The sequence below is a fragment of the Coenobita brevimanus genome, chromosome 62 (assembly GCF_032717465.1).
Source record: "Coenobita brevimanus isolate Jiangsu-jjx chromosome 62, ASM3271746v2, whole genome shotgun sequence".
Taxonomy (NCBI): domain Eukaryota; kingdom Metazoa; phylum Arthropoda; class Malacostraca; order Decapoda; family Coenobitidae; genus Coenobita; species Coenobita brevimanus.
Genome location: NC_137015.1, coordinates 29,974,933 through 30,039,630, shown reverse-complemented (window position 1 = coordinate 30,039,630; position 64,698 = coordinate 29,974,933). Strand labels below are relative to the sequence as shown.

General features: G+C 42.6%; 1 protein-coding gene and 1 pseudogene across 1 annotated transcript; both read right to left on the bottom strand.

Annotated features, from left to right (window-relative positions):
- Window positions 1-18,292: 18,292 nt before the first annotated feature.
- Window positions 18,293-18,411, bottom strand: LOC145404188 (5S ribosomal RNA; annotated as a pseudogene).
- An 841-nt stretch (window positions 18,412-19,252) lies between these two features.
- Window positions 19,253-59,611, bottom strand: Tim8 (translocase of inner membrane 8). The gene is made up of 3 exons (XM_080275657.1): window positions 59,150-59,611; window positions 41,168-41,268; window positions 19,253-20,748 (listed from the first exon to the last, which is right to left on the bottom strand). The coding sequence occupies exons 1-3, from the start codon at window positions 59,304-59,306 to the stop codon at window positions 20,572-20,574; spliced, it is 435 nt and encodes a 144-aa protein (XP_080131783.1). The 5' UTR covers window positions 59,307-59,611; the 3' UTR covers window positions 19,253-20,571.
- Between the last annotated feature and the right edge of the window lie 5,087 nt (window positions 59,612-64,698).

The following is a 64,698-nucleotide window of genomic DNA, read 5'->3' as shown; positions in this document are numbered from 1 at the left end:
TATCCAACCTCTCCAGTTCAAAAAGTCTGTCTCAAGCTGAATAAAATCGCCGGAAAATGGCTAGAAAATAAAAGATAAAAACTTCCCCGTAGTCAGATTAAAATTCACGCATAATCTTTTCTTCTCTGTATTCAAATTCATGCCCATACTGTCTCGGTGCATTCTCTGAGCTTGAATCAATAGACGTCGGTCGTTCACATCTGTCACGAATCTCTAAACGTATCGAGTCAAAGCATCATCCTCAACTGTCTCTTTTCCTGTACTCTCAGTTTTGTGTCTTTCTCTTTTCATGGCAGTATTTAACACCCAAACGTTTGGATGGATAATTCTGATGATGACAGCAAAATGATGATGGTGATGATAAAGAAAATGATGATGAACTGTTTATTCAAAGTATGTTCGTTATCCTTGATTCTATTAATAATTTAAGAGTGTTGCTGCTATTGATCATAATGTGACTGTTAATTGCCACCACCGCCACCGCCACCACCACCTTGACCTAATTTCCCACCTAAGAATGAAATGAGAAAGCATACTAATATACCTGGTAACAAATTAAGCAGACTAGGCAAACAAGGTATTAATGAGGGAGTACTTGTCATGGACCCCCCTGGCCTGGCGTGCCTTGAACCTGCTGTGTCAAGGCCCGGGTTGCCATGGCGACTCCAGCACGCCCAAGGTCACTACCGAAGGACAAGTGACGTGGGGGGGAAGGCAGAGAGAGAGAGAGAGAGGTTGCTAGGTAGGGAGAGAAGGGGAAGAGGTAGAGAGTGTAGATGAAATAGGTAGGGAGGGTATGTGGAGGAGGGAAAGAAACAGAGTGGAAGAAAGAGGAGGGAAAGAGAGTGGAAAAGGAAAGGAAAACGAGGAGGTTAGGGAGGAAGGGAAAAAAGTGGACTGGAAGGGAGTGCAGAGTTGGGAAGGGAGGGCGGGAGAGTGGAAGAGGGAGGGGAGCGGGAGGATGGAAGAGGGAAGGAGAGAGAGGATAGAAGCGTTGAAGATGGAGGGAGAGAGAGAGGGTAGAAGATGGAGAGAGGGGGACACAGACTGAAGGTGGAAGAGGGAAGGAGAGGGAGAGAGAGAGAGAGAGAGAGGGTGGGATGTAGGTAGAGTGTGAGCGAAAAGCTGTGGGAAAGGGTAGGAAGGGAGAAAGAGAGAGGAAGAGAGAATTGAAGATAGCGAGAAGGGGAGAGGGGAAGGAAACTGGACTAGAGGGAGGAAAGGTTGTATGAGAAAACAAAACAGTGGAGCAGGGAACGTGAGAGGAAAAGAAAGCATATGGACACCACTCAGTGACGGCCATAAGCCCCCCCCCCTTTTTTTTTTTTAATGCAAAGAAGGAACCAAAGCCCAGGAGCCCACAAATTGTTCCCTCCAAGAAAAAACAAAAACAAGATAACAGAGGGCCAATTTCAGGATCCGTTCATTTCGAGATGCCTGAACACGCTGCGTTTGCAAGACTGGAGACCATAGGCAGTAGGCAATTCAAACAGAGGGAGATAGTTCCAGAGTTGACCTGTTGCGCACATGAAGGACTGGGAGTAACGGTTAATTTTGCATTAGAGTTGGACAGAAAATGAATGAGAATTTGTTGCTAGACGAGTGCTGCCCTCCCTGTCTTGTCGGATTGTTTAAAACTGACTGTCTTATACTGAGGGTTTGCTTAACTCATTGTGATTCCAAGTTTAATGATGTGCCTTTAGTCTTTAGCAGTCATTGGGTGTGAAATAACAATACCGATTGGAGGGACACGTTGTTTAAGTCCTGTCTTCATTTTAATAGGAAAACTTAGAGGGCGTGCCAGTGGTGGATGAGTCATACAGGTTAGGGGTTTGACAAGAGATTCGACTCTGCATGATCAAGACACCCCCAACCACAGCAGTGGTGTCATAATCATGTGGTAGGAGTGGACCCTAGCTTACTGGGCTGGGCAGGAATCTATTGCAGGATCTATTCCATTGGTTCTGATGAGCTATCAGAGAATTAGTTCTCAAACTTGGGAACTGATTCCCTTGCAGCAATTCTGCTAGGACCACAGTGACAGTGGGTTGCTGACCGCTGCAGTTAACGCATGTCCCGTTGCTAGATTAGGTGAGAGAAACAAATCAGATTCAGTGCTGGAGTGTAGCAACTCAGTTTCATTTAGACAGCTGCAGACATTGTTGACACCCATGGACTGAGAGTCAGCATCAGAGACTCAGTGTTGATATCCTCTTTCAAGGACTGGGCGGTACATGTAATCAGTTCCAGGATCATAAGTACTAAAATTGGCATAGTGTGTGTCGACTGTGATGGGGGGATTTTTATAATAATCAAGAATTATACTGTATTTATACCTTTATAAAAGCATAATACTGATACAAAATTTATATTTAAACAGATGAGAACTATATTCCCCAAAATATATATATTATTTTTAAGACTATTTCAGATCAGTTTTTAGCTAAATTTTTGTTTTTACCTATTCAAGAAGAACAGAACAAAGAAGATAGTTTCTTGTGTTTTATCTCTCATTCATTCATTCATTGCCAGACGCCATGTATCCCAAACGGGGTGGCCAAGGGCTTAGAGTTAATTGTTTTACAGGGAGGGGCACTAATCCTCCACCAACCCCACTTGACACGTAGGGATGCCAACAGCATCTGGTGTTCCCAGGCGGTCACCCATCCAAGTACTAACCAGACCCAACGTTGTTTTATCTCTCACTGAATAATATTACTGCTGTATAGGAGTGTATGTAACAGCCAAATTGAAACTCAACAAAGTAGTCATTGGTCTGGCCGGGATTTGAACTCAGGCCCTCGTGCTTTAACATGCGCGCATGTTACCACTGAGCCAAAGAGAGGAACCCAGCTTTACATCTGAGCAACACGTTTTTTTTTATGCACCCCATTACATCACTGTTTTTCTACCCCTGGTGATTAATTTGGTCAGTTTCGAACACGTGATAGCGTAGCGCAATGGAGGCCACCAGTGGGGGCGCTGTGGACCACACCGGACAGCCCACCCCTTCGAGATGTAAGGCTGTCAACAGCAACATCATTTCCCTCAAGGCCTCGCCTCACATCCCACCGCTGCCAACCAATGTATAATAGCCAAACTGAAACTGAACAAGTAAATCACTGGTCTGGCCGGGATTTGAACTCAGGCCCTCGCGCTTTGATATGCGCACACATTACCACTGAGCCAAAGAGTGGATCCCCTCTTTACCGCTAAGCAACGCGGGCCTTTTTATACACCCCGTTACATGTATTTGCTGACATACTGTGACCCTAGGAGCCACGGATTTAGGGGAGGGTGTGGGAGGCGTATGTCTCCTCACCCCCCCCCCTTTCAACATACCATAATTATAATAATAGAACAGTATAATTTGGCAAACATAAAGCAGTGAATATCTTGCTGCAGTTGCATTTACTTGTATTTTTATATTCCTATGATTATTATTTATTTTTTTTATGCATTAAGTGGTAATTCTGCAGGGAATCATGCGTCTCCTTTTCTGAAGTGCAGGATCTGGCGTTGCCTGATTTCATCGGTACAGTATTTGTTTACTGTAGGTAACTGACTTTAGAATCAATTTCAGCTAACGTGTTCTGTACATTAGTCACAATCAGTAACCTTTTCATGCACAGATTTAGACTATTCCCAACCCTTTCCATTCTGAGACTCCCAGGACAGAGTACCGTACTGTACAGTAACTTCCTCTGAAGATGCAAACACAGCAGTATCACTCAGATGAGCATGTTAAATATTTGAAAAGCAGATGCAGTGCATGCACCTAAAAAAATTCTCAAAAGCTATTTGAAACCTCAAAGGTATGACTAAAACTGCAGCAACTGGGTCACATAAGGGGACAGCAGAGGGCTTTCAAATGGAACTAAGTATGCTATTCAGACTGAATTCTCAGCAGCTTTGAAGAGCTAGGTAAATGAGAATGACCCAGATATCCTGACAGCCAGTTTATTGTGAAGTGGGTAGCACCCAATTTTCACTAAAAGTTCCATCAGGCCCTCGCTTTAAATGTCTGTGGCAGATGTGTTGCTTTAAATTTCATCTTACATTTTTGTCACGGGGTTTTTATAGCATATGCAATATTAAAGAATAATTATTCAATAATACTTGAGAGCAGGACAATGAATTGTCTTGTGAAAATCAAGCAATGATTCCTTTATGCCAGCTTACTTCGCCGATTCTCTAAGGAAGAGAATTTATAAACTTTCTCAACAGTACACAGCAGAGACTAATGACTCACTCATGCTGTTTTTTAGTACTGTTGGCCTCTGGAGAAAGTGACTCCAACCCCTGACAATCAATAACTAATGCTATTAATGATAACAAGTTCTTGCTGATGCATTAACTCCTGGTTGCACAACGGATTTTAAGCTTAATACAAAAGGACTGGCCTAAGTACCAGTTATGAATAGCAGTGTTTATGTGAACTAGGAGCTGCAACTAGAATAAGCTTATGGAGAAATAAAACACGAGTTTACATTACATTAAGCTCAAGAAAAAGAACTGTAAAACTTATTGATTACAATGAAATGAATTTACGTTACATTTCAAAATGAATTCAAAATAAGGAGATCTCACTCACTCGCTCACTCAGAAGCTAACGCTTAAACCTAGGAAAAATGAAAAGAAATAAGGGTCAGAAAAGTGGACTAAGCGGATGACTAGGCGTTGTTACTGAGGAAGGACACTGCACATGGTGAGCCTCTCGCCAATCACGCTAGGTGGGAATACAGGGGCGGCGGGAACTAGGCGTCGTTGCTGAGGAAGGACACTGCCACACACACTACCTGTTTCCACGGCGCGCAAATCTTGACTGATTCAAATGTGGGAGAGAGGCGAGTGTCGTGGCCGCACTTGCTAACGGCCAACGAGTGTGAGCGATACACACCCGCAGTATCACTCAGGCGGAGATTAATGTCGCGCACAAAGACAATCACTTATGAAATAGTGAAAAATGTCCTGAAAAACACTCCCGATCGGGTGAATACGTGGTGGTTAAACTGAGCGATAAATACTGGGATTCCACTAGAATTCACGGTTTCCCACCAAAGTTAATGTCACGAGTTTATTCAAATACTTAATCGCGTCAATTCGTGACATTATGCCCCATCAAAAATGAAATTTTTTTCTCAGGAGAAAAATTTCAATATACATACATATAAATCCTAACTCAGTCACACAAGATTCACACTGTGGTGTGTGTGTGTGCTATCCTGCTACAGGAGAAAGTCACAGTCGCCAGTGAGCGAAAAAAAACTCGTATTTACGTTAATAGAAGCAAGCTTAAGGGAAAAACTTTGTGACAATGGTGAAAAATCCTGTACTCAGGTCAAACTGAGCGAAAAGTTCGCTACATTTACATTAACAACTAATTGTTATGTAGCGTGATGTATGTAATACACTGTGTAGGTGTGACAGTTGTGGTGTAACTGTACCTACGTGTAAAATTACATAATGCAAATCAATAATAAATGATGACGACGAGGCAAAAGAGAAGAGGTGGCAGCATGCATCAGGGACGATCAGCTGTTCTGCACGCGAATGCTGCACCCACCAGCTGCACCTGCGAAAACAATCAAGGTGGAGCTTCAAAAGTGTCATTTCTCTCTGCCTAGCAATCAGTACTTATGTTACAAAAAGTACACTGTTTACATTATTAACCAGGAAACGTAGTCAAGGCATTTCTGCAGGACATCAAACGCTGACCCAACTAACTGGTTAAACCCTAAACTTAATTAACGAAAAGACTGGGCGTTTCTGAAGGACATCAAACGCTGCAATTCGCTAAATTAACCAGGGAACGTGGTCAACAGCGAAAAGACTGGCGTTCCTGCAGGACATCAAATGCTGCATTTCGCTATGGACCCTGTTTACTGGTTAAACTAACTCTACACTTACGATTAATGACAGGAAGCTGAGAATCCCTACGCAATCTCAGGCAGGTCACATTTTAACACCCACCATGGGTGTGAACACTCATGTGGATAATGTGCATTCTCCGGGAATCCTCTGAGAGGCCCACAGCTCAAGACGTTCCACAAGGTAATTCATACACAGCCTCGGACTGTCTCTGTGGGGTTCTCGAACTTCCCCCTTAACTTACGGTACATATGTACGAACAGACCCTGGACATGATGTGTCCTGTGGGGCTAATGGGCGAGATGTCAGATCTGCACCCACTTCACCACTGCCCTGTCTCTCAACTGACTCAGAGTTTACGGGTGTGGTTTCAAATGGCGCAGAAAGGATGTGTCCCTGATTAGTGGTACATGGACACACATTGCAGGAACGCACAAAATTATCTATCTCTCGTCCCATCCCTAGCCAGAAAAAGTCAGCACGGATACGGCTCTGGGTCTTCCTTTTGCCCATATGACCTCCTGAGGCTGAACAATGACCTCATTCTAACACTGCTTGGCGGGAACGACAAATTGCAGTCGAACCTCGCCCTGGGGTGTTCATGACACGGTACAGCCGTCCTTGTTTGCGAAGGAACTTGGCTTGACCTCTCTGTGAATACTTTATCACTCTACCCTTTTGTTTCTTTCGCACGGCAGCAAGTGTCGGGTCAGAATGTTGTTCTTGAACATCAACTTGGCTACACATCATATCTTGCGGCGATTCAGTGGTCACCGGGGTGACACAGTTTGGAGCCTCAGCCATGGCTCGTGTTACTGCAGCCGAAGTCTGAGTAGCGTCATCTTCGTTCCAACTATCTTTGGCACCAGAAATATTGCCTATGATCAGGTCAAACAAGGGTTCTGGCATGACAACTGCGAGTGTTGTACCAGTGTAAAATGGAGATGCCACCCGGATACGTGCCTCAGGGAACAATCTCACTGATCCATCAATAAGGTTAGCTTGGATCTGTCGACCTGTATACTCCTCAGGCCGAACTAGACTCTGCCTGACAGAGCAACCTGAGGAACCATTTTCTCTCAGGACCTTTACAGGAATGGCTCCCACAAACCCTGGCTGAACAAGGAAGGCACTGTCACCTGTGGGAGGGCCTGTGGAGGAAGCAGCTAGCCACTGATTAGGCTGCTGAATAAATGATGCGGCAAACATGGTGCCCTGTGAACTAGATACCTGAGGGGTCATACTCACTGCCTGGGGAGATTGAGCGTTGGCCATCTGTGGAGGGGGGTTCACTGTTGCTGGGAGACTAGAGAACTGTGGGGAAATACCCGTACTGCTAAGGACGACACCACAGTGCTGCTGCTGAGGAACGAAGGCTGCGTTCGCCTCCTGCCTCCGATGCACTGGGGCTGGTGCTGAAAAGGACAGTCCCGATGGTCGGTTGCATGGCTGATACTGCTACTGGTTAGGGTACATGTTGTACCGCTTCCACTCAGGTTTCTGAGTGTTTTGCCCCTGGTCCTTCCTCTGCAGTTTTGGACCTTGGCCATTATTCTGAGAACGGCCTTGTTGCTGGGGTTCAGTCTGAGACAGTTTCCCAGATTTATCAGGTTTCCTGTTCCAGGTATTCTGCTTGAGAGTTTGATACCCATATGCAGTGAAAAATGCATCAGCCTTCTTCACCATTTGGCTGGCATCTCTTACCTGGCAGATCTTAAGCTAAGCCATAAGTTCAGTAGGCCACGACTTTTCTAGCTGCATGCGTAGCATAAGGTCAATTATCCCCTCACGCGTGGAAGGAGTTTCATCTTTCTCCATCCACTCATCTAAGTAAGCAGTAAGCCGGTCAAGAAACTGAACGGCGGTCTCTTTTTCCTGTAAACGCGCCCTCATGAACTGACTCTTGGCGTCGTCAACTGTGAGACCGTACGCTTTGACGAGTGCAGCCTTCATCATCTCATACGTGAGAGTGTCTCCATGAATTCTGTGAATATCGAGGGCAGGGCCTTCAAACAGGCTACGAAACTGAAGCCGCTTAGCTGCATCATCCAGCTGGTACAGTTGAGCCATGTCTTCAAAACGAGCTATATATGGCTTGATTCGCTCACCTTCCTTGTATGGGGGAAGCTTGATGTGTGGGGTCGTGATAATTATGTGCAGGGATAGCGCTCGTGGAGCTTGGGCCAGCTGCACCAGATGTGTCTGAAGCCAAGGAATCTTGCTTGAGCTTCAACATTTCAAATTCATGTTTTTCGCGTGCTTCTCGCTCGGCACATTCGTGTTCTCGTTCTCTCGCATTGTAACTCGTATTGACGTTCTCTCTCTCGTTCCTCACGCTGTTCTCACTTATGTTCTAACTCGAGTTCACGTTGTTTTTGCTCGTGTTCGTGCTGTTCTCGCTCGTGTTCGAGTTGGATTCTACACTCTTCACGAGCATCACTCTCGCGTTGCTGCTCATGACTAAGCCGAGAGAGGACATAATTCTTTACTACAGTTGGGTCTGTAAGCCCCATATCTTTAGCTTCCTGTACATAGACGCTGGTAGACATGATGTTAAGTCAATCTAAGTGAACTAGCAACTCAGTACTGACTGCAATTGCAAAGAAAGATGCCAATAATCAAGAATAAAGAATATAGGCACAGGTTAGTGGTGACCAGTTTTATCTAATCAAACTGGTAAAGAAAGAAAATTAAACAAACAACTGACTGTGAAAACTATTACGTAAATTAATAGAACTGAATCAATAATCACCAGTAAGATAGTGCCTATAGACTTTAATGATAAATACCTAAGTATGAGTGAGTGAGTATTATCTCGTGAATAGCTTTAGAGCTAGGAGTTAATATCCTGGCGAGGTCACCAAATGTCACGGGGTTTTTATAGCATATGCAGTATTAAAGAATAATTATTCAATAATACTTGAGAGCAGGACAATGAATTGTCTTGTGAAAATCAAGCAGTGATTACTTTATGCCAGCTTACTTCGCCGATTCTCTAAGGACGAGAATTTATAAACTTTCTCAGCAGTATACAGCAGAGACTAGTGACTCACTCGTGCGGTTTATTAGTATTGTTGGCCTCTGGAGAAAGTTACTCCAACCCCTGACAATCAGTAACTAATGCTATTAATGATAACAAGTTCTTGCTGATGCATTAACTCCTGGTTGCACAACGGATTTTAAGCTTAATACAAAGGACTGGCCTAAGTACCAGTTATGAATAGCAAAGCATTTATGAAAACTAGGAGCTGCAACTAGAATAAGCTTATGGAGAAATAAAACACGAGTTTACATTACATTAAGCTTAAGAAAAAGAACTTAAATTTATTGATTACAAAGAAATAAATTTATGTTACATTACAAAATGAATTCAACATAAGGAGATCACACTCATTCGCTCATTCAGAAGCTAACGCTTAAACCTAGGAAAAATGAAAAGAAATAAGGGTCAGAAAAGTGGACTAAGCGGATGACTAGGCGTTGTTACTGAGGAAGGACACTGCACACGCTGAGCCTCTCGCCAATCACTCTAGGTGGGAATACGGCGGCGGTGGGAACTAGGCGTCGTTGCTGAGGAAGGACGCTGCCACACACACCACCTGTTTCCACGGCGCGCAAATCTTGACTGATTCAAATGTGGGAGAGAGGCGAGTATCGTGGCCGCACTTGCTAACGGCCAACGAGTGTGAGCGATACACACCTGCAGTATCACTCAGGTGGAGATTAATGTCGCGCACAAAGACGATCACTTATGAAATAGTGAAAAATGTCCTGAAAAACACTCCCGATCGGGTGAATATGTGGCAGTTAAACTGAGCAATAAATACTGGGATTCCGCTAGAATTCGCGGTTTCCCACCAAAGTTAATGTCACGAGTTTATTCAAATACTTAATCGCGCCAACTCGTGACAATTGTGTCTAGGTATGCTCTGCATGAGATGATAAATAGGAACAGGATTCTTCATAAATTTTGCATTGGGAAAATCCATCCATCATCCAATCCTGCATTGCCCCATCAGGAGCGTACGAGCCCGGGGCTAGGCAGTTGGTCGCAACATTCAAGATGAGAGTGGCCAGTCTCACTCATCCCTGAGTGGCATTTCATGAGCAGTCAACCTCAACCATCCCTTGGATATAAACCTTCACTGGCTCAGTCGGAGCGCAATAATTACCCACACCAGGCGCCTAAATTTGGTTATATTGTTACCACCCAGCGTAGTAAATGGTTTCCTGGTGTGCAGGAAATCATTTGGCATGTCACTTAGTGTAGAGTCACCCACAGGCAGAAGGAAGAGGGAAGAATGAAGGAAAGTAAGACAGAAGAGGGAGTGTAAAGGTACCTGTAGGCAGAAGGACAAGGAAAGAATGAAAGAAAGAGAAGAGGATGGAAGGAAAGAAGGATGGAGAGGAAAGGGTAGACACCCGACAGCAGCACTACATCGAGTGAGTGGATGGTGAGCGCCCCCTCCTACCATTATTAAAATTATTAATGAAATTTGTACTTTAGTGTAATGCTGTATGGTAGGGAGACCTGGGCAGTAAAGGAAGAGGATATTTAGGCTCATACATACAGAAATTACATTGATTAGATGGACGTGTAGTCTGTCCTTGAATGCAAGGCCTATCAGGGTAGGATTGCAAGAGGCAGACTGGAAAAAACCTGGCGTGAGGCCATAGAATGTGACCTCAGGGATAAGGGACTGAACAGGGAGTCTGCCAGAGATCGAGCAGCGTGGAGAGTCACCATCAGGTGACCAAGGCCGATGCATTTAAGCATTTTAAAGCCGTTCTAAACGGTACAAATGATATGATACAAGTGACTAGATGCTTAAGATTACCTCTCAGCCCCTCTGACAAATACACAGTGACCCCCAAGTTGGGAACCACAATTGTTGAGTAATAAAACAGGATTCCAACCCACTAGATTACCCTACTTTATTATCAAATAAACCTCCAAGATCTTTTGATCTTGACACAATTACAAGACTTTCTGAAAGAACAGTTGAGCCTGACTGTACATTACTTGACTGCAGTAAAGGAATTATTGGCGAAAATGGCCAAATCATTCTGTAAATCAAGTAATTTAAATGACAGAGGATACCATCTGCAGTCTTGTTTTCTGCCACTGTTGGTTAGATAAGCAGTTACCATACAAAATAAACTCTGCAGTAGTGTGATAGCTTTCTCCGCAAATATGGGACTGGACTGATGCAAACTCCATCCCTTCTCTTGTTGGCCTACCACACCTCCACCCACCTTCAAAGTCACATTAACCTTTTCACTGCCATCTAAATACACTTTTCTGCCCATTCATCATCTTTAAACTTACTTATTGCACATCTTTCAAGAAGCTATGTTTCTTATCCTATTGTCTGTGCAACTCACATACGTTTCCTTAACAGTTCCGTCTCCACTGCTCTTATTCTTGGCTTCTCACATTGTCAGGTCAGGCGCTGCTCTGCTACTGGTAACATGTAGTCCATTACTACCTGTTTCATGGTCAGAGCGTTGGTGACTAAACCAGCAACCATACTGGTCTAGGCCAGTGAGGAGGGTAGCTAGACACCCTGCAGGACAAAAAATAAGAACTGTCAAAAAGTGGATGGGGTACTGAAATCAGTGGACATCGAGCAGGGTGGGTGGAGCTTGTCAGCCTTGGTTGGCTGTCCACCTAGAAAAAGGAAAACTCAAATCAAACCTGGATAGTCCTTATCTGGGATTCCATGCCCCTGTCCATAGGCTAGTGTTGAGTCATCCTCTGACTTGGGAGGTTGGGGTGGGGTTTGCATCCACCCCTCCATGCAAAAACTTATATCTCCTGTGGCTTAAGAAGAGGAAGAGGGATCAGGATCAGTGTCTGTTGCCTGACCTGACTCAGTTTTGCCAGGAGGTCCCCTTTGGGTGCCAGTCTGACAGGGCTTTTTGGGCCCTGTCATGCAGGCACCAATCATGATAGTTACTGGGTAAAGCCTATGGGACCCCAGCAGCTGGGTGATGGGGGTGGGGGACCCATACCCCCAATCCTGTTTTTAATTCACATCACAGTGGCACAACAGACACATAAACCCACAGAACCACACGGGGCTTAACCTTCTGAAGGTATTGTGAGTGGGTGCTTGGAACGTCTTAAGCCTTTCAAAGGATAATCAAGTGCCAATGTTGTCACAAGAGTTGGGGTGATTGGAAGTTGGCATAGCTGTACTGTCTGAAATGAGGTAATTTGAGCATGGCAAGATCGGCAGCAATGGTTACACATACTGCTGGCCTGGCTGTGACTGTGGTGCCCAGCTTAGAGGCAATTGCTACTCGCTTTGTCTCTTATGTCGACAGGGTTACTCCTGTTGATGACCGTATAATGCTGGTGAGGTTGAAGCACACCTTGGGCTTATCTCTCATACTGCAGTGTACGCTTCAGCCGAGATGAGTGATCACGAAGACAAAGAGCTGTTTTACTCCAAACTAGACTCAGTTGTAGGACAGTGACCCGCACAGGGTACACTCACTGTCCTGGGTGACTTCAGTGCGGTTACTGGCACTGACAGAACACTTCAAGGAATGTGTTGGTCCCCATGACTCTGGAACCAGGAATTCCAATAGTACTTACCTTCTGGATTTTGCAAATTCCCATAAGTTTAGAATTGCTGGATCCTGGTTCCAGCAGCCAGAACTTCATTTGACTTGGTATTCCAGTACTGAGGGGTTGCAAAAGAAATTGACCACATGATTGTTATTACTTGCTGTGGGATCCCTCAAAACTGCAGGGTTTTCAGGAGTGCACAGTTTTTTGCTACTGATCACAGACTTCTAGTTGCTCTTCAGAGTTGACAAATCAGAATTGAGTGAATCTCAAGTTGCTACCGCAAACAGTTCCAGCTTGAGAACCTAGGGGATGGTGTGTGCTTATGGGTATGCAGTGGCACACTCAGATCAGAATTGTGTTGAGGACCCTGTTGAATAATGATTTACCTTTAAGCATGCTACCCGGGTAGTGGCTAATGAATGCACTGGAGAGCGCCCACGATCAAGGAGGGGTTTTATCTTGTTGGGGACTTTAACCACAATTGAGGTGAGTCGTACTGCCAGACTGGCTGGGGATCAGGAGCAACACAGTCCTCTCGACAGGCATGCATTTCACACAGAAGGGACAAGGAGAGGTGTATCAGGGAAATCACTGACGAGATGGAAGGCATTCATGCACATAACCATCAGCCTGCTTACCAAGTCCAGAAGCTCCACTGCAGACCCACCTCTCAAGTTAATTCTGTTTGAACAGCATGTTAGAGACGAGTAAGTACAGTATAGGACTCGGACTGAGTACTATCACCAGCTGTATATGCCTGAACTTCCCAGCAGAAAGTTTCCACCGGCTGGTGTATGACCATTGACTGCTTTCCCACCAGTTGTACCATGCCTTCTCTACAGGAACCCAAGAAGGCAGTGGATAGGTGTTTGTGGCATCCCAGCAAAACTGATCAAACCTGGGTTGTGCAGCCATGGTCAGGGAATTACATGCATAGAAACTGTCTGGCAGACTGAGGAAAGGAAAAGGAGACCAGTGCAACTACCGTAACTACCGTGGTATTGCAGTGCTTAGTGTGTCAGGCAGAATTTTGCTCACATTCTCCTAATGCATATCCAGGACCATTTGCAAAAGTTTCAGAGGCCTGAGCAGTCCCCATTCATACCCAAGAAGTTTGTGATTGACCACATCCTAGCTTTTTGAGTTCTCATGGAATGCTGCCCTGAGTATTGGCAAGGTTTACTTGAAGCTTTTGTAGATCATAAGAAGGAGTTTGACTCAGTAAGTCAGGGGGTACTGTGGGAATTCCTGCAACTCTGTGGGATCCCAATTGGAATAATCCAACTGATTGCTTGTTTGTATTCAAACACTGAGAGTGCTGTCAAGTGAGGTGGGGAGACATCTGACTTCTTCCCAGTAAGCACTGGTGTGACACAGGGATGTGTCCTTGCTCACATGCATTTCAACATGTGTGTGGATTGGGTACTTAAGCAGGCTGTGGTTTGAAGTCAATGTGGAGCATCAGTTGACAGTTTCAGGGTATTGAGCTTGAATTTCCTGTTAATGCAGTTGTCCTAGTGGAGTCATCAGAGGTATGGTACTGTACTAGTGAGTGGCTTCAAGAAACTTCAACAGAATGTGAAGCCATTGAGATGAAAGATCTCATGGGCCAAGACCAAGGCCCACGCATTTGTTGGCGTATTGGATGGAGCAGTTTCATTCTGTCCAAACATGTGGTGAGAATATGAAAGTCTTGGAAAAATTCACTTAACTTGGTAGAGTGTTCCATAACAACGGTAAGTCAGACAACAAAATTTTTCGTCACACTGATCTGGCCTGTGGAGTTGTGAATTCACACAACTCGGATATTTGGCACCGTTGTTATTTGTGTAGAAGGATGAAAATTCGCATCACCAAGGCACTGACTTACACCGGCTGTGAGAATTGACACTAAATAGTAACATGAAGTGACAAATTGACTCCTATGGTACTAAATGCCTTCACGGGATATCACTGGTACAATAAGGTACATAACGAGCAGCTACTTAATGAGACTGAATTGAGGCCTGTTACCAATATAATATGTCAGAGCCAACTTCAGTTATATGGACACAAGGTCCGTTTTCCTGAGGTTGATTCTGCTTACAAGGTGGTCTCAGAGAGAGTTAAACCGGGGCTTGAAGAGACAGAGAGGAAGGCCACGGAATTCATGGCTGGAGCAGGTCCATTGTTCCTGTGTCAATGTATTTAGAGGGGAAAGAGTCAGTGCTTCAAGGATTTCACAAAAGGACCCCCATGGGTGGAGGCAGAGGATAAGTAAGGCAATGGACCCTGCAACATTTGCCCTGTATGATGATGCTGTTGCCATATCAGTCTCAAGTCTCTCACCCATATGGGCCCTAAAATTCCTTTCTGTGATACTCTTCAACTCTTCTTACACAATACGAAGATGCTATACTTTAACTTTTCCAACAGCCCTCTTCAATCATTATAACATTACGAAGTGTGTGTGTGTGTGTGTGAGAGATAGAGAGATAATGATGTCAATATTTACATCCAAGGGATGATACCCGGTAATGATATCAGAGCATACTTTCAAATTCAAAATTCTTAGGTCCAAAGGCTGTATGGAAAATGAAAACTTCTTGGATGAAGAATCATAATGATAATTATGAGAATGCCATGCAACATATACTGTAGCTTATATTACCATTAACAGTAAATGTAGCGAAATACTTTGTATTAGTAAATTATTATTTCAATTTATTTGTTCTTAAAGTAAATTGATCTTAAGTTGGCTCATTTTCTTTTTCTTTTTCTTGGAAAGAGCAGCTTGTAGTCTTCTAGCCTGTGGTTCTTTCTCCCATGCAAATGTAAGTATATATATAAAAAAAAAAAAATCATTTATTCATTGATTATATGAGGACACATGATGCCTCCCCCTCAATCACAGGAAAAACTAGGTTAGATAATGGAAGTTCTTGGAAGCAGGATTTTTGGATTTGAGCGCTTAAACTGTGTTCAAGAGGTTCATTTATCTACATTTTGTGGATGGCTTCAAATGGAAAGCACTTAAAATACCAAGTGAAACTCAATCTATCTATTGCCAGACACCATAATCCCATAAAGGGTGGCCATTTGACACTGAGTTAGTTGTTTTCAGTCATCTTTATTACATTTCCTCATGGCATAATTATATGTGAATGATAGGACTAGATACTGATAATATGTTGCATCTACCAGCATTTGGATGGAGTAGGATATAGTTCTGATTTGATCATGCAGTATTAAACATTTCATTGGCCAAAGTAGTTCTGAAAATTTATATTGTAATATATTGTAAGTACAAGCCTTTGTGGAAATTTTAGTATCAGCTACAGCACTTTAGATATGCACTCGACTTTGAAGAAAAAAAGAAAGAAAAAAAAAGGTAAATGGCACTTCTTTTTAATTCAGTATGCCATCATCAGACCAAATTATCCATATTCACTTGTGGTGAGACCAAGAGCAATACCTTTTAATCTCTGAGGACGGCCAATTCAGAGGAGAAAGGAAGTCCCAGGCAGCTTGCCTGAACCCTGCAGTGCTATAGGACTTACAAAACAGTTTAAAATACTGGGTGTTGGTTTTCTATACCATATGCTGTGTTTCAACATTTCCCCTGTACATATGTTTTGTATTGTATTAACTCTTGCTGCAGCTGCTGCACTTGAGTTTATTGATGCCAACACCAGAAGAATCTGTTTAACTGAATGAAATCCTATCAGTTGGAAGAACTGTCTTTAGTAAGTCTCTCTGCTACTGGTACACCTAAGGATTATATTTAGGCTAATAACAGATTATTCTGTTCAGCATAGAGAAATCCTAATAGCCACAGAGTCAAATCAGTAAATTATTTTTGTCATGTGTAGAACCCAAAGCTAGTAAAGCTTGACAATACACATAGATATCTATATGATGAAGTAGGTATCAATAGAATTATGAAGGCATCAGTGACAGAGTAGTATGTGATAGCTGTGCAGTTAACAAGTGGAATCCACAACAAGTGACCTGTGAATGCAGTATTTAACCCCTGACCCTGACGTCAAATTTTTAGTTTGTTACTTCTATCTTCTGATGATTTTATTCAGTGTAGAATATACTTTTTGAACTGGAAGGGATTACATCATCCTTCAATAAACCTTTTACCACAAGGGGTCCTCCTTTGCTGAATAAAATTGTTTGGTAGCAGCAAGAATGACTGTTACAAATACACATAGATACCTAGCTACTATGCATACATACTTCTTCATTCCCATATTCATGGAAAGAAGCCAATATCCACCCAGTTCCAAAGAAAGGAAGTTCCTCTGACCCCACTGATTACAGACCAATAGCAGTCACATCTTCCAATGGTAAGGTATTTGAAACTTTAATTAATAAGCACATTGTTAAACATCTTGAATCCAGGAACTTAATTAGTGATAGACAATATGGTTTTTGCCACAAAAGATACACCATTGACATACTCAATATCTTAACTCATACCATCCATCAATCAATTGACCTACATGGAGAAACTCATGCAGTAGCCCTTAATATTTCTAAAGCTTTCGATAGAGTATGGCACCGTTCCCTGCTGTCCAAACTCCCTTGCTATGGACTAACATCTTTTGTTCCTTTGATCTCATATCTCAGTGACAGGAAAATAAGAGTAAAAGTAGATGATGTATATTCCAATTTCCACTCAGTTAACACCGGTGTGCCTCAGGGATCAGTTCTGGCCCCAACCCTATTCCTGGTTCATATTAATGATCTCTTATCTGTCACTCACAATCCCATCCACTCATGTGCAGATGACTCAACACTACGTAGTTCATTCACACTCAGACACCCATTTACAAAGTCATATTATAATATCTCTACCTGTCAGCTCAGTACACCCATCTCCATAAATCAAGACCTATCTATGATCAGTGAATGGGGGGGAAATAACTTTGTCTCATTTACTGCTAGTAAAACTAAATGTATATAATTTACTAATAGACAGATATTGCCAGATCCGTATATTACCATCAGTACTACTAATATTCCCATCTCTAAAAGTATTGAAATTCTCAGCATCTCACTTAACAATGCCCTTAGCTGGACCTCTCACGTTAGATCACTTGCTAAAACCGCCTCAAAGAAACGTGGATTAATGTACAGAGTCTGTAACTTCTTCACTGACGAGCAATTAGCAATAATTTATGAGAGTCATGTGCGCTTTCAGCTTGAATATTACTCACCATTGTAGAATGGATGTGGAGAGGTTGCATTAAAACAACTAGACAAAATTCAGAACAAGGCTGTTAGAATTATTAAGAATCCTGCCATTACAAATAAACTACCTCCCCTACAAGTAAGAAGGAATTTTGCCTCCCTTGCATTATTTTACAGATATTTTTATGGCAAATGCTCGGATGAAGTTGCGTCCATGATGCCACCTCTCCATTCCTTCCTTCGTGCTACAGTGGCATCTGGTAGCGCTCATGACTGGACTGTCACTCAGCCATATTGCAAAACTTCTGCCTATCAGAATTCTTTCATTCTCCGTAGTGCATCTCTTTGGAACTCGCTTCCCCAGAGTTGTTTCCCTCCAAACTTCAACCTACAGCTGTTCAAGTCTAACTGTTACAGATATTTTATGAACAGAGGACACCAGTAATCTGGTGTATGGATTTTTTTTTTTTTTTTTATTCATTTGTTTTTCCTTCCTCTGTTCTGTTATTAAAATATATATATATATATATATATATATATTCATTCATTCATTCATTGCCAGACGCCATGTATCCCAGACGGGGTGACCGAGGGCTTAGAGTTAATTGTTTTACGGGGAGGGACACTAATCCTCCACCAACCCCACTTGACACGTGGGGATGCCAACAGCATCTGGTGTTCCCAGGCGGTCACCCATCCAAGTACTAACCAGACCCAACGTTGCTTAACTTCGCTGATCGGACGGACAGCGGTGTACTCAACGTGCCATATATATATATATATATATATATATATATATATATATATATATATATATATATATATATATATATATATATATATATATATATATATATATGTGTATATATATATATATATATATATATATATATATATATATATATATATATATATATATATATATATATATATATATATATATATATATATATATATATATATATATATGTATATATATATATATATATATATATATATATATATATATATATATATATATATATATATTCTCAGGTTGAAAGGCATAAATACTGCAGTGAAAGAGCAAACCATTTTTTAAGACTACACAGAAATCTTCCACAACCCACTTTGTATATAGCAGGTATGAATACTAATTTCATTGGCAGTACAGAGAAATATGTACATAAGCCATGACACAGTAACATCCTTTTATCATAAATCTCCACCCTGCACAATTAGATTATAGAACATTATGTCATCTCTGCATTACCATGGGCCTAAATGAATTAAAATTGTAGACTGCACCAATAAGGCCTCTTTCAAATGAGCATCATTTTATCTTGGAAATGGTATGACACACCTACTCATAAAATATTTTAGCTCATCTCCTCATAGCTACAAAGTTATTGTAGTCAGAAATTTCCTTGTTGACAGGAAAACGGCTACTACATGAGCAGGACTCACTCCTGTTAAACCCTGAGGGAGTTACTGTACTAGTTAGTCCAACAAGCCATAACTTCAGTGCAACATGCTACTTTCAGTAATTAATTTCATCCTCCTCTTTCTTCCCTTTGCCTCTGTTGGTCTATGCATTCAATTTTATCATCAAGAAATAGTTTTCTAGACAGGTTTGGGCCCTCTGTGGGTAAGAACCCTATGGTAAAAGAATCAGGACATGCATGAATTTCATTCACTGTAGCTACTGGTACTTCTTTGTTTCTGAGCTCAACCTTGACAGTGGAGAGGTGATGATGAATAGTCTGATATTCTGCAAAAATTGCATGACATTGCTCCTATGAGCCGAAGAGATACTTCATGGTGAGTTTTTAAAAATCCCATTCATATGAAGTAAGTCACACACCATGGGTTAAGCTTGAGAAACTCACTCCGGCCAACTTCAACATATAATAAATGTACTTTATTACAATAACATCAGCTTAATTAGATGTAACAAATATTCATATCACACTTACGGTATCTCCATGTGCTTGATGATGTTTTTTATGGGTTATTCTTGCTATTGCCAGATAAGTTTCTTCACTTTAGGGGAGGGCTCTCACACTGAGTTACAAGCAATTTCTTTAAAGTCTATCTATCTATTGCCAGAAGCCTCAATCCCATTTGGGGTGGCCACAAACAAATCGCCTCCAAGTCCTGCCCCTGGGGGTAGGGGGTTTTCAAGAATACTCCCCCAGTATCCCTGCTTGTCGTAAAAGGCGACTAAAAGGGTTGGCGGAGGGTTAGTGCCCCTCCCCGGAAAACAACTAACTAAAAAAACAAACAAGAAGCCTTTCTTTAAAGTGCATCTGTATAATGACAAGTTTGATATTGTTCTTGCCATTGCCAAGTGCCAGTTTTAAGTTTAGGAAGGAAACTGTTGCTAATGGAGCTGAAAACTTTTCTTCTCTTGCTGCAAGGCTGACTGAAATGTATTCATAATAATATTTTCACAGTACCTTTGTTATTTGTTGCTCAAAACAGAACTTGCAACTAATAACATAACAACAACAACAATTTAACGATAATTTGAAATATCACCCATCTACTTTACTCAACAATGGGAACTGTTAAAAAAGGGATGTATGTTAGAGAACATTTCATTAAAATTGGATAGAATAATATCTAAATGGGGAAAAAGAATGCTAATGATAAAATACTACAGTTTGAAACACTAGTTCTGAACCTTGTCAAAATACCACAAATTTCATTTCAGAATGCATCCACATAGTTCTACTGTTGTATATAACTCATTCTTCACCATACATCCTTAAAAGGCCTTCCTAACTACTCAACTTGTGTTCTTCCATTCCCACATTCCCTACTCTTCACATATTTACACACACTGTACCCTTTCAGTAACGACAACTTCCAAGACCAGAGTGCATTTCCTTGGCACGCACAACAGATGACTAGCCCCTGCTGCACATTATTTAAAATCTCCATTGTCTCTTCACACTTCACATCATTCCACCTCCAGACTTTGAAAGGAGCTGAGCGAAGCGGTTAGTGATGAAAAGGGAAGAGTCGATAAACCGCTCCACACAGTTGCTGATGCAGGTCTCAGTCCGAGAGTCAAGGCGACTCCCAGGTGTCCCTACACACGTTTCCCAGCACACATCATTCATTTTATGGATCTGTGGAGGAAGAGGTGAGCTGTCTCTTATGCTGCAGTCAGTGCACTTGAGTATAACACAAGATTTTTTTCAACTGAGAGTAAACGTAGTAGTTAATGAGCCTACGAACTATCTTGATGGGCAATCCTCACCTATTGGTACACCTAGAAATTATAGTTTGGATAACACTAGACAGTCATATTCAGTCATCAAATTCTAGCTATCCCTAGGGTTACTTATCATATGAAAACATCACCCCTTCCTATCCCCCAGTACAGTATCATTATACCACTGGAGAATGAGATATCCTTAGTATTTAACAATTATGTCTGATGGATGGGAATGGAGAAAGCAAAGCGACTGTTAACATGATTGGTTTTGGGGGTGTATAGAGAAGGAATGCAGTGCCAGGAAATGTGACACTCGCAGAGGTAAAGAACACTGTGAAGCAGCTGAAAAATGGGAAAACAGCTGGGGTTGATAAAGTGTATGCAGATATGATTCAATGTAGTGGAGAGAGTGGAATGAAGTGCTTGTTGGAGGTATGTAAGAAGGCATGGATGAGTGAAACTGTCAGTAGAGTGGACAAAAGCATTAATTGTACCTCTCTACAAAATTAAAGGTAAACGGAGTGAGTCCAAGAATTATCTTGGCATAAATCTATTGAGTGTTGTAAGGAAGGTATATGGAAGAATTATTATAGAGAAAGTAAGAGAGATATCAGAAGTCTCAGCGAGTGACGAACAGGGTGGCTATAGGGGTGGCGGAGGATGTGTGAATCAAATATTTGCAGTGAGACAGATAGTGAAGAAAGCTAATGAGAAGCACTATAAGGTGTTTATGGCATTTACGGATCTGGAAAAAGCATATGGCAAAGTACAGTAATCCCTGTACTTTCCGGACATCCCCACTTACCGGATATTGTGGGTCTGGACCTTAGGAACCCAAAAATGGCCAAAAAAAAAAAGAAAAAGAAGAAAATCCCCCCCAAAATCTGAATTTTTTCCCACCCGTAATTTGAAATTGCTGCGCGGTGCCAAACAGCTGTTACACCACGAACCCTCCCCCTTCCTTCCTCCCCCATCCCCCCTCCCCTGTCAGGGTTGCCATTTGGTATTTTTCATTACCAAATGTGGGCCAATTTGGTCATGAAATATTCGTTTGGTAATGAATCAGAGTAATGCTTTACCATCAGATTTTTCACGTATGAGGATACACAGGATGGAGATGGTGGATTGTTTGCTCACTCTGATTAACCTGCTAACGTACATAGTGTGAAAATAATTAACATGCTGTTAATTATAAGAAGAGTGATTACGTGTATTTCTCCTTGTATAAATAATTAGTGAAGAATAAATGCTAGCTTTACGAATTTGGTAATGAGTTAAATTTGGTAATGAAAATTGAGGAGTTTGGTAATGTGGCCGTTCCGATCTGGCATCTCTGTTTCCCCCTCACCAACTCCCAAACAGTTATTGCCTAACTTCAATCGCGAGTGGTAGGTTTTCGTAATGGAAGCCACACGTGCTCATTTTTTTGTGAATAAACAGTGAATAAACTGCAATACCTCACCACTAGACCACACGGGAATTTACAGTGTTGTGCACTGTTAAGAAATTAGAATTTAGAGTGCAAAAGATTAACTGTGGAGTGCAAACCTGGCGGTTGAAAGTGGCCAGATGAAATTAACAATGTGTAGTGTTAAACAGTTATAACTCACAGTGCAAAGAATTACTGTAAGTGCAGCACAACACTGGATTACTGTACGTGCTTCAAGAGCATTTTCACCACTGCCAAAACTACAAAAGGCTGTACAAACGTGCTGTAAGTACCCTGGCTGAGGTACAGTCACTTCTAACTCCTCATTCTTTGGTTCCTTTTCATTTATTTCATGCTTTATGTCCATTATTGGTGTGAATAGGGTCTTAAATAGGTTTAAATAGGTGCTATGCATGTCCAGTAGGGAGTCATTGAGATGGCTTTCAAAGTTAGGCTGGGTTAGGGTCCCTAAGTACCAGATCAGGAGCCAGAGGCCCACTTTCCGGATGGGACCACTTTCCGGACATGCCTTTGGCTCTATTACATCGGATAGTGGAGGGATTACTGTAGATAGAGAAGGATTGTGGAAGGTTTTGTGCATGTACAGTGTAGATGGTTCGCTGCCACATGTCGTCAAGAGTTTTTATAATGGTAATGAGGCATGAGTAAGAGTAAATTGACATCTAAGTGAATGGTTCATGATCAGTGTGGGTGTGCGACACGGTAGTGCGATGTCCCCATGGTTGTTCAATATATATATGGATGTAGTGATAATAGAAGTAAAAACACGAGTAATGGGGAGAGGGATGGCATTGGTAATGAATGATGATGGATGAAACATTTCAAATCTGTCATATGTTGATGATGCAGTGCCACTTGCAAATACCAGACAAGAGCTTGATAGACTGGTGCAGAGTTTTGTAGATGTCTGTGAGTGTCATGCCTTGAGAATAAATGTAGAAAATGATGGATGCAATATTTCAAATCTGTCATATGTTGATGATGCAGTACCACTTGCAGATACCAGACTAGAGCTTGATAGATTGGTGCAGAGTTTTGTAGATGTCTGTGAGTTTCGTGCCTTGAGAATAAATGTAGAAAAGAGTAAAGTGATGATTATTGAGAGTGAAGGTGACTCCCAGTATGATGTTACAGTGAATGGAGAGAGACTGGAATTGGTGAGAGAGTTCAAATACCTGGGTACAGTGATAGAAAAGAGAGGAAAATGTGCAAAAGAAGTGGAAAGTAGAGTGACACAAGGAAGGAAAGTAGCTGGTGCAATGAAGGCCTTGATGAGAAACAGACTTGAGTGTTGCACCTGTGCGAGGCTTACATGAAGGAGTGTTAGTGCCAGCTTTAACATACGAATGTGAGACAATGGTTTGGCATGAAAATGGAAAGCCAAGAGTAAGAGCAGTGGAGATGGGACTGCTGAGGAATGTATGTAGAGTACAGAGCATGGATAGGATATGGAATAATGTGATTTGTGAAAGATACGGTGTGAGGAAGTATGGGGACACTAGAATCGAAGAGAGTGTATTGAGATGGTATGGTCATGTCGCTCATGTGGAGAGAATGGACGACAATAGAGTGGTGAAAAGGTATATCTGAGTGAATGTGAAGGAGGGAGGAGACGAGATAGGCCAAGAAGAAGGTAGAGGGATATGGTGGATGAGTGTGTGAGGAAGAAGGGTATGGAAGTTGGTGAGGCTAAGGGACTGACAAGAGATTGAGCCAGCTGGATGAATTTTGTGTGGAGAAGTGCATGACCAGGGATTTGGCACCCCTTATTAATGTGACTGCATTTGGATAGGCTGTTATCAGTTAGGTACTGTATATGTCAAGCTACAGAATGTGGTGAAATTTTTTTGGCCTGTCTGATGGAGCCAGGATTTTGAGGGCTTGAATGATGAGTGAATGGAAGTATGGCCCATTGATCTGGGCAAACTTTGGCTGTCTGGATGATGTTACTCCACCCTGCCCTAGGGTGGGAAAGGAGGTCCGGATGATGAATGAACAAATGAATCTTTCACTATACCATTGGTTCAGAGATACAGTTAAACATATATTGAACTGCATCAATTTATGCTTAATATTAATGCAATACAGTAGACCTTCACTATAATGGATCCTGATATAGCAGATTGGAGTTAATGGACATTTTGAAGGCCACCAAACTTCCATCACCTCTAATGACCAGTGTCCATTAAAAGGGGCACATTGGATCATAATACATGTGTTTCCTACACTTTTTACTCAAACTTGGCCTGAAATTGCCCTCTCCCCATCATGATTGCTGAGTTATAATAAGTTAACAGACTATACTAATACACCTCTTCCCCACCATTCAACAGGGATTCATTCCATAAAAAGTGGTTGAATAATGAATTGGTCGAATAACGAACCAATTTTTCCCATAAGATTATTAAGAAATAGGGAGGTTAGGTTCCTGACCACCTTCGTCATTCAAAAAAGTCAGTAAAAATAAAAAAAATACTGGTAAATATGAATGAAAGTGACTCAGGGATTTAGCTGTTTTCTTACAGACTTATGTTCTCAGGGAAAATAATTTTAGTACTACATACATCTCAGATGATTGACATTTGATTTTCGATCAGAAAAAAATATTGGAGAACAAATGAAAAATACCTAATAAGCAGTATTAAAGAAAGCTGCCTGAACGTCTTCAATAGCATGTTTATTGCTGATCCTGCCGACTGGACATGACATCACCACACCAAACAAACTCATGTTTAATCAATTTAAAACCATAATTAGCAGTGGAAGCCTAACTGAAAGTGCCGAAACCTAACTGGGGGGCTTTGCCCTCAGGACCCCCCAGTGATTATGACCTACCTAACCTAGTGCAAACTGTGATGTGCATTACGTAAAACTGACACCAAAACAGTATCGAGCACTAAGAGCGTTCATTAATCATTGGCGCAATCGTCACCTGACCATGCGATGGCAGAACACTCGTTCAGGTTGGTGAGCGCATGACTGCATATGACAGGGGTAATAGCAGGGGTCTTGGGTGGAGCCATGGTGGTGGTGCTGTAGTACTCCACAAGGCCAAATAGAAATGCAGACGGATGAAGGGGCAACTGATCAGCAGGACAGAGTGCAGGAGACTGGGCAGCTCAGTCGGTCTGTCTGGCAGCACGCGATTTGAATTGTCAAAATGGTGGGGATAACCATGTCGAACAACGAAAAAAGGGTATAGATTTACAAATGTCAAAACAACGAATTGTTGAATAACGATCGGTCAAAAAACAAGGGCTTGGTGTACTTTACTAGCCATGAAGAAGTGCAATGACAGGGATGTGAAACAAGCTGCAAAAGAACAAAATTATGAGCCAGGTTAGTGTAAAATGGGTATAGTTTTCATTTTTAGTACAAGAATATGTCCTTTTTCTCATTAATGTTCAAATACAGGCAAACCCCAATATACTATCTATCTATCTATCTATTGCCAGACGCCTCAATCCCGTTTGGGGTGGCCACAAACAAATCGCCTCCAAGTCGCCCTGTCCCCCGCCATTTCACTCCCCTGCTCCCAACTCACACCCGCCTCTCTCATATACCTCTCCACCCCATCTCTCCATCTCATCCTCGGCCTCCCCCTCCCTCTTTCCCCCTCCACCTCACTCACATACACTCTCTTCGTCAGTCTTTCACCCTCCATCCTCTCCACATGGCCAAACCACCTCAATGTGTTCCTCATAACGCTTCCTGTCACATCCACATCCACACCACAACGCTCCTTTATATCCTCATTCGTCAGCCTGTCTCTCCATGTGACTCCACAGGCTCCTCTTAAATAACTCATTTCCACGGCTCTCACTCTTGACTTGTGTCCTTCCAACAACGTCCAAGCTTCACTTCCGTACGTTAGAGTTGGTATCACAATACTGTCATGTAGTAACTTTTTCACTTCCATGCTCACTTCCCTGTTTCTTATCACTGCTTTCAAAGAACCAGCAACCTTTCTTCCCTGCTGTACCCTTTCAAGCACTTCACCCTCCAAACTTCCATCCTTACTCATCACACTACCCAAGTACTTAAACGTACTCACATTTTCCAATTCCTCACCATCCAACCTTGCTGTACATTCACTGACTTCACCTCTCTCAAAGACCATCACTTTACTCTTCCCTACATTCACCTTTAGATTCCGTTTCTTACACACTCTCTCAAACTCATCCACCAAGCCTTGCAGCTCCCCTTCAATCTTCACTCAACAACACAGTATCATCTGCAAACAACAGTACAGGGAGTTTCCAAACACTATCCTCTCTCACCAGGGCCACTCCAACATCCACTACCCTACCTTGTACCTCTTTTATTACCCCATCCATGTACAGATTGAACAACCATGGAGACATGACACATCCCTGTTTCAACCCAACTTTCAAAGAGAAAAATTCACTTAGTTCACCATCCACACGCACTGCAGCCTTCGCACCATCGTACATACTCTTCACAGCATTCAACAACTTCCCATCTACTCCATATATTCTTAACACTTTCCACAATCCTAGTCTATCCACCCTGTCATATGCTTTCTCCAAATCCATGAAAGCCGCATACAACTTCTTTCCCTTCTCTAGAAACTTTTCCACTAAAGATCTGAGAATGAATATCTGATCTACACAACCTCTTCCCTTCCTAAAGCCTCCCTGTTCTTCTCCAACTAATTTCTCTGTTCTTTCTCTAACTCTGTCAATAAGTATCCTACCATACACTTTTCCTATTATACTAAGAAGACAAATGCCCCTATGATTACCACACACTTCTTTTCCCCTTTTCCTTTGTACAAGGGAATAATTATACCTGACTTCCAATCCTCCGGGACTCTACCTTCCTCCCAGGCCAATCTGCACATCTTCCACATCCGTTCTACTACTATCTCTCCCCCATGCTTCAGCATTTCACCACACACTCCATCAATTCCTGGGGCTTTCCCTGATTTAACTTTCTTCATTGCTTCCACAACTTCTATCCTACTGATTTCTTCCTGTCTTCTCACCTCCCTCCTTCTCCCAGCCATTCCCCAGCCACTTATACTCGCATTACTTCCATCCTCTACATTCAACAATTCCTTAAAGTGTTCTCTCCATCTGCTCACTTTTTCTCCCTTCTCCACTAGTAATCTACCATTTTTATCTTTCACTCCCCTGCTAACTTCACTTCCACCCTGTCTTATTCTTTTCACCTCTCTCCAGAACATTTTCTTACAGTCCCTCCACTTTACACTCAAATTCCTTCCAAATTCCTCATCCACTCTCTTCTTATTCTCTCTTACTAATCTTTTCACCTCTCTCTTTCTTTCTACATATAACTCTCTCTTCCGCCTCTCAACCTCTTCCATGCCCCTATTTCTCATCCATTCATTGTATGCTTTCTTCTTTTGTGCCACAGCCCGTTTCACCTCTTCAGTCCACCACGCTGTTCCTTGCACCCCCCTCCGTCTTCTCTTCCTTCCACACACCACAACACGATAGCCCTATATGCGATACCCCAGGTTATTGATGGGGGTAGAAATACCACCCAACCTCGCCTAATGATGGCCGAGCCCCGGTTTAACGATGGGTCCTCCGATGTTTCTTCTGGGAGTGATGGGTCAAAAGTTTCAGTCACGCGCATTTCCCTGGCCAACTGAGCCCGCCCGCCTGCCAGGATGCACAGAAACGCTCGCACAGCCCCCGCACCCATTGCTAACCCTTTCTCACACCGGCCGTCTCTGAATGAGGAACTCTTACCCTTGCCTACCCTGCATCATGTTGCATCACCAGTATTACGCAAGCCACTATCGTAGTACATCGTACCTGTGTCCCAGCAGTGCTGTGAGTAGGGCAGTGATACTATCGTGTGTGGAGTGTGATTTTGTGTGAATTTTGGCCTAAATAAGTGTGATCATGTCTGGTAAGGGTGCAGCACATGTTGGGGATAGTGAGTTATTTATGGGTGTTAGGCTTAGCTTAGCGTCTTTTACAGTTGTTAGGCTATTTAAATTGGCTTTAAATTTTTTTTTGGATGCATTTGGGTGGGTTTCAGACTTGGCTGAAGGGAAAACCCAAGGCTCAAAAACGCATCCCTATACTTTACATGTTAAATCAGCCCCAATATATGATACCCCACCTAATGATGGGTTTTTACTTAACCAATTGCGTCATGAAACCGGGGTTTGCCTATATGTGCTTGAAATCCCACCTCAGGTGGGAACCATCAGATATACTGGGCTATCATCTTATCAGATCAGGTTTCCCCCCAAGTAGTCTGTTATAGTGAGGGTCTGCCATAATTTAAAGTTATATGCTAAAACTCCTGGTAACTTCTAATCATTTTCTACAATCCATTATGAGTGCCTCAGCTCCTGCACTTGTTGCAAAATGGTGGCGAGTGCCTGATGGGGCACCTGCCAGTATTTACTATACAGGCATACCCCGGTTTAACGATCTAATTGGTCAGGTAAAACCCCATCGTTAGGTGGGGTATCTTGTATCAGGGTACTTTTAACATGTATCTCAATGTGGACCGTTTACCAGCTTTGGGCTTCCCCCCAAACCAAGTCCAAAACCCGTTTACCAGCTTTGGGTTTCCCCCCAAACCAAGTCCAAAACCCACCTAGATGAGTCCAATTGGTTAGGTAAAACCCCATCGTTAGGCGGGGTATCTTGTATCAGGGTACTTTTAACATGTTTCTCAATGTGGACCGTTTACCAGCTTTGGGCTTCCCCCCAAACCAAGTCCAAAACCCATTTACCAGCTTTGGGTTTCCCCCCAAACCAAGTCCAAAACCCACCTAGATGAGTCCAAAAACGGGTTTAAAGGCAATCAAAATGGCCTTATAGCTGTAAAGGAAGCTAACCTAAGCCTAACACCTGTAAATAACTCACTAAAACCAACAAATCAAATCTCAATATCATCAAATATGTCAGGAAAAAATCAAGCTTAGTAAACTGTACCCTAAAATGACAATGTTCTCCCCACCTATGGCTAAAACACATTAATCAAAGTCTAAAAACAGTTTATAATTCAACCTAAACACACAATTTTAGTCTAAAATATCATATGAACGGATCTTGAATTTGGCTCTGTTTTGTACTATTTTTGTTTTTTTCTAGGGAGGAACGGCTTGTGGGCCCCAGGCCTTTGGTTCCTTCTTTCTTGCATTTAAAAAAAAAAAAAAAAAAAAAAATGGTAAGATCAAAACCCATCGTTAAACTGGGATTTGGCCATCGTTAGGTGGGGTATGGTGCAATTTCTACCTTCGTCATTAAGCCGGGATATCGCATCAAGGGGTATCGTATATCGAGGTATTACTGTACTTGTTTCTCATATTTTGAGATGCATCAGACAGCTGCTTTCCCAGTTTACAGCTTTTTACACTCATTTACATAACACATTTTATTGCTATAAAAAGAAAATCCCTAATTATTTCCGCTCTCGTGAAAAGCGGTGGAGCTTTTGTGAACATAAAGAAGAAATTTATTAATACCTTGAATCAGTGTTCGTAGATATTCTGTGTAAGAATGGCACCAACATACCCATAAGCCTCAACAAATATAATCCTTCATAACTCCCAGACATGAATTTTATTTTTTTTTTTTTAAGGAGCTAGCCATAATCCTCATGCTTGTCTGTGCCTAAAATAGCTAAAACATTGCCAACATGCTAAAGTGCAATTGACAAAAATCCCAATTTCTCCAATTTTTTTTTTTTAGACCCCTCTAGCTCTAAAACAGTAAAACTAATCACCTTGGTTTTTCACAAAGAGGTTTTACTCACCACTGGGTCAGAAGCAAGGAAGATACTGCCTGCAATAGACCAAGAGTAACAGGCCAGGAATAATGATCTTTTATAGTTTTGATTAATTTTTTACCAAACTTGGTGGATGAATAAGAGGCAAACATAAGGTGAAATATTTCAGTTTTGTGAAAAATCATAGAAATACTCTCCCTCTATCACTCACATCATCATTAACCACGCATGCACACACGCATGCACACACACACACACACACACACACACACACACACACACACACACACACACACACACACAGTGTTGCGAGCCTGTTTCCTGATGATGCAAAGATCTTGAGGAAGGTAGAGGTTGAGGAGGATTGTAAAATGCTGCAGGAGGATCTGGATAAGATACACGATTGAAGCTGGATGTGGGAAAATGAAATTTAATGCAAAGAAATGTAAAATATTGGAAATGGGTAAAAGTGCGGGAGTTAATGAGAATGAGAGGGCAAGGGAGGGAGTATGTCTGATGATAAGCAGGAAGTGGAAGGAGAATATAAGAGAGTATGGAACAGTGGGTGCAAGGATTGTATGGGTGAGGATGAACGTACGTATACAAGCGTGGGCGATTGTATGTGTGTATGCTCCGACAGAGGACCGAGTGGCAAGAGTGAAAGATGAGTTTTGGGCGAGAGTAGAAGCATGTATGGACAAATTTGAGAGGAGCGAGAGAGTGCTTTTGATTGGAGACATGAATGGGAAAGTTGGGAATGTACGAGTGGATGGAGTGGTTGGTCAGTGGGGTGTGCCAGCTGAAGTAGATGGGAATGGTAGTGCTTTGGTGGACATCTGTGCTGGTAAGGGGTTGACAATAGCCAACACCTACTTTCGCCATAAGATGATCCACCGGTATACATGGAGAGTAATGAGGAGGATGGATGGTGAACTTGTTGAACGAAAGGCAATGATAGACTACGTGTGTGTGGATGAGCGAATGAGAAGACAAGTGTTGGATGCAAGAGTGTGGAGAGGGTGGGGGAATGGAGTCTCAGACCATCACTTAGTGATGGCCAAGATAAAGCTGCAAAGAAAATGGTTAAGGAGACGCAGGGGAAGACAGGAGGAAACAGCTCCTGTGAGAAGAGTGGAGAATTTGCAAGATAGTGAGAAAATGGCAAGAGTATAAGAGCATAGTGGAAGGAAGATTGGGAAGGTATGAGCTAGAGCAGATGGAAGGGGTGGAAGACCTATGTAAGATATTCACGGAAGAGATAGGCGCAGCATGTGAGGTGGTTTGTGGAGTGAGGAGGAGATGCAAGGGTGTGCAAGGGACAGCATGGTGGAATGATGAGGTGAAACGAGCTGTGGAGCAAAAGAAGAAGGCATATAGTGAATGGTTAGCAAGTAGAGGTAGGGGAGAAGATGAGAGAGAGAAGAGAGAGGTATATGTGAGCAGGAGAAGGGAGGTGAAGAGACTGGTGAAGGAGAGTAAGAAGAACGTGGATGAAGAGTTTGGGAGGAATCTGAGTGTGAAATGGAGGGAGAGTAAGAAATTGTTTTGGAAGGAGGTATAGAAAGTAAGGCAGTGTGAAATGGGATATAGTAGGGGAGTGAAAGACAGGAATAATAGATTGTTGGTGGAGAAGAGAGAGAAATTGAGGAGATGGAAGGAGCACTTTGAGGATTTGTTGAATATAGAGAGTGAGAGCAATGCGAGTATAAGTGATTGGGGAATGGCTGGGAGAAGAAGAGATGAGAGGAGGAAGGAAGAGATCAGTAGGGCGGAAGTAGTGGAAGCAATGAAGAAGATCAAGATGGGAAAGGCCCCAGGAATTGATGAAGTGTGTGGTGAAATGCTGAGGTATGGGGGTGAGATTGTTGTGGAGTGGATATGGAATTTGTGTAGATTGGCTTGGGAAGAGGGAAGGGTTCCAGAGGACTAGAAATCAGGTATAATTGTTCCTTTATACAAAGGAAAAGGGGAAAAAGAAGTATGTGGTAACTATAGGGGTATTTGCCTTCTTAGTGTGACTGGTAAAATATATGGTAGAATACTCATTGATAGGGTTAGGCATATGACAGAGGAGCTAGTTGGAGAAGAACGAGGGGGATTTAGGAAGGGAAAAGGGTGTGTAGATCAGATATTTGTTCTAAGATATTTAGTGGAGAAGTATCTAGAGAAGGGAAAGAAAGTGTATGCTGCTTCATGAACTTGGAGAAAGCTTATGACAGAATAGACAGGCAAGGTATATGGAAAGTATTAAGAATATATGGGGTGGAGGGGAAATTGTTGAATGCTGTGAAGAGTATGTACGAAGGAGCTAGGGCTACGGTGCGAGTGGATGGTGAGCTGAGTGAGTTCTTTGATCTCAATGTGGGACTGAAACAGGGTTGTGTGATGTCTCCATGACTGTTTAATGTATACATGGATGGGGTTGTAAAGGAGGTGCAAGGTAGGGCAGTGGATGTGGGGGTGGCTCTAATGAATGAGGGTGAGATTTGGAAGATTCCGGTGTTGCTGTTTGCTGATGATACAGTAGTGTTGAGTGGAGATGAATGGGAGTTGCAAGGTTTGGTGAATGAATCTGGGACAGTGTGTAGGAGGAGGAAGCTGAAAGTTAATGTAAACAAAAGTAAAGTTATGGTGTTTGAGAGGAATGAAGTCACAGAATGTACAGTGAGGTTGGATGGTGAGGATATGGAGAATGTGAGTGCATTCAAGTACCTGGGTAGTGTGATGAGTAAGGATGGAACTTTGGGGGATGAAGTGCGTGAAAGGGTACAGCAGGGAAGGAAGGTTCTTGGTTCACTGAAAGCAGTGATGAGAAATAGGGAGGTGAGTATGGAAGTTAAGAAGTAACTTCATGATAGTATTGTGATCCCTACTCTGACGTATGGAAGTGAGGCATGGACCTTGCAAGAGGGGAACAAGTCAAGAGTGAGAGCAGTGGAAATGAGTTACATGAGAGGAGCATGTGGAGTGACATCGAGGGACAGGTTGATGAATGAAGAAGTGAAGGAATGCTGTGGGGTGGATGTGGATGTGGTTGAGAAGATTAGGAGAAATACACTGAGGTGGTATGGACATGTGGAGAGAATGGAGAATGAAAGACTGACTAAAGGGTGTATGTAGGTGAGGTGGAGGGAGGGAGAGGGAGGGGTAGACTGAGGATGACGTGGAGGGATGGAGTTGAGAGATATATGAGGGAGGGGGGAGGTGAGTTGGGGGGAGGGTAGTCAAATGGTGGGTGACAGAGCGACTTGGAGGCGTTTTGTCTGTGGCCACCCTTTGCAGGATGAGGGCATCGGGCTATAGATAGATAGATAGTAAAAGTACCAAGAGGCCATCATTGAATTATTTGATGGGTAACGAACCAATCACAAAAGCGAGAGAAGAGAAAGATTTGGGAGTGCTGGTCCAGGACAGTTTGTCACCTGAAAAACACATTGACAAGGCAGTTAGAGAGACCTATAAACTCCTGACTAATATGAGAGTAGCTTTTCATTATATGGATGGGGAGATGATGAAAAAATTGATAGTGGCCATGATTCACCCCAGGTTAGAATATGCAGCAGTAGTGTGGTCCCCACACAAAATGGAAGATATAAAGAAAGATTGAGAAAATACAAAGAACAGCAACCAAAGTGGTCCCCAGTCTGGCAGATCTGTCGTACAGAGAGAGGCCGGAAAAGCTGGTTTTGCCTTCCATAGAAGAAAGGAGAAAGAGAGGTGACATGATTGCAGTGTTCAGGACCATGGTGGGAGTAGATAAAATTGACAAAGATCTGTTTTTATGGGATAAGAGAGTAACAAGAGGACACAGAATGAAACTGAAGAAACTAAGCTGCTTGAAGGATATCAAGGAATATAGTTTTCCTTATAGATGTATAGACCTGTGGAATTGCCTGGACAAAGAGATCATCCAGTCTAAAAACTTAAACGAGTTTAAAGCAAAATTTGACATATTGAGAAACAGAGACGTGACCCCACGAGCATAGCTCACTTCCTGTATATCACAATTAGGTAAATACACACACACACACACACACACACACACACACACACACACACACACACGGACAGCCACAACGGACGGACGTGTCTCCAACAGCTCCCAGCCCCAGGCTGCATACCTTAAGTAGTTTCCAGGAATTATGTTTATCCTGTCTCCTATGGTTTTGTTTTAAGTTTAAAATATTGTAAGTTAATATAGACTACCAAAAATGTAAAGATTTACTGGGAAGAATATACAAGAATGTTTTGTAGTATTTTCGGTAACAGCTGTTTTTGCTACAGTATATATATATATATATATATATAAAACCAACATCCAACATGGCCAAAAATGTAAACACTGAGGGACTCGAATTTCCAGGATTTGATAGAAATACTAATATCATGGATCTGGTTATAACACTGATAATGAGGATTAGTGAACTTGAAAAGAAAGTGGAGAATTTAGTGTTAAAGGACGTGTCTGAGAATACAGAAATTACTATACAGAGTCTGATCCAGTCCAATGAGATGGCGAATGAAGAAATCAGAAATTTGAAGCGTGAAAATGTTGAATTGAGGAGGAAACTAGAAGAGAGTACTAATAAAACAGAGAAGGTGAGTAGTGTATTAGAAGAACATAAGGCAAAGTGGGCGCACGTAGAAGAAGAACAGAAAGAAGTGGTCAGCTTAAGAGAAATCATCCAGGAAGAAAGGGAAATGAACAAGAAAAAATGGAAGAAAATGTAGTGAAAATACTGAAGAAAAAAGAGAAAATAGTGAGAGAAACTGTAGAAAGGAACAAATGCGTGGTAATAACTGGAAACAGGGAGGAGGAAGAAAAGGTTAGATTTGTGACACTCGAGAAAGACACGAACCTGGTGAGAGGTATATTAGGCAAAACTGACCCCGAAGGAGACAAGTGGGTAAAAGAAATTGAGGAAGTAAGGAGGATAGGGCCTTATAGGAAAGGGGAAACAAGACCAATGAGAGTCAAGTTGACATCAGAAAGTTTAGTAAATGATATACTCAAAATGACCTGGAAATTAAGCAAAGAGGCTGGAATGGAAAATATTATAATAAGAAAAGATTTAAATGAAGAAGAAAGATGAAGTTTTAAAATCATTGAAGGATCAAGCAAAGGAAAAAAAATGATAAGAGGACAGAGGAAGAATGTAATACTTTTTTTTGGAGAGTACTGGATGTGAAAGTAAGGAAGTGGTATATAAGGAAATAGAAGCGAAGAAAACTAAGGGGGATAGCTGTGAAAGATTAGAAATTAAGGAAGTGGTACTGACGGAGAGAAGAGGGTATAAAAAACATGAAAAATAATTTAAAGGTTATATACACTAATATTGATGGCTTAATATCGGCCAGGCTTGAAATTAATGATTTCTTGAGAGAATATGAACCTGATGTCATGAGCTTTGTAGAGACCAAATTAAGAGAGGATGTTGGTGTTCATTTGGGAGATGGTAAATACAATCTGTGGAGAAGAGACCGAAAAGGAAAAACGGGAGGAGGAGTGAAGATAGCAGCGAAGAACAACATAAATGTAGATACCGTGGAAATGGGAGAAGGCAGGGCTGAAGTGATATATATGAAATTAGAAACTGGAGAGAAAGTCAAAAGAGATATGGCAGTAGTGTATGTTCCCCCTAAGACGAGAGCATGGAATGATGATGAATACCATGAGATGTTGTCAGATATGGCTAGCTATTTAAAAAAAAATAATTGAGAAAAGCAATAATATAATTTTGGTGGGTGACTAACTGTAAAGAGGTGAACTGGGAGGAATGAGACTCAGGAGGCAGCGAGGATTCATGGGGCACTATATTATTAAATATAATAATGAATAATGTGATGATGCAATGGGTCAGAGAAGAGACACGGTTCCGAGGTGAGGACACACCAGCAAAGTTAGATTTACTGTTTACCAAAGAACCCGATGTAATAGAATCATTGAAATATTTCTGTCCTATAGGAAAAAGTGATCATGTGGTCATTTAGTTCCAGATGATAATAGGGAACGTCGAGCCAACAGACGAGCTTCATAGACAGGGAAGATACAACTTTGGGAAAGTTAATTTCACAGGACTGAGAAACTTTTTTGAAAATGCGGATTGGAGAAAATTCAGAGAAACAAGAGAGATACAAAGGAAGTGGGATATCTTTCTAAACCTCTACAATTTGGGAGTGGAAAAATTTGTACCAAGAGTAAGAGGGAAAAAAAACAGGAAAAAGGAGTGGTTTAATAGGTGTATGATAGCAAAAAAAGAAAGAGATAAGGCCTGGAACAACTGGAGAAAGAAGGGCAACACCAGAGCAAAGGAAGAATATAAAAGAACTAGAAATGATTACACAAGAATACGTAGAGAAGAAGAAAGGAATTTTGAGAAAGGTATAATAGAGAAATGCAAGGATGAACCCAAACTGTTCTATAGATTTGTTAATGGCAAATTGAAACAAAGGGAAGGAATCACTAAATTGAAAGTAAAAGGAGAGGTCTATAAAGATGCACCAATGCAAGCTGAAATAATGAACAAATGTTTCCAATCAGTTTTCACTAATGAAAAAGAGTTTGTGGAAGGGGAGGGAGTGACTAGAAATGTACCGGTGATAAAAGATATAAAAGTGGAGGTACAGGAAGTGTACAAATTATTGGAAACTCAAGATGTAAGGAAAGCCCCAGGACCTGATGGAATTTCTAATTGGGTACTGAAGGAATGCAGAGAACAACTGGCTGATAAAATTCACAGTTTAATCATGTGTTCTCTGGAAGAGGGGAAAGTGCCATAAGAATGGAAGAGGGCAAATGTGGTACCAATTTATAAGGGAGGAAACAGGGAAGAACCCCTGAATTATAGACCAGTGTCTCTAACCAGCATGGTCACAAAATTGTGCAAGAGAATCCTGAAAGACAGATGGATAAAATATCTAGAAGAGATGAATATTTTGGCTGAATGTCAATTTGGATTCAGAAGTGGAAGGTCATGTGTTTCTAACTTGCTGAGCTTTTACTCAAGAGCGATTGACGTGGTACAGGAGAGAGATGGTTAGGTGGATTGTGTGTACTTAAACTTAGAGAAGGCCTTTGACAAGGTACCTCATAAGAGATAATGTGGAAACTAGAATATATAGGAGGACTGAAGGGGAAACTCCTGGAATGGATGAGAGATTTTTTGAGGGACAGACAAATGAGGACAGTAATAAAGGATAGGATGTCTGGATGGAGGGAAGTAACAAGTGGAGTCCCCCAAGGCTCGGTGTTGGCACCAGTAATGTTCCTGATTTACGTAAATGATATGGTAGATAGAGTGAACAGTTATGCAAGTCTGTTTGCTGATGATGTAAAGATCTTGAGGAAGATAGAGGTTGAGGAGGATTGTAAAATGCTGCAGGAGGATCTGGATAGGATACATGATTGGAGCCGGAAGTGGAAAATGAAATTTAATGTAAAGAAATGTAAAATATTGGAAATGGGTAAAAGTACTAGGAGGCCATCACTGAATTATTTGTTGGGTAATGAATTAATCACTAAAATGAGAGAAGAGAAAGACTTAGGAGTGCTGGTCCAAGATAGTTTGTCACCTGAAAAGCACATTAATAAGATAGTTAGAGAGACTTATAAACTCCTGACTAACGTAAGAGTAGCATTTCATTATATGGATGAGGAGATGATGAAAAAATTGACAGTGGCCATGATCCACCCCAGGTTAGAATATGCAGCAGTAGTGTGGTCCCCACACAAAAAGAAAGATATAAACAAAATTGAGAGAATACAAAGAACAGCAGCCAAAATGGTCCCCAGTCAGGCAGATCTGTCATACAGAGAGAGGCTGGAAAAGCTGGATTTGCCTTCCTTTGAGGAAAGGAGAAGGAGGGGAGACATGATTGCAGTGTTCAGGACCATGGTGGGAGTAGATAAAATTGACTGAGAAGATCTGTTTTTATGGGATAAGAGAACAACTAGAGGACGTTTTCGTTTTCGTTTCGTTTTCGTTTTTAAAGGCTCCAACATGCTTGCATGTGTCGGCCTTGGTCACCTAATGGCGGCTCTCCAGGCTGCACGATCCATTGCAGCCTCCCTGTTCAGTCCCTTAACCCTAAGGTCACACTTAATGACCTCGTCCCATGTCTTTCTCGGTCTACCCCTCATAACCCCACCCCCAATATTAACACTTCTCACCTTCCTCACCCAATTATCATCCCCCATCCTCTCCACATGTCCAAACCACCTCAATCTACCTTTCCTCATCACAACACCAATACACTCCAGTCCCATCCTACCTCTCAACTCTTCCATTGTAAACCCAGCCCCTCCAGGCCTTGGACGCAGGGACGCACTGCACATCCACCTAATCATTGTCATTTCTGTACGTCTGAGCCGGCGAATGTCTTCCTCCTTCACTGCCCAGGTCTCACTGCCATACAGCATTACACTCCTAACACACGCTGCATACAAAGACCCCTCAGCACGTAGGGAGAGCCCCCTCAATGTCAGGAGAGGCAAGAGCTCCCTGAACTTCTTCCAACCACTTCTCACCCTAGCCACAGAGCTAGCTCCAGCCCCACCTCCAGCACACAACATGTCTCCTAAATAACAAAACTCTTCCACACACTCAAGAGATTCACCAGCAAGTTCAATCCTTTCACGTCTGACGATCTCCACCTGCTCACCCCGGCACGCCGTACACATAAAATCAGCATTATCTCGCAGTCTACCTCTGATACCACTACATCTCTTATGCACCCATTTATCACACACACCGCACAAGATGGAATTACTTCCCACGCCCTTGTGGCAAACTGCACATGGCCACTCTCCCTCGTCTTTGACAGTACCGCCACCAACCCTAGATATCATCACTTTTGTTTTATCTGCATTTACCCTTAAACCCTTTTGCCCCATACCATCTCTCCACTTCCTAAACCTTTCCTCCACCTCCCTTTCATTCTCTGCAATCAACACCAAATCATCAGCATACAACAACTCCCAAGGGAGTCCGTTTCTAAAGTCACGTGAAAGGGCTTCAAGTATCATGATAAACAACATGGGACTCAAGACTGACCCCTGATGCACACCAACATTCACGGAAAACTCATCACTCAAATCTCCATTCACTCTCACCTGGGTGTGAGCACCCACATACATGGCCATAACCACCCTAACCAGCCACTCCTCCAAGCCAAGCTTTCTCATTGCCCACTTCACCACCTCTCTAGGGACTCTGTCAAAGGCCTTTTCCAAATCGACAAAAACAAAATAAAGATCCCGTCTCCTACCAATATATTTTTCCTGAAGCTGTCGAACAATGAATATGGCATCAGTGGTCCCCCTACCTGGCATAAACCCAAACTGCATCTCATCAATATTCACTCTTTCTCTAATCATACCTTCCAAAACTCTCTCCATTACCTTCATTATCTGATCTAAAAGCTTTATACCTCTATAATTCCCTCTTTCCAGGGCATCACCCTTCCCTTTATACACATTTACAATTACACTCTTCAGCCAATCATCTGGGACAACACACTCATAAATAATCCTATTTCTCAGGTCAGTGACTAAACTCACCCCTATATCGCCTGAGGCCTTCAACATTTCGGCAGTCAACCCAGACACACCTACTGCCTTCCCCACCCTCATCCTGCCTATTGCCTCACTCACAGTAGCAGTATCAATCAAAGGCCAAGGGCCAGACACTGGATCTGCTGGCTCCAAACCTTCCCTGTCCCAGTCAAACTCCTCATTCAACAACCGGGTATAATGCTCTCTCCATGCATCTTTAATATCCTCACTGTTCACCACTACCCTTCCTTCATCATTCTTCACACACTGCTCACCTATGATATCCCGATTATCCCTCTTCACCTGACCTGCCATCCTAAATATATTTTTCCTTTCCCCATGATTTAGGTTATCAAGTAATTGTCTCTGTGACTCAGACTTTGCCCTGTATACCTCTCTCCTAGCCCTACGCTTGGCAGCCAAATATTCCTCTTTGCTACCACCCTTCTTCCATTCCCGGAAAAGCCTTCTTTTCTCCTTAATTGCAGCTTCTACACCCTCATCCCACCACCAAGTTACTTTATGTCTTGGTGGTCCTCTTGTCCAGCCGCATGTTACATCAGTAACTCTCAAGAAATTGTTCTTGAGGGCTCTGTACTGTTCATTAATGCCTCTGTCTACAGCTCCCTGTTCAGCCACCACTCTCCTCAACTCGCCATAGAAGGCATCCCTTACTACTTGGTTTTTCAGCTTCCATATTTTCCTCCTAGGTACATAAGTCCTCTTTTTCATCACTTGTTCTTTAAGCACCATATCACAAATCAATAGTTTGTGCTGCTGCACACACTCCTCACTTCCTATAACTTTAACATCCCTCACTAACCTCCTATCGGCCCTCCTAACCAGAAAATAATCTATCTGACTGCTATTTCCCCCAGACTCATACGTAATTAACCTACTGTCTCTTTTCCTAAAATATGTATTGCACACAATCATGTCCGTTGCCTCCCCAAACTCGAGTATCCTTTCCCCTTCTGCATTCCTTAGACCATATGCACATCCCCCATGCACTCCTTCATAACCTTGAATGAAATTGAAAAAGTCAAGCTGCTTGAAGGATATCAAGAAATATATCTTTCCTTACAGAAGTATAGATTTATGGAATAGCCTGGACAAAGAGATCATCCAGTCTAAAATCTTAAACGAGTTTAAAGCTAAATTTGACTTACTGTGAAACAGCGATGGGAATCCACGAGCATAGCATATTTCGTGTGTATCTCAATTAGGTATATTGGGTAAATACATAAGTATTTGGAACGACAGACAAAAAGATGGTGCAGGAGAAAAACATTCATGTGTGTAAAAGTAAACTAGATAAATGTGGATATGGAGACAGGACAACACGAGCATTGCTCAATTCCTGTATACTACAAATAGGTAAACACACACACACACACACACAAACAAACACACACACACACACACACACACACACACACACACACACACACACCATTACTTGCAAAGTCATCATTATCATCATTACCTATGCACAAACACCTCTCACTATCACTTACTTCATCATCAATACACAAAATGCCTCTCACCATAACTTGCATCATGACAGACACAACACATTCTTACCATGGCCTGCATCTGTGCTTTTTGTTGCTCCATAACAAGGAATGACTGGAGTTCTGCATCCTTGCCCAATCCTCCCATACTGCTACTACCACTGTCCATACCTGTGGGGAGGGGGGAGAGTTAGTCCACACTGTTAAGAGAATCACAACTGATACAGTATTGTCTCTGGTACCTAAATTAAAGTAAAATCATTCTTTCAGCCAAAGATTATTAATTTTATGCTGAAGACAAAAATTAAAAGTAAACAACAGTATTCTTCCCCAGGAAGCTATTGTATCTCCATTTTGATATTTCATCCCCATGTAGTGGTGAGCCAGTGACAATGAAATTGTAGGAATACATGTATCAGTACAATGAAAACTTATAATATTAATCTGGCTTATGCCAAGTTAATTCACCTTAGGAAACAACCCAGACTAAGGGAGTTAAATGAAATCATCATTAAGTGATTCAGTACTTTAATGACTACTTACTTAACTCAAACTCCTGCCAGATAGCAGCTTATGAGACTCCTTGGATGAAATGGGTTTTATGACATTTTTCATTATCATCATTAGCAAATTTTGTACTTTTAATGATGTGGGTAGGATTCAAAGACAAGAAAAGGGAAGCATTATGTTTATCAAGTGCCCAAAAAATGGAGCTACACCCTCCATCACTTCCCCACTTTGACTTCCTCATGGATGACATTAAAATTTCATCAGTTGATGTGTTTTCTGCCATCACTGGCCTCAATACTAACAAGGCATATGAGCCTGAGGGGGTCTTTCATGTTGTCCTCAAGAACTGTGCATACACCCTATCTGGGTAAACTCTTTTGCCATTGGTTGTCAACTTGTACCTTTCCTTCTTGGCAGAAGTTTCCTCCCATTCAGCCTGTCTTGAAGAAGGGTGACCATTCCCAGCCCTCTAACTACCTCCTAACTCTTTTAACCTCCTGTATTCGTAAAGTTTGGAATCTTTTCCTAAAAATAATAATAATAATAACAATAATAATAATTATAATCTATCTGTCTGTCTATCATCCAATCCTACATTGCCCCATGAGGAGCGTAGGAGCCCGGGGCTAGGCAGTTGGTCCTGACATTTAAGATGAGAGTGACCAGCCTCACTCATTCCTGAGTGGCATTACGTGAGCAATGAACCCCAACCATCCCTTGATTATAAACCTTCACCGGCTCAATCCGACTGGAGCGCAATAATTACCCACTAAACAACCAGGCGCCAAAATTTGGTTATATGGTTACCACCCAATGTAGTAAATGGTTTCCTGGTGTACAGGAAACTATTTGGCTTGTCTCTCAGTGTAGAGTCACTCACAGGCAGAAGGAAGAGAAAAGAATGAAGGAAAGAAAGACAGAAGAGGGAGTGTAAAGTTGCCCATAGGCAGAAGGACAAGGGAAGAATGAACAAAAGGAAGACAGAAGAGGATAGAAGGAAAGAGGGATGGAAGAGAGGAAAGGGCAGACACCCAAGAGCAGCACTACATCGAGTGAGTGGATGGTGAGCGCCCCCACCTACCACAAATAATAATAATAATAATAATAATAATAATACTGTAATAATAATAAAAAATAAAGCACCTTTCCTATCATAACCTTCTTTCGGATCGTCAGTATGGGTTCCGCCATGGATGCTTCACTGGTATTCTTCTCACCTTCCTTTCTGACTCCTGGTCATTCTCCTATTGGGACTTTAGCAAAATCTTTGCCATTGCACATGACATCTCAAAGGCTTTCAGTTAAGTCTGGCATAAATCTTTAATTTCCAAACTGCCCTCTTACAATTTCTAGCCTGTCTGTGCCTTTATCTTTAGCTTCCTTTCTGGTCATTCTGTTGCTGCTGCTGTAGATAGCCAACGTTGTTCTCCTAGGGCAATCAGTAATGGTGTTCCTCAGGGCTCTGTCCTGTCACCAACTCTCTTCCTTCTATTCATCAGTGACCTTCTAAGCTGTACCTCTAACCCTATTCATTCATCCGTTGGTGACTCCACCTATCGCCTTTCCATCCGCATCCCGCAGCATCCATCACAGCAACTACTTTGGCAAACAAGGGATGAGGCTAGGCACACGCATTGTCTGACTTGGTTCATATCTCTGATTGGGATCAAAGTAATATTGTTGTTCATAATGCTTCAAAAAGTCATTTCATACATTTTTTGACCTATCAAAACCTATCACATGAACATCTGTTTTTACATCTTTTGACCCATTGGAATGTACCATGGGAATATCCTCTAATTTTTAACAATACCCAACTCAATCCTACATCATCTTTGAACATACTTGGGGTTTCATTCTCTCAGGATTTATCTTGGAAAGATCAAAGTACAGTACAGGTATACCTCGATATACGATACCCCGGTTTAACGATGGGGGTAGAAATACCACCATACCCTGCCTAACGTTGGTCATACCCTGGTTTAATGGTGGGTTTTAATTTTTTTTTTTTTTTTTTTTTTTTTTTTTTTAACCAATTTTGATGATATGTTAGACTAAAGTTCTGTGTTTAGGTTGATTTATGAACTGTTTTTAGACTTAGATTAATGTGCTTTGGCCATAGGTGGGGCAAACATTGTCATTTTGGGGTACAGTTTACAACGCATGATGTTTTCCTGATTTATATTTGACAATTTTCAGATTTTATTTGTTGGTTTTAGTGAGTTACAGTATTTACGGGCAGTAGGCTTAGGTTAGCTTTTTTTTGACAGCAATTAGGCCAGATAGATTGGCTTTGAACTTGTTTTTGGACTCATTTGAGTGGGTTTAGGACTTGGTTGGGGGGGAAACCCAAGGCTTAAAAACACATCCCTATACGTTACATGTTAAATCTACCCCGAGATATGATACCCCACCCAACGATGAGTTTTTACTGAACCAATTGCATTGTTAAACCGGGGTATACCTGTACCTCCCTTGTAAAATCTGCTACTAAGAGATTAGGCTTGCCAAGCTGACTCTGTGCCTTCTTTACCTCTGCACATTTGTTGACTTTATACATGGACTTTATTCGCCCCTGTGTAGAGTAAACTCTCCCTTCATACATGGACTTTATTCACCCCTGTGTAGAGTAAACTCTCCCTTCAACCTCTGTCTCTTCATTGCAGTGTTGCATCTTTATCTTTATATTTTTTTTTTTTTTTTTTTTTTTTTTTTTTTTTTTTTTTTCTCAGTGGTCACTGCTTCTCTGAACTGTTTGGATGCATCTCTCCATCTCTATGGTGGGCATGTAGGACACATCTAGCAGCAAACTCTCATCCTTTTTCTGTCCAACTATCTAATGCAAAGTTAACCATTACTCCCAGTCCCTCATGTATGCAACCAGTCACCTCTGAAACTGTCTTTCTCTGTCTACTTTATATCCAACTATCTATGACCTCCAGCCTTTTAAACACAGTGTGTCTGGGCATTTGAAAAAGATTGGATCTTAAATTTGGCTCTATTATTCTCTCTAACAAAGAGAGTATGTTTTCACCCCTGTTTGTTTGTTTGCATGTTAGTTTGTCTGTTAGCAGGATTACTCAAAAACTATCTATCTATTGCCAGTTGCCATAATCTAAAGGAGAGATTTGGACCAAATTTGGTGGGTAGATAGCCAATGTCCCAGGGAACAGCCAATTAACTTTTGGGATCAATCCGGATCATATTACAGACTCTGGAGCCGGAAAACTTTTTGCGAAACTCTAATCAATGTTGAGAAACCCTAACCCTTTATGAAGAGTGATTTGGAAATTATGTTGCCCTTGTTGGAGAGATGTGCTCCAGTGAGTGCTCCTTTAGTGTTGTTTTTTATTTTTTTCTTGGAGGGAACAATTTGTGGGTTTCTAGCCTTTGGTTCCTTCTATTCTGCATTTAGGGAAAAAAAAAAAATCAAATTACCATTGTGATAAAATAATGACCTCACACAACCAATAAATACGGTAGCATTTTATCTTTCATCTCAAAAGGACTATTGGAACACTGGACTTTACTTTGGTTACAGCCAAACTATTTTAAACATCTGAAGGACACTCTCTGTCCACGAAGGGTTAGTGACTTTTAAAATATGTGTTTCAAGCTAGAGTTTCTCATCCGCTTTTGTGGCCATTATAGCCCTGGACTCGCATACATATGAACCAGGTAATCTGCAGAAATTCTTTCACTTCAGCTGGGTGCTCACAGAGACCTCTTTAGAGTGCACAGATGTTGTATATCAACAGATATGGTAATGTGCAGTGTATGCATAAGAAATCCATACAGTTTGAAAATTTCTAAATTAAGTAAGGCTGGAGGTTTGGAGGGTGAAGTGCTTGAAAGGGTACAGCAGGGAAGAAAGATTGCTGGTTCTTTGAAAGCAGTGATAAGAAACAGGGAAGTGAGCATGGAAGTGAAAAAGTTACTACATGACAGTATTGTGATACCAACTCTAACGTACGGAAGTGAAGCTTGGATATTGTTGGAAGGACACAAGTCAAGAGTGAGAGCAGTGGAAATGAGTTATTTAAGAGGAGCCTGTGGAGTCACGTGGAGAGACAGGCTGATGAATGAGGATATAAAGGAGCGTTGTGGTGTGGATGTGGATGTGATAGGAAGTGTTATGAGGAACACACTGAGGTGATTTGGCCATGTGGAGAGGATGGAGGGTGAAAGACTGACGAAGAGAGTGTATGTGAGTGAGGTGGAGGGGGGAAGAGGAAGGGGGAGGCCGAGGATGAGATGGAGGGATGGGGTGGAGAGGTATATGAGAGAGGGGGGTGTGAGTTGGGAGCAGGGCAGTGAAATGGCGGGGGACAGGGTGACTTGGAGGCGATTTGTTTGTGGCCACCCCAAACGGGATTGAGGCGTCTGGCAATAGCTAGATAGATAGATAGATTATGCTAAAAAGGGGGATGGATCAGAATGAAGTGGAACAGGGTTAACTGGTTCCCAACCATCATGTTCATAATGCATTAAGTCACCAGTATACAGGTATGCTTAAAACACACACACACACACACACACACACACCGCTCGCTGGTGCAGTGGTAACGTTCCCACTTGCCAACTGGTGGACGGGAGTTCGCGCCTCGCTCAGGTTGCGAAAAGTTTCACTGACGAAGTGGGTGGTTACTGTCCCTTGAGCAAGGGGATGGGTGTGTGCGTGTGTGAAGGTCACAGCCTTGCCCTTAGATCGGACTATATGAGCTCTCAGCTCACTTCCGGGAGGGTTAAAAAGCTGACGATCACGACCATCAAGTGATCCTGACCGACCCGGTGAATTACACACACACACAAACAGTTTGAGGAGGATATAATAAATAAAAGTAGTGATCAACCAAAGCTATTTTACAGCTACATCAGAAGCAAAACCAAAGTAAAAGATATAATACAATCCATTATGGACGAGGGAATCACCTATACGCAAGAGAAAGATATTCGTGAAGCGCTAAATAAGAATTTCCAATTAGTTTTTACAGAAGAAAAAATTTTGAGAGGGACTATGTGGAACATGCATGTTCACACATACTACCAGATATACAAATATCAGAAAAAGTAATACAGGAGGAGTTAAGTAAATTAGACAGAGGAAAAGCAAGTGGTCCTGATGAAATTTCATGTTGGGTACTACGAGAATGTGCAAAGGAGTTAAGTATACCATTATTTTTAATTTTCAAGAAATCTTTGAGTCAAGGTAAACTACCTGATATTAGGAAGAAAGCAAATATTGTCCCTTTATTCAAGGAAGGGAATAGACAAAATCCATTCAACTACCGACCAGTATCACTGACCAGTTTTGTAAGCAAGGTATTAGAAAAGCTTATAAGAAAAGTGTGGGTAAATCATCTAGAAGAACATAGTATGATAACAGAAAGACAGTTGGTATCAGAAAAGGAAAATCATGTGTTACTAATCTGTTGAGCTACTATGACAGAGAAACAGACACAATACAGGAAAGAGAAGGATGGGTAGACAGTATCTATTTAGATTTCAAGAAAGCATTTGACACAGTACCACACCAAAGACTTTAATGGAAACTGTACCATCAAGGAGGAATTTGAGGCAAACTGTTTTGGTGGATGCAAGATTTTCTCATAAAAAGAGAAATGAGAACAGTACTAAGGGGAAACTACTCATCATGGAAAGAAGTGACTAGTGGAGTACCACAGGGTTCAGTGCTGGCATCAATCATGTTTTTAGTGTATATAAATGATATAAACAGTAACACTGGAAATGAAAGCTATCTAAATATTGCAGATGATGCAAAAATACAAAGGAGAATTACTAACACAGACTCTTATAAAGAGCTACAAGAAGAATTAAATAAACTTCATGAATGGAGTAATACATGGCAAATGGAATTCAGTGTGGACAAGTGTCATGTAATCAAGTTTGGTAAAAGTGGAAAAAGACCTGATTGGGATTATACGTTAGGAAATAAAACCCTAAACACATCAGAAAGAGAGAAGGACCTAGGTGTGATTATCAATAACAGACTGTCTCCGGCTGACCACATCAGCGAGAAGGTACGGAACATGTATACCAACCCTGGAGTATGCATCGGTAGTCTGGAGTCCTCATCTCAAAAAACACATAGACAAGATTGAAAAAGCTCAAAGGGCCGCTACAAGATGGATACCAAGCTTAAGGGACCTAAGCTACGAAGAAAGACTAAATAAACTGAATCTACCAACACTACAGGAGAGAAGGAAAAGAGGTGACATGATAATGCTATATAAATGCATATCAGGGAAGGAGAAAATAGACATAAATGATTACTTAACATATGGGGAAGCATCAGCAAGAGGACACTGCAAAAAACTGCATAAGAAGAGAGGTGATAAAGACGTAAGGAAATTCAGTTTCCCAAACAGAGCAATTGATCAATGGAATGCACCACCGAATAAAATAGTGTGTGCCAAAACAATTCACAAATTTAAGGATATGTAAGATAAATATGGTTTAAGACACGGGACAGTACGAGCTTGACTCATTCCTGTAAAGATACAATTAGGTAAGAACACACACACACACACACACACACACACACACACACAAACCATTCGGCAAAAGCGACCATGCAATACTAAATCGCAATTTCAGGATTGCATATGAAATAGATAACAGCAATGAAAGTTACAAAAAGAGCCTAAACTATACAAAGGGAAAGTATCATGACCTAAAGAAGTACTTCTTAGAAATTACTTGGGAAAAGGAGCTTAGAGGACAAGATTTAAATGCTATATATGAAAAATTCTGTGAACTTTATGAAATAGGAGTCCAGAAGTACATCCCACAGCACAAAGAAGCAGAAAAGAAAATAAAGAAATGGTTCAATACAGAATGTAAAAAATCAAAAGAAAAAAAGAGATTTGTTGTGGAATAGATACAGAAGACAGAATAGTGAAAGGGCATATAATAATTACAAACAGGCAAGAAACGATTATACAAGAATAAGGAGGGAAGCCCAAAGACAGTTTGAGGAGGATATCATAAATAAAAGAAGTGATCAACCAAAGCTATTTTACAGCTACATCAGAAGCAAAACCAAAAAGATAAAATACAATCCATTACGGACGATGGAATCACCCATACACAGGAGAAGAATATTTGTGAAGCACTAAACAGAATTTCCAATCAGTTTTTACAGAGGAAAAAAATTTTGAGAGGGATTGAGTGGAACATGCATGCCCACACATACTACCAGATATACAACATCAGAATAAGAAATACAGGAGCTAAGTAAATTAGACAAAGGAAAAGCAAATAGTCCTGATGAAATTTCATGTTGGGTGCTATGTGAATGTGCAAAGGAGTTAAGTAAACCATTATTTTTAATTTTCAAGAAATCCTTGAGTCAAGGTAAACTACCTGATATTTGGAAGAAAACATTGTTCCCTTATTCAAGAAAGGGACTAGACAAAAGCCACTCAACTACCGACCAGTATCATTAACCAGTGTTGTAAGCAAGGTATTAGAAAAGCTTATCAGAAAAGCTTGGGTAAATCACCTAGAAGAATACAGTATGATAACTGAAAGACAGTTTGGTTTCAGAAAAGGAAAATCATGTGTTACTAATCTGTTGAGCTACTATGATAGAGTAACAGACACATTACAGGAAAGAGAAGGATGGGTGGACAATATCTATTTAGATTTCAAGAAAGCATTTGACACAGTACCACACCAAAGACTTTTATGGAAACTATACCATCAAGGAGGAATTCGAGGCAAACTGTATTATTGGATGCAAGATTTTCTCATGAAAAGAAAAATTAGAACAGTGCTAAGGGGAAATTGCTCATCATGGAAAGAAGTGACTAGTGGAGTACCACACGGCTCAGTGCTGGCACCAATCATGTTTTTAGTGCATATAAATGATACAGACAGTAACACTGGAAATGAAAGCTATCAAAATATGTTTGGAGATGATGCAAAAATACAAAGGAGAATTACTAACACAGACTCTTGTAAAGAGCTACAAGAAGAATTAAATAAACTTCGTGAATGGAGTAATACATGGCAAATGGAATTCCATGTGGACAAGTATCATGTAATCAAGTTTGGTAAAAGTGAAAAAAGACCTGATTTGGATTATATGTTAGGAAATAAAACCCTAAACACATCAGAAAGAGAGAAGGACCTAAGTGTGATTGTCTCAATAACAGACTATCTCTGGCTGACCACATCAGTGAGAAGGTACGGAACATGTATACACTGCTTGCCAATATGAGAACAGCGTTTACATACATAAATGAAGACATGCTAAGAAGATAATAACATCATTCATCAGACCAACCCTGGAGTATGCATCAGTAGTCTGGAGTCCTCATCTCAAAAAACGCTTAGATAAGATTGAAAAAGTTCAATGGACCGCTACAAGATGGGTACCAAGCTTACGGGATCTAAGCTACGAAGAAAGACTAAATAAACTGGATCTACCAACACTACAGGAGAGAAAGAATAGAGGTGACATGATTATGCTGTATAAATGCATATCAGGGAAGGAGAAAATAGACATAAATGATTACTTAACATATGGGGAAGCATCAGCAAGAGGATACTGCAAAAAAACTCCATAAAACGAGAGGTGATAAAGACGTAAGGAAATTTAGTTTCCCAAATAGAGCAATTGATCAGTGGAATGCTCCACCGAATGAAATAGTGTGTGCCAAAACAATTCACATATTTAAGGATATGTACGATAAGTATGGTTTAAGACACGGGACAGTATGAGCTTGACTCATTCCTGTAAGGATACAATTAGGTAAGAACACACACACACATACACAGTGCTGCTGGCATCCATTAATGGCCATCTAGGCCAGAAACTGCAGACAAGAGGTAGTAAGCAATTCAGTAAAAGTTGCAGAACATCAGTTAAGCCCCTCAGCTTTTCAGCCAACACCACATTTGTTGAATGTATTAATGCTTTCTCCTGACATTTAGTTTTGTGTGTGTGTGTGTGTGTGTGACTTTATGAATATTAAAATAAAAGAGTCTGTTACCAGTATGGTAAAATTTAGTAATGGGTACAGTATCTGTCTATTGCCAGACACCTTAATCCCATATGGGGTGGCCACAAACAAATCACCTCCACATCACCCTGTCCCCCGCCATTTCACTGTCCTGCTTCCAACTCACACCCCCCTCTCTCATATACCTCTCCACTCCATCCCTCCATCTCATCCTTGGCCTCCCCTTCCACCTCGCTCACGTACACACTCCTCGTCAGTCTCTCACTCTACATCCTCTCCACATGGCCAAACCAACTGTGTGTTTCTCCTAATGCTTTCTATTACATCCACATCCACATCAGAATGCTCCTTCACATCCTCATTTGTCAGTCTGTCTCTCCATGTGACTCCACATGCTCCTCTCAAATAACTCATTTCTACAGCTTTCATTATTGACTTGTGTCTCTCCAACAACGTCCAAGCTTCACTTCCATACGTTAGAGTTGGTATCACAATACTGTCATGTAATAACTTTTTCACTTCCCTGTTTCTTACCACTGTTTTCAAGGAACCAGCAACCTTTCTTCCTTGCTGTACCCTTTCGAGCACTTCACCCTCCAAACTTCCATCCTTACTCATCACGCTACTCAAGTACAGTACTTAAATGAACTCACATTTTCCATTTCCTCATCATCCAACCTCACTGTACAGTACATTCACTGGCTTCATTTCTCTCGAAGATCATAATTTTACTCTTCCCTACATTCACCTTTAGATTCCGTTTCTTACATACTCTTCCAAACTCATCCACCGAGCTTTGTAGCTCCCCTTTGTCTTCACTTAACAACACAGTATCATCTGCAAACAACTCTACAGGGAGTTTCCAAACACTGCCCTCTCTTATTAGGGCCACATCAACATCCACTGCCCTGCCTTGTGCAGTATCTCTTTTATAACATACAGTATATATATTATACTGTAGTTGCCATTACACCTAACAATTTCTTCATAATTCTGATTATGGCATAATGTAAACTGTAGATGCAGTTTTTTTCCTTATGAAACATATTGTATTGGTTAAGTAATAATACCTCCAGGTTTCTTTCAGGCTTACCATTGTGTGTCACTTAGAAGGTGTAATCTTAACCAGTCAGAAAAGGAGGAATGTAAAACTGCAGGCTACAGTTGTAACTTACATTAATAACTGGTAAAATTTTACAGCTGGGGCACAGTAATTCCAACAGTTTTCTTACATCTTTACAGTCCTATATCACTTAAGTACTACCAGTACAGCAGATTCAACATACATATTTTATTTTACTTTTGGACTAGAAACGGTGAAAAGAAAAGCAATATTGTTGTTATTGTGGTCTCAGACCCACCTGAAATGTGAATCAAGTTGACTTTAGGTTGAAATTACCCTTTTCCCGCAGTCCACCATTGACCTGTTAGTCTCACTTCTGTCCCTTTTAGCTCCTCAGTGGCCGTGAGTTCAGAAATTTGCAGGCGTCCCTGGCTGGCCCAGGGACCATTTTTTCATAATTCTAGAACCAATTTCTTTTTCTTACAGATGCAATGAGGATCGTGTGGCAAACCAGGCAATATGTTTTTCTGGCTTCCTAAACACACCCTGTGATTCGCAGAAGTTATCATAAAATTCACTTTGTATGTGCCATTAACATATGGACAAAAACATGAGAAAGAGCGACCACCTGAGTGCATGGGGTGATAGAGCAGGGTCAGGTAAACGTACCACTGACCTTTGTTCTCTTCCCAAGTTGTTCACAGTTTTCTATAGCTTGCGTTAATTTGACATCACCAGCACGTTTATGGTAAAGTGTTGCTCAATGCTGGCAGCCATTTAGGGGTAAAGATCCTTGAAAAACACAAGACACAGATTGAGGACCACCATGAGCTGTTAGAATACTTTGAAGACTTGGAAAATGCCCGGAACAAGGGAAAACGTGTAGATGTAATATATCTAGACTGCTGGAAGGCCTTTGACACAGTGCCCCACTGATGGTTGGTAGCCATACCGGGTACTTCAGGCTTTAGGGATTAAAGGCAAAGTGCTAGACTGAATAAAAAGCTTCTTGAAGAACTGGAGGCAGAGGGTATGTGCGAAGGTTTCTTACTGAGAATGGAGGGAGGACTTAAGTGAAATATGGCTAGGTGGCATCCTTGGTCCTCTCCTGTTCCTGGTCTATGTTTATGACATACTAGAGGAGACACAAGTCTCGTGGGATCTTATTTGCTGATGGGATCATCAGAGATCCACTTAATAAACAAATCCTTCAGTTAGGCATACTCAAACTTCAGCAGTGAATAATGGGTTGAAATGAAATGCAGTGTGATGCAAATTGGCAAGGACAACCATATTATGACTACCTTATGAATGACATTCTCCTTCAGAAGGCAGAACAGGAAAAAGACCTTGGAATGCACATTGACTCCAAACTCAGGTCATCCCTTCACATCTCCAAAGCAGCTGCAAAGATAAATCCTGCAGTAGGGAGGATTAAAAGAACTTTTACTTGTATGGATGCAGAAATGTTTAAGCCTCTGTACAAAGTCCTTGTCCATCCCCACTTGAAGTATGCAGTCCAAGCCTGGTCCCCATGCATCAGGAGGGGCACTGACAACTGAGAGTGCAGTGACAGGCCACCACAAACAACTAGTGCAGCGACAGGCCACCACGATCATACTGGAACAGGCGGATCTGAGCTATGAAGACAGACTCTCTCTCCAAAAACTAACCATGCTTGAAGAAAGAAGACTGAAGGGGGAGTGGAGGGACATGATGGAAACCTTTAAAATCTTAAAGGGCTATGAGAATGTTGACACCACTCAATTCTTCCAGAGAGATATGAAAAGCTACTATCACCAGAGGCCACATATTAAAACTGAAGAAACCAGGGCATAGAACTGCAAAGAGAAACAAATTCTTTGACTTTCGAGTACAAATCTACCACAAAATGTAATTACCGTAATACAGTAGTGTGTGTCAGTGCTTTAACCCCTACACCGCGGGCATGTTTACCAATGTTTTGCGTGTCCTGCGGGGTTATTTGGGCTCCAACAGACTCTCAAAAAATATTTGCCAAAAATCAGTTATTAGTCCTAGAATATTAAAATTACATATGCTTATGGCACATACCTTCAGCTTTCTCCTGGAATGTTTGTTGAGCCATCGTCGGTACTTGTGGAGACCTCTGAAGTTGGGTAACGAAGTCTCCACTTTACACTTCCCGACAACCCTTAATATGATTACCACAGTCAGATATAAACACTATAAACACTACTCTATGATTTTCAAGTAGTTTGGGATCCATACTCCAAAAAAAAAAAAACACTGTGAAAGCAATGGAAATTACGAGCACATCTGATCGTCGCACTTGCGCTAGTTCGCTCTTGGTACTCTGTCATTTATTATTTATAAAACCCCTCACACTTTATATTTCTATTACTATATCACACTTATATATATCTGGAGTCTTTCTCCATAAGTTTCCTTCAGTAGTATTAGTTTAGTCACTGAAGTCATTCAATTTTTCATTCAGTAAAATACGTAGAGAGCCACGGATTCACTTTCACTGTTATAACATAAATTACGAGTATTTGTACTCATATTCTTATATTACTAAGTACTTACATAACTATTTACATTTTCTATTCTATTTTCAATATTTACCCTTCTATTTTACTTACACTATGTTATTCACTGTCACTTTCAGTAAGATAAAACTATAATACACTGTTCAATCATATGTACTGAACATCCATTGCTTTCACTTGCTATTTACACATTATTTCCAAATCATTCTCCTTTCACACTTGCACTGTTAGAACTGCTTCTGGCTGTGGTAATCGAAGAAGCAGGTAACACAGAGGGGAACCTGGCACTCAGCGCACTGCCAAGAGGTGCGTTTGTGCTCAGGTGTACGGCGGGTGGTATGTGCACACACCTGACACCTGTGAATCGCAGCCTTCCTTTTCCCTGTGGCAGGCATAAGCTCAAGTCTGTGCCGATCCATATACGCCCTCTGGTCAAGTCGGTCGGGAAGTGTTACTGGATGGCGCCTTGGAGTTGCTGCTGTCACCCTACCATATCTTTCCAGCAGCTGCTGGACACAAGTCCTGGCAAACAACCTCAGGGAGACGGACTTGGGTGGCTTGACCTTCATCTTGTACAGGATGAAGGCATTCAGCATCATCATATCTATGAGATGCAGAAAAACTTTACTGTACCACCTAGTATTCTTCCTGAGGCAGTCGATCTCACCAATCATCATGTCGGACTTGTCCACCAGCCGCATGTTGATATTGTAGTCCAACACAGCATCAGGTTTCATCACAGGTTCGCCTGTCCTACGGTCGACCTTCCCACTGTCTGTCATCTCCCCCTTATGTACGGTGGTGAGCATGTGCACGACCCTCTTGTCATGCCACCTTATTGCCAGCATCTTCTCAGACTTGTGTAGGTGCACGTCTCCTCGCTGCGAGGTTCCTGCCTCTGTGAATTTGGGGAAGTGGGCACGATTACTTTTGACAGTGCCGCAGGAGCTAATGCCGTGCTCAGAAAGGTACTTGGCAAGTTTCGGTGCTGTATAGTAGTTGTCTGTATACAGCACATGATTCCCACCAAAATACTTTTCAAGGAGCACTTTCACTGCACAGCCTGAGAAGCCAAGGGGGTGTGTTTTATCGAGATCGACAGTGCTGGCTGAATAAATGACGAAGTCAAGGATGTACCCCGTCTTACAGTCGCACAGTACAAAGAACTTAATTCCAAAGCGATGGCGTTTGCTTGGAATGTACTGAACAAACCGAAGACGTCCTCTGAACAAAACAAGGATTCGTCAATGACAACCTTCTGAAAGGGGTGGAAGAATGACATAAACTTATCCTTCATTCTGCTCAGAATCTCCCGGATCTTCCAGAGTGGGTTGGTTTGGGAAGGTACATCGTTGTCGGCAAAGTGCAGGTTTCCCATGATGTTCCGGAAGCGATCTCTGGCCATGTACTTATTGAAGGTGGGTGAGGGTAGTAAGGGGTCTATGGACCAGTATTCTTCTAACTCATGCTTCTTGGAGTGTGGCATGAGAAGCATGAGGGCAAAGAACACATACAGCTCTTGCACTCCCATTATGGACCACTGTTGCATCTTGGCTGCACCTGTACCACTTGCATCACGTTGTGATTCATACCTGTTGGTCTCATCACATATGTGCTGCATGACTTTGTCATCTAGGAAGGCCAAAAGGTAGTCCACACACTCAGCATTTTCGTCAATAGTGAAGGCAGGCTGAACTCCTGAGGAGCTCTCATCAAATACTAAATTTTCAGGCACAAAATCTGACCCTTCTGTCCACGCAAAGGCGTCCAGGATTCCCTGTCGTGGCGGTGTAGGGCTGGTGGTCGTGGTGGTGGTTGGCTGTGAGGCAGATTTATCTCGGTCAAGGTCACTCGCACTGACCCTGGGTTGCCGTACAGCACTAGCAGCCCTTACCCTACTAACAACACTACTTTTCACAGTCCTTGATTTACCTCTTCCTCTACGGCCTGCCTTCACCGTTGATGCTGGTGGTGACTCCGACGATGAAGACTCCGGAGATAACTCAGCCGACGATGAGGAAGAAATGAGTGAAGTGGGGCTTGGGGAACGGGGAGGTGAATGCACTCGGGACTCATGGCGGGCTGGGTCACGCGGGGCATTGTTCTGGGGCTAACACGCCGCCTTTTCACTCCCTTCCCAAATTCCTTGCCTTGCTGCACTAACGGCTCCTTTCCCTTGGAGCTAGAGACTACTTCTGACACTGAAGCACTCGTTGTAGCAGTTTCTGGCACAATAACCTCACCCGGCTCATCACACGATTCACCCGAATCGTCAAAATCACTGTCCATCATCACCATGGACAATTCTGCAAGTTCACGTGCCACTGCAGAGTCACTAAGCCCTTTCCTGCTTCCCTCACTACTTTTCTTAGAGGTAGAGGTCAAGGGGCCCTTTGCAATGGGCGCAGAAGCGGCAGGATTGGCGGGGCGCGAGTGCAACATGGTTTCACTACAGCGGAGGACAAGGAACTAAATGCCGCGGCTTATCTGAGAAGGGAAGGGTTGACAATGACACTGAGGCTGACTGCTGCTAACTTACAGGTTAATTTTTTATAGGTAGAAAATCTCGGCAATACATAAAGAAATAGGTAGTTCCAGGTGAATGTAAATGTCACTTAGGCTTCTCCCTTCCTTTCTGATATATATTTTTATTACAGACATCGTAATAAATGGGTAGTGTGATGAGTAAGGATGGAGGTTTGGAGTGTGAAGTGCTTGAAAGGGTACAGCAGGGAAGAAAGGTTGCTGGTTCCTTGAAAGCAGTGATAAGAAACAGGGAAGTGAGCATGGAAGTGAAAAAGTTACTACATGACAGTATTGTGATACCAACTCTAACGTACGGAAGTGAAGCTTGGACATTGTTGGAAGGACACAAGTCAAGAGTGAGAGCAGTGGAAATGAGTTATTTAAGAGAAGCCTGTGGAGTCACGTGGAGAGACAGGCTGACGAATGAGGATATAAAGGAGCGTTGTGGTGTGGATGTGGATGTGATAGGAAGCGTTATGAGGAACACACTGAGGTGGTTTGGCCATGTGGAGAGGATGGAGGGCGAAAGACTGACGAAGAGAGTGTATGTGAGTGAGGTGGAGGGGGGAAGAGGGAGGGGGAGGCCGAGGATGAGATGGAGGGATGGGGTGGAGAGGTATATGAGAGAGGGGGGTGTGAGTTGGGAGCAGGGCAGTGAAATGGCGGGGGACAGGGCGACTTGGAGGCGATTTGTTTGTGGCCACCCCAAACGGGATTGAGGCGTCTGGCAATAGATAGATAGATAGATAGATAGATTACAAGGCATAATTCAGAGGGGAAATTACGGTGGTAATGTAGCGAATGAATGCACGTGAGGTGTTGTCAGGTGATAATTAGCCAATTCCTGGTGTATAACACTATCACTTACCTTATTTTTTTTGGTATATATTATTTTGTATAAGTATAGGGCATAGGGCTTATTTCAATGGATGAAATCTGTGGAAAAATCCGGGGGAAATTTGCATAGCGCAGTGTGGCGTTGGAGGTGAGAGGACAGGGTAATGGAGGGCAGGTAGGGAAGGGAGTCACGAAGGGGGTAAAATCGCTAAAATGTCAACAATGGATGGGAGTACAGATGAGATTTGGAGTGCTGACCAGTGTTGGACATTGGCAGTACTGATAGATGATACAAGCCACCACTTGAGAGCCCGGAATAATTCAAAATAACACAGAATCACAAAAGTGACGCCCCGCGGTATGATCCATTGTGGCCGAGCACCACGAAAGTGACGCCCCGCGGTATGATCCATTGTGGCCGAGCACCACGAAAGTGACGCCCCGCGGTTAAGGGGTTAAAGAATAGTTACGTTATGGCTGTTACACTGAGAATGAGCCTAATAATTTGAGAAGGGGTGCTTTTATGAGCCATGCTACCTAATCCTAGCCTCTTTACTATCTTTACTAGAAGTAAGCAATCTTTCATGACGAAAGGGAGAAGGCAGAGGGACATCTGTATAACTAGGTATCTAAGCCAGCGGGTTACATTAGTGCCACCACATGAAAGTCCCTCTGCAGCAAAATGTATCTAGTGTAAGGTACCAGTATATGATGAGGCTGCCTGAACACCAGCAGTAATGCATATTGCTATCAGTGATCCTGCTGACTGGACTTGAGTCAGTGCTTTAAAAATAATCATATGGATATTGCTGAATAACAAAAAGTCAAATCAATACCCAACTTCTTCTTCTTTCTTTTGCCAGACGCCATAATCCCGTACGGGGTGGCCATTTGACTCTGAGTTATTTGTTTTACAGGGAGGGGCACTAACCCTCCACCAACCCACTTGACACGTAGGAAGCACGTATGGTTTGGTTATATGGTTACCACCCAGCGTTGTAAATGGTTCCTTGGCTTACAGGAAACCATTTGGCTTGTCACTCAATGTAAAGCCACCAGTAACAAAAAGAAAAGCAATAAGTAGTGACAGGAAAGATGGGACATAATCTGTTCCAGTCTAACCTAACCTAACCATACTTACCGATGTTCTAACCAAATGGTAGAGTACTGTACTAATGCACCCCAAGCAAGCCATTTAGAAAATGTACTAATACTACTATGTGCATTAGGGGCACTTGGAAATACAGCGTCCATTTCTGTAGGTTGGGGGTACAGCATCAGGTAAAGTATTTACAAAGGCAGTTTCAGACAGAAGAAATAAAAATCAGTCAGATTAGTAAAATAAAGCTAAAGAAATACATAAATGCAAATAATATTACCCGAAATTGATCAGATGATCAAGGAAAATACAACAAGTACTGTACAGATAAAAAGACAGTTATGAAATGCTCATTATTTGTGATGGTCAACAGAAATAGCCATTATCCTGTAATAAAACCATTTGCCCATGTCCAGTTCAATATATTATCATTAAATACCTGGGCAGCCCAAATCATTACTGTACTTGACCACCATATATAAAAGGGACAGCATACCTGAAGACCCAAAGGAGGAATCACTGTATGATGAAGACCCACTGTCAAAGCTGGAAAAACCGGATGAAGACCCAGACGAAGAGAACCCGGAGTCATAGCTGCTGGAAGAGGACCCCGAGGTGTCCGAGCTGGAGCTGTCCCCCCACAACCACCCCATTGTTAAAGTTTCGAGAGGATTTGAAGGCGAGTACAGATGCTAAGGCAAGAATCTGAGACTCTGAAAAGAGGGCTGGAGACTTATCGTAACTATGGAGAAAGCTGAAAATTGACCAGCGAGTACTTTCGTGGTGCGGTTGTGGTCTGCCTGTACTCCTTACCACAATGATTGCCTTTACTTCTTTCTCACTTGACAGTTTTCTGTGGTAGATCTGTTTTATAGCACATATATTAAAAGTAATGAGTATATGGATTTCACCACATGAGTTTGCTTAAGGATGACCGGCTAGTTGTTTATGTTTTTCAAGAGCGATGACTGTCCTAGATTCTGAACGGTTTCATTATTTTCTTTCTGGTATCATACGGCGTGTAATAACGTTGAAGAAACTATTTGTAATATAAATAAATAAATATATATATATATATATATATATATATATATATATACATACACACACACACACACACACACACACACAGTCTTACGTCATCAATTTATCAACAATGTAAACAAAGCAAAACATACTGGAAAAAAAACTCCCAACTTTATTGTACGGGGCAAATATATTAGAATTTAAAAGAAACACAATAGAGGAATTACAAAGAACAGGAAACAGTGATATGCCCAGATATCAACACTGAGAGGAGAAAGAAGGGCCTCAAGTATGCAGAATAGAATAATGCAAGGCTGCATCAAATGCCTAAAATGTGGATTACGAGAAAGTAAAGATGACTTAAAAGAATAATACATGAGAAGGTGGAAAATGGAAAAGACCAGTAGATATGTGTAGTAAAAACTATACTTTTGTACAATAATAACGTTGCATCCATAACATTATATAAAAGTTGAACAAATAATTTACCACTAAATAATAGAAGAGATTTGCAGGGGGCAGTGTTAAATGTGAGTTTTGCGGGGCAGCAGGACACTTTATACTGTGGTGTCCAGCCTATCAAGAAGACAGGAATAAGGAAGTACGCCTACAACAGCTTTATATAAAAAATGAAAATAAAATGCAGTATAGTGCCACAGGGGGCAACCTAACACCCCCAGAAGGAGCCCACAGAGGATCAACGACAGCGCGCCGGGACTCAGGGCGACAACGACATAAGTCCGCCCGGGCCGCACGCCTCTATGACCCGGAGCTCACTCGCCGCCCCCATAGCAGGAATACAGACAAGACTACCTTCCGGGCGAGCCTTCCCCGACCAACATCGGGGTGGAGCTGTTACTCCAGCTCCAGTCAGCACCCCTGAGACGGCCGGCAGCTGCTCAACCCTCCTGAAGGAGACGGCCTGTAGCCACTCTGAAGGTGTCCTTTCCGAGATGGCCTGTAGCTGCTCAACCTTCCCGAAGGAGACGGCCTGTAGTCGCTCTGAGGGAAAACAGGAGATGGCCTGTAGCCACTCTGAAGGTGTCCGTTCCGAGACCGCCTGTAGCCACTCTGAGGGAAAACAGGAGATGACCTGTAGCCACTCTGAAGGTGTCCTTTCCGAGACGGCCTGTAGCCACTCTGAGGGAAAACAGGAGATGGCCTGTAGCCGCTCTGAAGGTGCCCTTCCCGAGACAGCCTGTGGCTACTCAACCCTACTGAAGGAGATGGCCTGTAGCCGCTCCCACCTTCATCAGGAGACGGCCTCTAGCCGCTCTGAAGGTGCCCCTGAGTTGGTTTGTAGCTGCTCCCTTTCCCAGGCCATGGCCAGTAGCCGGGCCTTAGCGACAGCCTGTAGCTGTGCCCCTAGAAGGCCACGGCCAGTAGCTGGGCCCTATGGCAGGAGACGGCCTGTAGCCACTCCTCCGTTAGGTGCTGACTCCTGTTCACCAACCTACGACTCAGAGGGAGTCCCCAGCCTGGAGGAGTACTGGAGAGGCCCTGTGACTTCCCCTGGCCTTTTCTCCCTGCAGCCGGATCTGGAGAGGACTCACCTGACGGACCCCGACATAGGCCAGCGCTGCAGTCCCTTCCTGACGAGGCCACCAAGCACCAGTGACCGCAGCCCTCAGGATCCCCAGACCGCCCCCAGGACCCCCAAGCAGGACCTCCCTACACCCAGATGCTGGAGATCTTTGTCCTTCGGCAGGCACCTGAGCGAGAAGTTCAGGCAGTTATTTGGCCCCAGCCCTGAGGGCCGTACTCCCGCCCCAAGCCCCGAAAGCGTGGGGCCCTTTGCCACCTGCAGCCCTGGACGAGAGAGGACACCTCTACGCGTGATCCCGTGGCCCCTGAACACAGAGGCCCCCGGCGGAACCCAGCCCCGTCAGTAGTGAGGCTGGGTCACCTCTGCCACCCTTGTACCTGACCGCCACAACGCCCAGACCTGAAAGGAGTGACAGTGAATGCACAGTGTCCATGACTTAGTGACGTGAAGGCAGAGCAGTGAATTAACCAGTGACAATATAAAAGTGGTGGAGAGAATAAAAGTAACAGTGAAACCATGAACACGGCCAAGCAGTGAAATACGGGTCTATTACAGTGAATACACTACCATCTGATAACGCTGCATCATACTAAAATCATACACAGACTTCAGTGTTAAAGCAATAATTGCCAGCAGTGAAATAGTACCACCCACTCCACAGATATATCAAACTTGGACTTCCTGCAGTAATAGTATATAAACCTCTGCCCTAAGTGCTATTCACCTTGCCCAACCTTGACCTGGGTAGTATCCTGCGCGATACTAATAACCCATATCTAGGCCTTGCCCAGTGTATCTGTATTCGTGACATCTACCTGTTCCACGGTAGAATTTAGTGATACATGTGTAAGGTTGTTGCCTTGAGTTTTTGTGTCCTGCCTCTCTCCTATTTGTCTAAGCTCCGATCTAGAAAGAGAGCCCAGCTACACGCTAGGCGTTAGAGGGACGGAAAGCCTACCGTAAAACACCTAGCATTACAGAAAACTATTAGGACCTTTATCTTTGACCTGTGGTTAAGAAAAAAAAAAACATAGTTTTACTCAGTTAATGTCCATCAACCTTTCCACCTGAAATGATAACAACAGAAGGCATGATAACATAACAGGGTAAGACGACACGACACCCCCAGGAGGCGACAAAAGAGGGGTAGATGCAGCGTATGGGGTGTTTGTGTCATAAGAGCACAAGGCTCGGGTAGCTGCGCACCCCTACTCCCCGGAACCGACCCGACCTGTACACCTCAGCCCGGGCGCACTACCTTCTCTCCAGCCCAGCCTGCATCAGGATTGGGGTGGAGCTGAATCCTATGCTCCTTACAGCCCCACGGAGACGGCCTCAAGCCGCTCCACTTTAGAGAAGGCTTCAAGCCGCTTCACACTCGAGACGGCCTCCAGCCGCTCCACTAACGAGACCACTTCAAGCCGCTCCTCCACTAACGAGACGGCCTCAAGCCGCTTCGCAAGGACTACCTGCAGAGTTGGTAGCAGTTCTGAGGACAAGACACAGGCGACAGCCTCTAGCTGCGTCTGCAGACAAGAGATGGCCTCTAGCCGCTCTATGCCCGCACGTTATCCTCCCGCATCCACCTGCCGTAGTACCAGCCTCCAGCCAGGGATTCCACCACTGACAGCTTGGTGGCAGGGCCCTGTAGTGTCACCGGGGCTATTCTCCCTGCAGCCGGCCCCTGAGGAGGACCTGCCCCTGACGGACCTCTCCTCGGAACGCCGCCACAGCCCCCTCCTAACTGCAAAGCACCCCGGCATGGACCACAGCCCCAGGGTCCCCGACAATGCTCCTGGCTCCACAGGGCAAGAACCACCGCACTCCCGGCTGAAGCGACGTGGATCCTCCACTCAGCGGCTCAGAAGGCGTCTGGAGGAGTTGTTTGGCCCCTACCCCACAAGCCAGACCTCTGTCCCCAGCCCCCAGCACCCGGGGCCTTCCATCACGCCCACGGAGGACGACCTCAACCTGCCCGGAATGTAAAGTGATTCAGGTGTGTAACAGTACGAGGATACATAGTGAAAGTGCCAATAGTGAAATCATTAAGTGACCGTGACCAGACAGTGACTTGAAGTGCAGTGTGATAGAAGTAAGGCTCCTGTACGCGTAGTAGTGACATTAAGATTCAACAAACTTCTCACCCCCCTTGCACTTGTACCAACTTAGATTCTCACCCCCTCCCCCCTCTGTGTGCTCCCTGCAACAAAGTCAAGTCGGTGCCCCCCCCCCCGTGATCATCACGAGTTTGGACTTACGGACTCTCATGTAACCCAGAGCCAGTGTTCTAACACCCTGTACTGTGAACTGTAACAACCTAAACTGTGAACTGCACCGTGAACTGTATCATCCCGTACTGTGAACTATACTGTGGACTGTATCACCACGCACTGTGAACTGTATTGTGAATTGTACCACCCTGAATCGTGAACTGTGTCTGTCAAGTATCGTGCGAGATACGCTCACCTCTGTTCAGTAGCCCAAGAATTGATGAGTCAGTGATATTGTGAGAAATCCTATTGCTCTTGTAGACCCTTAATGAACATACATGTAAGGTGTTGCCTTGAGTTTTTATGCTCTGTTCCTTCTGTATTTGTAGTATCGTCCCGGTCTTGAAAAGAACCCAATACTAGGCCAGGCGTTCTTTGGACGGGAAGCCTCCCTAAGAACACCTAGCATAACACCACCAATTTTGATAAAATCGGATAAAAACTATGTGATTTTGTTACACACACACACACACACACACACACACACACACAGAACGGGCCAAACTTTGAGTGTGATATCAGTAGACTTTCACACACCACAAAGAAGAACATCCATTCTCGTCCTACGAGCACCGGTGCAAAAGTCACGTTTTTGCCACTAACAAGTTCAACCGACCATTACATTTCCTATACTTAGTTACATCTTTTTTCACAAATTCGATCACCGTGTGTCGTCTCCATGATGTATCCCACCACCTTCGGATTTCTTATTCACTCGTATAAACGTTTTCAGCTACAATAAACATCCGTTTTTTCCATGTGGCCATGCCACCAGAACACCACCCTTTGGTCAATCAGCTTTCTAACCTATTATCATTCACATGTATCAGTATTTCTAATATATACTGCTTCTTATTTGTAAACTAGTCTCCGTTTTCTGCAGTAGCCTACAGTTTCTGATGTTCTCATCACTGACTTTTCTGTTTCCTGCAGAAAGTGTCTCGCATTCACACGATCCTGTGAATGTTGATAATGAACCCATGTAGTTCTCTCTTCTCGCACTCCCTCTACTTCACATTTTCTGTTCCTCATCAGGGACCCAAGTTAAAAAGAAGCACGGTCAGTTCTCTCCCGTAACTCAAGAGGAACATGAGCCTTAGAAGATTTTGCACTCTTTGTTCGTCCTTCCTGTCAAACTATATTAATTTGGCCCAGATTTTCGCCCTTTTGCAGCTTACTCCATATTGCTCAATGGCAGAAGCA

Bases quoted from the DNA above. Each gene is read 5' to 3' on its own strand.
- Tim8 (XM_080275657.1), bottom strand. From the start codon at position 59,306: ATGGGGTGGTTGTGGGGGGACAGCTCCAGCTCGGACACCTCGGGGTCC. The intron at 41,269-59,149 runs GTATGCTGTCCC...CCCTCCCCACAG, and splicing joins TTCCTCCTTTGGGTCTTCAG to GTATGGACAGTGGTAGTAGC. The intron at 20,749-41,167 runs GTAAGAATGTGT...CTTCCTCCACAG, and splicing joins AAGCACAGATGCAGGCCATG to ATCCATAAAATGAATGATGT.